The 72,089-nt window shown below is 42.6% G+C and overlaps 2 protein-coding genes and 1 long non-coding RNA gene across 3 annotated transcripts; all 3 read right to left on the reverse strand.

Annotated features, from left to right (window-relative positions):
- Positions 1 to 1,581: 1,581 nt before the first annotated feature.
- LOC135527544 (uncharacterized) lies at positions 1,582 to 2,775 on the reverse strand. Its single transcript, XR_010453448.1, has 2 exons — positions 2,680 to 2,775; positions 1,582 to 2,156 (listed from the first exon to the last, which is right to left on the reverse strand). It is a non-coding gene; the product is annotated as an uncharacterized LOC135527544 (long non-coding RNA).
- A 6,248-nt stretch (positions 2,776 to 9,023) lies between these two features.
- Positions 9,024 to 34,476, reverse strand: LOC135528069 (inosine-5'-monophosphate dehydrogenase 2-like). The gene is made up of 14 exons (XM_064956841.1): positions 33,968 to 34,476; positions 31,542 to 31,590; positions 31,095 to 31,196; positions 26,747 to 26,821; positions 26,115 to 26,321; positions 25,865 to 25,952; positions 25,558 to 25,757; positions 25,370 to 25,460; positions 25,165 to 25,260; positions 22,577 to 22,720; positions 22,030 to 22,174; positions 12,056 to 12,199; positions 11,860 to 11,943; positions 9,024 to 11,590 (listed from the first exon to the last, which is right to left on the reverse strand). Exons 1-14 carry the CDS (start codon positions 34,111 to 34,113, stop codon positions 11,569 to 11,571), a joined length of 1,593 nt encoding a protein of 530 aa, XP_064812913.1. The 5' UTR covers positions 34,114 to 34,476; the 3' UTR covers positions 9,024 to 11,568.
- A 1,329-nt stretch (positions 34,477 to 35,805) lies between these two features.
- LOC135528070 (E3 ubiquitin-protein ligase ARIH2-like) lies at positions 35,806 to 46,496 on the reverse strand. Its single transcript, XM_064956842.1, has 15 exons — positions 46,405 to 46,496; positions 42,509 to 42,994; positions 42,054 to 42,121; positions 41,862 to 41,934; positions 41,493 to 41,634; positions 41,041 to 41,162; positions 40,573 to 40,682; positions 40,130 to 40,247; positions 39,987 to 40,037; positions 39,541 to 39,562; positions 39,235 to 39,386; positions 38,471 to 38,614; positions 38,171 to 38,239; positions 36,482 to 36,598; positions 35,806 to 36,286 (listed from the first exon to the last, which is right to left on the reverse strand). The coding sequence occupies exons 2-15, from the start codon at positions 42,770 to 42,772 to the stop codon at positions 36,215 to 36,217; spliced, it is 1,524 nt and encodes a 507-aa protein (XP_064812914.1). The 5' UTR covers positions 42,773 to 42,994; positions 46,405 to 46,496; the 3' UTR covers positions 35,806 to 36,214.
- Between the last annotated feature and the right edge of the window lie 25,593 nt (positions 46,497 to 72,089).

Below are 72,089 nucleotides of genomic sequence, written 5' to 3' on the forward strand. Positions count from 1 at the left end.
TCTACTCAGCAAACTGGATGCAGTTTATCACAGTGCCATCCGTTTTGTCACTAAAGCACCTTATACCACCCACCACTGCGACTTGTATGCTCTAGTCGGCTGGCCCTCGCTACATATTCGTCGCCAGACCCAATGGCTCCAGGTCATCTACAAGTCCATGCTAGGTAAAGCTCCGCCTTATCTCAGTTCACTCGTCACGATGGCAACACCCATCCGTAGCACGCGCTCCAGTAGGTGTATCTCACTGATCATCCCTAAAGCCAACACCTCATTTGGCCGCCTTTCGTTCCAGTACTCTGCTGCCTGTGACTGGAACGAATTGCAAAAATCCCTGAAGTTGGAGACTTTTATCTCCCTCACCAACTTCAAACATCTGCTATCTGAGCAGCTAACCGATCGCTGCAGCTGTACATAGTCTATTGGTAAATAGCCCACCCATTTTCACCTACCTCATCCCCATACTGTTTTTATTTATTTACTTTTCTGCTCTTTTGCACACCAATATCTCTACCTGTACATGACCATCTGACTCATTTATCACTCCAGTGTTAATCTGCAAAATTGTAATTATTCGCCTACCTCCTAATGCCTTTTGCACACAATGTATATAGACTCCCTTTTTTTCTACTGTGTTATTGACTTGTTAATTGTTTACTCCATGTGTAACTCTGTGTTGTCTGTTCACACTGCTATGCTTTATCTTGGCCAGGTTGCAGTTGCAAATGAGAACTTGTTCTCAACTAGCCTACCTGGTTAAATAAAGGTGAAATAAATAAAAAATAATAATGAAAAAATATAGCCCACCCAATTTACCTACCTCATCCCCATACTGTTTTTATTTGATTTACTTTTCTGCTCTTTTGCACACCAGTATCTCTACTTGCACATGATCATCTGATCATTTATCACTCCAGTGTTCATCTGCTAAATTGTAATTATTCACTCCTATGGCCTATTTATTGCCTACCTCCTCATGCCTTTTGCACACAATGTATATAGATTATATTTTTTCTACTATGTTATTGACTTGTTTATTGTTTACTCCATGTGTAACTCTGTGTTGTTGTCTGTTCACACTGCTATGCTTTATCTTGGCCAGGTCGCAGTTGCAAATGAGAACTTGTTCTCAACAAGCCTACCTGGTTAAATTAAGGTAAAAAAAAAATTCTATCTGAATTTGTTTTCATTCTTCATACAAAAAAATGTTTGGTAAAGAAACTCATGTGGTCAATTTGTTCCAATGACAAGTCATGATAAATCATTATGTTCTTATTATGGTGGTTGCCAGGAACATAGGGCTGGTTCAGGCTCAATAGACCGCAGGCCTACAGTCAGGCTCATTTGGACAGTAGCCTACAGATGTTCATGAAGTCTCAGTATAGTCTTACTAAGTGGAATAAGGAGTTAAACATTTTAAACTATGCCTGGTATGTATGTAAGAACTAACTGTAATGTAAACTGGCTCTGTAATGTAAACTGAATTAGACAATTGGACAGCACACACATATCCATGGACATATGACATGGTATAGTAAATTATCTTAAGTGTTCCCAGACAATATAACAAATGGATACTGTGAATAAAATCCAGTTATATTTTAATTCAGAATAACAGGGCAACAATTCAGAAACAATAGCCTGACGATAAATCAATTTACACACTACATTAATCAGCTAAAATAAATAGCTTAAGCTGCTCATGTCCTATATAGAAGCTGGTGTCATTCTTTGCTGACACGAAATTTCCGGGGCTTATAGTGTTTGTCAATCCGGGAGAAAACGTGTCATTGAAGAACATCACCTATTAGTTATTGAAGAGTCAACTGCAGCCACATCACACTAAAAGACACTCACTGACTCAAGTACACCAGGAAGTATGTTTCTCTCCACAAACGGTCAGACTGTTGGATGTTGCGAAACGGGATGGAAACAGAGCTCACATCCAGCTGCTTTTGAAAGACACAGCTGCTTTATGGGTTCCGTTACCACCCTACCCGCTAACACCACTACTGAGTGTCCCATTCACAATTTAAACTAATGTAATTTAAACTCAGGTTCACTTTCTATTCTGAATTTAGGTGCCTTCTTGGGGTGGAAAAAAGACGGTCTATCCTGTTCCATTCATATCTTTAAGTCTTGAAAAACCTGTTTCATGTCTGTAGAGAGGGAGAAAGAGAAAGCAGGTCAGTGTATTGAAGGTAGAGCAGATAAAGAGAATGATAAAAGCAAAGGGTTCTGGGAGAGATAAGGAAATGATAGGATGGCTGTGTCACTCAGTTAAGTCATTTTACTTTAAATCTCACATAGCAGAACCGATCTACAAAACTACTGAAAGAAACACAGAGAATAGTTCAAAGGGACAGCCAGAGATAAAGAGAGGACAAAAAGCCTAACAATTAATTCTCCGAGACAGACGGACACACTCACTTATTGATTGAAGTCATCTCCTCTTAAGGTGCGAAGGGAAGCAAGTGTCTCTAATCAATAGAAGAAGTGAACGCAAAACAGAAAGTAACAGGAAAAGGAATACTTTGTGTAAATCAAAACAAGAGAGAACCAGAGAGGAGTATTTGTTTAAGGAAGATAAATAAATATCAAGAAAGGGTTGACTGAGGACAGCCATCCAAAGTGAAAGTACAGACAAAAAAAGACAAGTCCCATTTCTGAAAAGATAGCTACCGTATGGGCTCAGCTCAGGTCACCATAATCTTGATCCCACTTTCCTGTCACCCTCCTGAATCGGCACATATGTGTATGTGTTGCTCTATTTATGAGTCTTCACTTCCTCCTAAATACAAAAAAATGTATTTCACTTTCACTTCTGCAGAGCAATTGACCACAACTCCTCCTTTTCGCCATCCCTTTCCTTGTCACAACAACACTTTACTACTGTACCACTACCACCTGCCATTTTAAGTGATTTATACAGTTGATATGCACTACATATAGATGTTCCAAAAGATACAATACAAATCGCTCTGTTACAGTAGTCAAGGCTTCAGCCTTATGGAGTTGCTAATTGTAGACACCTGTCTGTCGGATTAGTGGGACAGGTGTGTGTGTGTTTCCACTGGTGCGTCACGCTGTGAGGTGTCTGGAAAGTCCGGAGGATTTGGAGGTGTAGCTGTTAGACAGGATGGTTATAAACACTAAATCACAGAATTTAAATACAACACTATGTATTATATTGAATCTGTCTGCCCTAAAAACAGTCAAGGTAATATTTATTTCATTCAACTTAGAGGTTTTCCATCCCCAACTCTTACCTTAATACAGGGCAATACAACACGGATGGCATTTCCTATCAGACCTGTGTTCAAATACTATTTAGGTTATTTCAATTACTTTCAAATACATTTGAGTCATTATTTGAATCTTTTTTTATTTAGAAATACAAGTAGTTGATATTGGAATGTTTATGGAAATACATGTATTCTTGTTATATGTACAGTACCGTTCAAAAGTTTGGGGTCACTTAGAAATGGCCTTGTTTGAAAGAAAAGCAAAAAAATGTATCCATTAAAATAACATCAAACTGATCAGAAATACAGTGTAGACATTGTTAATGTTGTAAATGACTATTGTAGCTGGAAACTGCAGATTTTTAATGGAATATCTACATAGCCGTACAGAGGCCCATTATCAGCAACCATCACTCCTGTGTTCCAATGGCATGTTGTGTTAGCTAATCCAAGCAAAACACCAGCCTCAACGTCAACAGTGAAGAGGTGACTCCAGGATGTTGGCCTTCTAGGCAGAGCTGCAAAGAAAAAGCCATATCTCAGACTGGCCAATACAATTAAAGATTAAGATGGGCAAAAGAACACAGACACTGGACAGAGGAACTCTCCCTAGAAGGCCAGCATCCCAGAGTCGCCCTCTTCACTGTTGACGTTGAGACTGGTGTTTTGCAGGTACTATTTAATGAAACTGCCAGTTGAGAACTTGTGAGGTGGCTGTTTCTCAATCTAGACACTAATGTACTTGTCCTCTTGCTCAGTTGTGCACCGGGGCCTCCCACTCCTCGTTCTATTCTGTTTAGTGCCAGTTTGCGCTGTTCTGCGAAGGGAGTAGTACACAGCATGGTACGAGATCTTAAGTTTCTTAGCAATTTCTTGGATGGAATAGCCTACATTTCTCAGAACAAGTATAGACTGGCGAGTTTCAGAATTAAGTTATTTGTTTCTGGCCATTTTGAGCCTGTAATCGAACCCACAAATGCTGATGCTCCAGATACTCAACTAGTCTAAAGAAGGACAGTTGTATTGCTTCTTTAATCAGAACAAGTTTTCAGCTGTGCTAACATAATTGCAAAAGGGTTTTCTAATGAGCAATTAGCCTTTTAAAATGATAAACTTGGATTAGCTAACACAACGTGCCATTGGAACACAGGAGTGATGGTTGCTGATAATGAGCCTCTGTCCGCCTATATAGATATTCCATAGAAAATCTGCAGTTTCCAGCAACAATAGTCATTTACAACATTAACAATGTCTACACTGTATTTCTGATCAATTTGATGTTATTTTAATGGACAAAAAAATGTGTTTTTCTTTCAAAAACAAGGATATTGCTAAGTGACCGTAAACTTTTGAATGGTAGTGCATATACAGTGCATTCGGTAATCAGACCCCTTGACTTTTAATTACATTTTATACATTTATACATTTTTTTTTACGTCGCAGCCTTGTTCTAAAATGGATTCAATAGTTTTTTTCTTCAATCTACACACAATACCCCATAGTGACAAAGCAAAAAAAAGGAATGTTTACAAGTAAAGAAAAAAATCACATTTACATAAGTATTCAGACCCTTTTATTACTTGGTTGAAGCACTTTGGCAGCAATATCAGCCTTTAGTCGTCTTGCGTATGATGCTACAAGCTCGGCACACCTGTATTTGGGGAGTTTTCCCCCCTCATCTTCTCTGCAGATCCTCTCAAGCTATGTCAGGTTGGATAGGGAGCATCTGGGCTCTGGCTGGGGCACTGAAGGACATTCAGTCTTGTCCCGAAGCCACTTCTGCGTTGTTTTGGCTATGTGCTTAGGGTCATTGTCCCATTGGAAGGTGAACCTTCTACCTAATCTGAGGTCCTGAGCACTCTGGAACAGGTTTTCATCTCTCTTTACTTTGCTCTGTTCATCTTTCCCTCAATCCTGCCTAGTCTCCCAGTCCCTACCACTGAAAAACATCCCCACAGCATGATACTACCATCACCATGCTTCACCGAAGGGATGGTGCCAGGTTTCCTCCAGGCGTAACACTTGACATTCAGACCAAAGAGTTTAATCTTGGCTTCATTAGACCAGATAATCTTGTTTCTCATGGTCTGAGATTCTTTAGGTGCCTTTTGGCAAACCCCAAGCAGGCTGTCATGTGCCTTTTACTGAAGTGTGGCTTACTAATGGAGGCCACGGTGTTCTTGGGGACCTTCAATGCAGCAGAAATTTTTGGTATCCCTCCAAATCCTGTCTCAGAGCTCTGCGGACAATTCCTTTGACCTGATGGCTTGGTTTTTGCTCTGACATGGACATTATATAGACAGGTCTGTGCCTTTCCAAATCATATCCAATCATCTACTAGCCCCGGCCCACTAGCTTTCCTGAACGCTGTGTCCCCTGCTCGCCTAGCGTAGTAGTGACTACCGAATGGCACCCTGACTCACCTATTGCTGTTCTTTTGACCCTATGATCACTCGGCTACACAACTGATGCCCCCTGGGCTGCTTCAATAACACGGTACCTCATTTGGTTTACCTGTCGGCCCCAGCCTCAAACTCAGGTCCTCTATGTACCTAACTAACCCGCTCTGCCCATTCATCGCCATTTACCCGTTGTCTTAGCTCACCTGATCAACACCTGTGATTGCGTTATACCTCTCTCTAATGTCAATATGCCTATAGCCCTCAGTCCTGCTCAAAATGCCTTAGATCGCTCTTTTGTCCCACCCCACACACATGTGGAGACCTCACCTGGCTTAACTGGTTCCTCCAGAGACGAAACCGCTCTCATCGACACGCAACACCTAGGTTTACCTCGACTGTACTCCCTGAATCTACTCTACCACGCCCAGAAATCTGCTCCTTTAATTCTCTGTTCCCAACGCACTAGACAACCAGTTCTTATAGCTTTTAGCCGTACTCTTATCCTACTCCTCCTCTGTTCCTCTGGTGATGTAGAGGTTAACCCAGGCGCTATCATTTGTTGATTTCTGTAACCGTAAAAGCCTTGGTTTCATGCATGCAAACATCAGAAGCCTCCTCCCTAAGTTTGTTTTATTCACTGCTTTAGCACACTCTGCTAACCCTGATGTCCAAGCCGTGTCTGAATCCTGGCTTAGGAAGGCCACCAAAAATTCTGAAATTTCCATCCCCAACTATAACGTTTTCCACCCAGATAACTGCCAAAGGGGGTGGAGTTGCAATCTACTGCAGAGATCGGCATCTTTCTTTGTGTTTTTCAGAGTCAGTAGAAAGGCCTCTTTAGTGTCCTAAGGTTTCGTAACTGTGACCTTAATTGCCTACCATCTGTAAGCTGTTAGTGTCTTAACAACCGTTCCACAGGTGCATGTTCATTAATTGTTTATGGTTCATTGAACAAGCATGGGAAACAGTGTTTACAACACTTTACAATGAAGATCTGTGAAGTTATTTGGATTTTTACTCAATATCTTTGAAAGACAGGGTCCTGAAAAATTGGCGTTTCATTTTTTGCTGAGTTCATATACACACACTATATACAGTACCAGTCAAAGTTTGGACACACCTACTCAATGGGTTTTTCTTTATTTCTACATTGTAGAATAATAGTGAAAACATCAACTATGAAATAACACATGGAATCATGTAGAAACCAAAAGTGTTAAACAAATCAAAATATGTCATTTGAGATTCTTCAAAGTTGCCACCCTTTACCTCGATGAAAGCTTTGCACACCCTCAGCTTCATGAGGTAGTCACCTGGAATGCATTTCAATTAACAGGTGTGCCTTGTTAAAACTAATTTGTGGAGTTTCTTTCCTTCTTAGTACATTTAAGCCAATCAGTTGTGTTGTGATAAGGTAGGGGTGGTATAGAGAATACAGCCCTATTTGGTAAAATACCAAGTCCATATTATGCCACAAACAGCTCAAATAAGCAAAGAGAAACGACAGTCCATCATTACTTTAAGACATTAAGGTCAGTCAATCCGGAAAATGTCAAGAACTTTGAATGTTTCTTCAAGTGCAGTTGCAATTTGATGTCAATTGTAAATTCCACTTCAAATCAGTTTTTAAGCCTTGAGACATGGATTGTGTATGTGTGCCATTCAGAGGGTGAATGGGCCAGACAAAATATTTAAGTGCCTTTGAACAGGGTACTGGTTTGTGTCAGGAACTGCAATGCCGCTAGGTTTTTCCACATTCAACAGTTTCCTGTGTGTATCAAGAATGGTCCACCACCCAAAGGCCATCAAGCCAACTTTACACGACTCCAATGCTTCCTAGAGTTAACTTGGGCCAGCATCCCAGCGGAACGCTTGACACCTTGTAGAGTCCTTGCCCTGACGAATTGAGGCTGTTCTGAAGGCAAAAAGGGGTGCAACTCAATTTTTAAAGTGTTCCTAATGTTTTGTTCACTCAGTGTAAGCGACAAATATAATACTGACCAACCCATTGGGAATCTCACCGCACCCCAGATGCCATATCTTGAAATTTTCAGAGGTGGAATAAAACTAAACTTGCATTGTAAAACTTCTGACAGCCAGCTTTCTAACTCTGCCCATAACTTTAGGACTTTGAGAAGGCATAAATTGAGTCATTGTTAGTTTTACACTTAAGACATGACTCTGCCGTTGTGCTGTAGAATTTGTGAATTTTGTCTCTTGTATAATACATTCTATACAGTAGTTTATACTGGATTAAGCATAGATTTTGTGAACTGTAATTTCACTTATCTTCCAACACTCCATTTTGTGCCAAATATCAGTTATTTTTGTTATGCCTACTCCCACTCCCTCTCTCCAGCGATTGATGTCGCCAGTCTACTAACCACTGGCATTAAACCTCATTTTATTGGTCACATACGTGTTTAGCAGATGTTATTGTGGGTGTAGCGAAATGCTTGTGTTTCTAGCTCCAACTGTGCAGTAATATCTAAGAGTCAGGACATGTATGTTGAAATATCAAAACAAACTCTGAACCAATTATTTTAATTTGGGGACAGGTCAAAAAGCATTAAACATTTATGGCAATGTAACTAGCTAACTTGCTGTTGCTAGCTAATTTGTTCTGGGATATAAACATTGGGTTGTTATTGTACCTGAAATGCACAAGGTTCTCTACTCCAACAATTAATCCACAAATAAAACGGTCAACCGAGTTCGTTTCTAGTAATCTCTCCTCCTTCAGGCTTCTTCTTCGGACTTTATATGGCGGTTGGAAACCAACTTTAAAGTGCATTACCACAACCGACTGGAGTGTAGACCTCAGTTCATCTTTCAATCACCCACTTGAGTACATGCTCATAAAAACCAATGAGGAGAGGCAAGAGGCAGAACTTGCAGTGTGTCGAGCATCACAAATAGAACCAAGTTCTATTTTAGCTTCTGACTACGCAGACACTCACGAGCAGTGTGGGTGCAATGATTGAATAACGTGTGCATTTATTTTGCAGCGCACGCAACGCGTCTGGTCAGCATGTATCAATTAAGCACATCTGCTCCCCATCATTACACACACCTGGACTTCACCTTAATTACCTCCTTTTATTTAGCCCTCAGTAGCCTCAGTCATCAGCAGTAATGGTTTGTTTTCATGTTCAGTATAGATCCCCTGTTATGTTAATTTGCCTGTCATTATTGTTAATAAACTCAGCTTCTGCGTGACACTTATGTAAGTCTTGGTTACAATAGTTTATATTTTTCGGCCACATTATTTGAGAATACTTTATACACAATAAATATTAAAATTATAAATACGCATATTTGAACCCAAATATGTTTACAATATCTCTACACTTGATAAATTACCACAATAACAAAAAAAGCTTGTTGAAAATGTTTACTTTTTTTTGACTTATTCAAAGTCAGTTCATTTCAGAAGGACATGGGAGGCATCTGATTACACAAAAACACTACATCACAGTACTGACAGACAGACATGCTCTTTCTGGGAGAGCAGAGCATGTCTGTCTATGTCAGGGAAGACTGATGGTTAAGGTCATTTATGTTTGTGTTAGTGCTGAGCGATTAACCGTAATGTCGTTTTTTAATTTTTTAAAACCACTTGTTTTTTTTTTGTGAGAGCCCAATACACCGTTTCTATGGAAATAAATCAAATAATTCACGAGATAAATCAAGTCAAGAATAATGTGGAACGCTGTGCTGAAGGGTGTTGTAGTTTTCATTAAGCAAATATTCAACAGTTTAGTGCAGAAAATTGGTAATTAACTATAATGATCATAATCCATTGCGCCTGTTCTTTCTGGCTTGGACAGAGATGGATACACTTACGCCTGCTACGTTAGGTTAGATACGCATAGACTGGATGAAAAAGGAATGTACACAACATGAGTGGTGTCTATTCATGGATGCCAAGGGAAGCTAGGCTTCCCCCAAAAATGGAAAAATATAAAAATCTGTTTAATTTTCCTTAAATTCGCAAGAGGCTCTCTGTCTCTATAGCCCATCTATCGGATGCTGTCTGGTCAAAAAGCGTATGATATTGTTGACACCCGTAGCATTGAATGCAAGGGAAGCCAGCGAGTATTTTCCCTCACCAATATAAAATGTTAGCCAATCAGCATTAATCTAAACTGTGAATGGTCCTGGCGCACCAAAAAAAAAGGGTCAAGGGAAGCCAGTTTGGATTTGGCTTCACACCACATCAAGCCAAACGTCATTGGCAGAAAAAAACTTGAATTGTTGTGTTGTCCTCTGGTGGTTAGTCATTTAAAACAGCCATGGATAGCAATAAGGATTTGGACTTGTGATTTTACTTAATTCTCTGTACTGGCCAATTTTTAAAATCTAACTAGGCAAGTCAGTTAAAAACATTCTTATTTGATTATAAACGGTGATTCTGATCCAACCATGAATTAATTAATATATTGTGCCCCTGGCCTGATGTTAACTAGCTGGCTCATTGTTGCCCATGAAAGGAAGGTAGGAAGAATTTTAGCCATTTAGCCTTGGACAGCAAAAACTAAAAATATGTACTGTATATGACAGAATCATATACTGTTTCGGCAACATGAAAGAGAGGATGGCATTGGCGTTTCTATACAAGGCGAGTCCACGTTTTTCTACGTGCAAGCACGCCGCGCACACAGGGAAATCAGTACCATGGACAGCCACATCATATTTAGCTTATGTTGATTGGACAAAATAGTTTTTGGTATTGTTGAGTTGTCACTGTATTAGACGAAGCAGAGGTGATTTGATGATGTTGAAATGGTGCTGGAATAGTGGAGGCTCCTGTTTTCTTTGCGACTTGCGGTTGGGAACTCTGGTGTTCTAAATCAATAATTGTTTAGTAGTCCGAAAATATCGCTAACATTAACGTGCTTGATTATGCGGAAGGTCATGTAACTGTTTGTTATATGCAATATGCTTTGTGGACTCCACCGGACAGATGTTGCTCTCTGGTTTTGTGATGAAACAAAGGTGTGGTTGAATGTATTATGCCACTGTGTCTTCTATATATATCACGGTGTCAAGGCATGTGAACTAACAGGTTATAGGGCAAACAACGCAATTATCACAACATATAGGTTATAATTAGGATTTTCTTTCCCTGGCTGGCTTGGCTTCCCCAGTGATTTTACCCATATACCGCTACTGCACAACAACGAGAGAGAGACATTTGGGGAAAGTATGCCTCATCTACTTTGAATAACTAGTCAAATGATTACATCAGACAGCTCTGCAGCATGCTTCGTCTGGTTAGCTAAATAGGATGACTAAGTAATACATGATGACTTCAAGGAATGAAAAATAAAGTTATCAAATAACAAGTAAGTAATATACACAACTGAAATATTATTTCATAGTCATTTCCTGTTTTTCTTTTGATGTCAACCGAATGTGAAAGAGACCATGGAGTATTTTTAGTTTGGCAATTGAATGTTCACTATTTTTGGCTTTGGAATTTCCATTAAAAAGCTATAAATCATTTTAATGTCATTATTTCATAATGCATTTAATGTTTAAAAAAATAATCGAAACCGATTTTATTTTTTCATAATCGATCCAAAACTACCTTCAAAAAGAACTAATCGCCCAGCACTTGTGTGAGTGTGTAATAATTGTGGATGCTAATATTTTTCCTATTTCACACATGTACACGTGTGTATTAATACGCATGTGTAAATTAGAAACACATTTTTGCATATCCCAACTCCCTGAGATACACTAGGAGAGTGGGGTCATGGCCAGGATCTGCAATTATCAACGGCGACCCTGGAGCAATTAGTGTTAAGTGCCTTGCTCAAAGGCACAGACAGATTTGGGGTTGGCAAGTAGTTGTTTGTGCTTGCATGTGCGTATGCTTGAGGAACACAAGTCTGCAGCCCACTACTGTGTTCTCTTCCTTAGAACAGGCGCTTCTCATAACTGTGAGAGAGAGAGGTTTAACAGATTAATGCATCACATTACAAATTACCAACATGTTGCATCAGGCCGAGATCAGATACTGTAGAGACATATAGGCAGGTTGAAGTGAGATTAGTTTTGAAAGGGGAACCATTCTAAATCTAGGGGCTTGTATGTGGTACGTGGAACTGAGATGTTCAGAAGATAATATATTGTAATGTTAGCGCTCTGTGACAGCGCTGCACTATGGGCAAGCCAATACTGCCAAGCTAGAGCACATCAGTAAGTACCTGTGCAGGCTGTGGACTCCTCCCTCCATCTGGGCCGATGTTGTCCTCTTCTCAAACTTCAGATCCCCAGAATACATCATGGCTCTGCAGGGGGAAGACAAATAGTGTTACACAAAGCCCCGAGCTTACACACACAGCCTTCGAACAGATGGTGTTATCAAAGTAGGCTCACTCTGATTTACATTCAAATGTGTACCTGAGCTGGGTGAGGCTCTTGGATCCGATGTCTTGACAGGAGTGCTGGATCCCAGCCAGCAGGTAGGGAATAAACTTATGTATGGAGCCCTTGTCCTGGACTGCCCCCGACACACCCTGGGCCACCTTAGTCTTGTCACATTCACTGTAGAGAGGGAGGAGACAGGTAAACTACGGTGCCTTCAGAAAGTATTCATACCCCTTGACTTATTCCACATTTGTTGTGTTACAGCCTGAATTCAAAATATACCCAATAATGAAAGTGAAAAAAATGTGTATTGAAAATAAAATACAGAAATATCTCATTTACATAAGTATTCACAGCCCTGAGTCAATACTTTGAAGAAGCACCTTTGGCAACGATTACAACCATCAGTCTTTCTGGGTAAGTCTAAGAGCTTTCCACACCTGGATTGTGCAACATTTTCCCATTTTTCTTTTCAAACTTCTTCAAGCTCTGTTAAATTGGTTGTTAATCATTGCTAGACAACCATTTTCAGGTCTTGCCAAAGATTTTCAAGTAGATTTATGTAAAAACTAACTAGGCCACTCTGGAACATTGTCTTTTTGGTAACAACTCCAGTGTAGATTTGGCATTGCATTTTAGGTTATTGTCAAATCAAAGTTTGTCACGTGCGCCGAATACAACAGGTGTACAGTCGTGGCCAAAGGTTTTGAGAATGACACAAATATTAATTTTCAAAGAGTCTGCTGCCTCAGTTTGTATGATGGCAATTTGCATATATCCTAGAATATTATGAAGAGTGATCAGATGAATTGCAAAGTCCCTTTTTGCCATGCAAATTAACTGAATCCCCCCAAAACATTTCCACTGCATTTCAGCCAGCTGACATCATGTCAGTGATTCTCTAGTTATCACAGGTGTGAGTGCTGCTGTGCGTTTTGTTGCCAACCTTACTTTGATACCTGACAACTTTACGGTTTTCACTTTTTAAGTTACCGTTTATGTTTCTCCCCTCACTCAACTTTCTTTCATTCAACTTTTTCACTCCTGACATTTTATCTGGACATGATTCGTCAGGACTTCCAACAGCCGAAGCTAATTAGTAACATTAACATGATGCCTTCTAATTGCAGTCGCTGTACTCATAATATACAGGAGAACGATCGCCTTACGGCGAGGATAGCTGTGCTGCAAGCCCAGCTTCAGACGCAATCGTTAGGCAAAGGTAATTTCAGTGTAGGAAAGGATGAAACAGAGTCTGTGCCAGATAGTATGTACAGATAGTAACGTTAGTATAAATCCCTCGCACGGTCCCCGCAGTCGGACAACTTTCTCATGGCTTCTGGAGGGAAATGCTGTAGGAATGCTCAACTGGTGTCGCTCATTCAGCCGACAAACATTCAACCGGTTCTCTCATTAAGTAGCGAGTCAGAGGCCTAGCCTTCTCTGGTCTCTACCCCTCCTGTTACGGGGTCTGAGACGCCGAACCCTCCCACAATTAGCTCTGACAAATTGAAAACCCTAGACTCCATTACCAGCAGTATTAGACTTAAAACGAATCATCCAGCAATCATACACTGTTTACCAGGGGGCAGGGCTACTGACGTTAAGGCTAATCTGAAGATGGTGCTGGCTAAAGCTAAAACTGGCGAGTGTAGAGTATAGAGATATTGTTATCCACGTCGGCACCAACGATGTTAGGATGAAACAGTCAGAGGGCACCAAGCGCAATATAGCTTCAGCATGTAAATCCGCTAGAAAGACGTGTCGGCATCGAGTAATTGTCTCTGGCCACCTCCCATTTAGGGGGAGTGATGAGCTCTACAGCAGATACTCACAACTCAATCGCTGGTTGAAAACTGTTTTCTGCCCCTCCCAAAAGATACAATTTGTAGATAATTGGCCCTCTTTCTGGGACTAACCCACAAACAGGACCAAGCCTGGCCTGTTGAGGAGTGACGGACTCCATCCTAGCTGGAGGGGTGCTCTCATCTTATCTACGAACATAGACAGGGCTCTAACGCCCCTAGCTCCACAATGAAATAGGGTGCAGGCCAGGGAGCAGGCTGTCAGTCAGCCTGCCAGCTTATTGGAGTCTGCCACTAGCACAGTCAGTGTAGTCAGCTCAGCTATCCCCATTGAGACCGTGTCTGTGCCTCGACCTAGGTTGAGCAAAACTAAACATGGCGGCGCCTTAACAATCTCACTAGAATAAAGACCTCCTCCATTCCTACCATTATTGAAAGAGATCGTGATACATCACATCTCAAAATAGGGCTACTTAATGTTAGATCCCTTACTTCAAAGGCAGTTATAGTCAATGAACTAATCACTGATCATAATTTTAATGTGATTGGCCTGACTGAAACATGGCTTTAGCCTGATGAATTGACTGTGTTAAATGAGGCCTCACCTCCTGGTTACACTAGTGACCATATCCCCCGTGCATCCCGCAAAGGCGGAGGTGTTGCTATTATTTACGATAGCAAATTTCAATTTACAAAAAAAAAAAAAAAAGGTTTAGTCTTTGGAGCTTCTAGTCATGAAATCTATGCAGCCTGCACAATCACTTTTTATAGCTACTGTTTACAGGCCTCCTGGGCCATATACAGCGTTCCTCACTGAGTTCCCTGAATTCCTATCGGACCTTGTAGTCATAGCAGATAATATTCACATGGAAAACTCCACAGACCCACTCCAAAAGGCTTTCGGAGCCATCATCGACTCAGTGGGTTTTGTCCAACATGTCTCTGGACCTACTCACTGCCACAGTCATACTCTGGACCTAGTTCTGTCCCATGGAATAAATGCTGTGGATCTTAATGTTTTTCCTCATAACCCTGGACTATCGGACCACCATTTTATTACGTTTGCAATCACAACAAATAATCTGCTCAGACCCCAACCAAGGAGCATCAAACGTCGTGCTATAAATTCTCAGACAACCCAAAGATTCCTTCCAGACTCCCTCTGCCTACCCAAGGACGTCAGAGGGCAAAAATCCGTTAACCACCTAACTGAGGAACTCAATTTAATCTTGCGCAATACCCTAGATGCAGTTGCACCCCTAAAAACTAAACATTTGTCATAAGAATCGAGCTCCCTGGTATACAGAAAAAACCTGAGCTCTGAAGCAAGCTTCCAGAAAATTGGAACTGAAATGGCGCCACACCAAACTGGAAGTCTTCCGACTAGCGTTGAAAGACCAGGTATTATCGAAGAGCCCTCACTGCTGCTCGATCATCCTATTTTTCCAACTTAATTGAGGAAAATAAAAACCATCCAAAATGTATTTTTGATACTGTCGCAAAGCTAACTAAAAAGCAGCATTCCCCAAGAGAGGATCGCTTTTACTTCAGAAGTAATAAATTCATGAACCTCTTTGAGAAAAAGATCATGATCATTAGAAAGCAAATTACAGACTCTTCTTTAAATCTGCATATTCTTTCAAAGCTCATTTGTCCTGAGTCTGCACAACTCTGCCAGGACCTATGGTCAAGGGAGACACTCAAGTGTTTTAGTACTATCTCTTGACACAGTGATGAAAATAATCATGGCCTCTAAACCTTCAAGCTGCATACTGGACCCTATTCCAACTAAACTACTGAAAGAGCTGCTTCCTGTGCCTGGCCCTCCTATGTTGAACATAATAAACGGCTCTCTATCCACCGGATGTGTACCAAACTCACTGAAAGTGGCAATAATAAAGCCTCTCCTGAAAAAGCCAAACCTTCACCCAGAAAATATTTTAAAAAACTATCGGCCTATATCGAATCTTCCATTCCTCTCTAAAACTTTAGAAAAAGCTGCAACTCACTGCCTTCCTGAAGACAATGTATACAAAATGCTTCAGTCTGGTTTTAGACCCCATCATACCACTGAGATTGCACTTGTGAAGGTGGTAAATTACATTTTAATGGCCTCAGACAGGGGCTCTGCATCTGTCCTTGTGCTCCTAGACCTTAGTGCTGCTTTTGATACCATCGATCACCACATTCTTTTGGACAGATTAGAAACCTAAATTGGTCTACACAGACAAGTTCTGGCCTGGTTTAGATCTTATCTGTCCGAAAGATATCAGTTTGTCTCTGTGAATGGTTTGTCCTCCGAGAAATCAACTGTAAATTTCTGTGTTCCTCAAGGTTCCGTTTTAGGACCACTATTGTTTTCACTATATATTTTACCTCTTGGGGATGTCATTCGAAAACATAATGTTAACTTTCACTGCTATGGGGATGACACACAGCTGTACATTTCAATGAAACATGGTGAAGCCCCAAAATTGCCTTCGCTGGAAGCCTGTGTTTCAGACATAAGGAAGTGGATGGCTGCAAACTTTCTACTTTTAAACTCGGACAAAACAGAGATGCTTGTTCTAGGTCCCAAGAAACAAAGAGATCTTCTGTTGAATCTGACAATTAATCTTAATGGTTGTACAGTTGTCTCAAATAAAACTGAAGGACCTCGGCGTTACTCTGGACCATGATCTCTCTTTTGACGAACATATCAAGACTATTTCAAGGACAGATGTTTTCCATCTACGTAACATTGCAAAAATCTGAAACTTTCTGTCCAAAAATGATGCAGAAAAATTAATCCGTGCTTTTGTTACTTCTAGGTTAGACTACTGCAATGCTCTACTTTCCGGCTACCCGGATAAAGCACTAAATAAACTTCAGTTAGTGCTAAATACGGCTGATAGAATCCTGACAAGAACCCCAAAATTTGATCATATTACTCCACTGCTAGCCTCCCTACACTGGCTTCCTGTTAAGGCAAGGGCTGATTTCAAGGTTTTACTGCTAACCTACAAAGCATTACATGGGCTTGCTCCTACCCAATCGCTCTGATTTGGTCCTGCCGTACATACCTACACATACGCTACGGTCACAAGACGCAGGCCTCCTAATTGTCCCTAGAATTTCTAAGCAAACAGCTGGAGGCAGGGCTTTCTCCTATAGAGCTCTATTTTTATGGAATGGTCTGCCTACCCATGTGAGAGACGCAAACTCGGTCTCAACCTTTAAGTCTTTACTGAAGACTCATCTCTTCAGTAGGTCATATGATTGAGTGTAGTCTGGCCCAGGAGTGTGAAGGTGAACGGAAAGGCTCTGGAGCAACGAACCGCCCTTGCTGTCTCTGCCTGGCCGGTTCCCCTCTTTCCAATGGGATTTTCTGCATCTAACCCTATTACAGGGGCTGAGTCACTGGCTTACTAGTGCTCTTTCATGCCGTCCCTAGGAGGGGTGCATCACTTGAGTGGGTTGAGTCACTGATGTGATCTTCCAGTTTGGGTTGGCGCCCCCCTTTGGGTTGTGCTGTGGCAGAGATCTTTGTGGGCTAAACTCGGCCTGGTCTCAGGATGGTAAGTTGGTGGTTGAAGTTATCCCTCTCGTGGTGTGGGGGCTGTGCTATGGCAAAGTGGGTGGAGTTATCCTTCCTGTTTGGCCCTGTCCGGGGTATCATCGGATGGGGCCACAGTGTCTCCTGACCCCTCCTGTCTCAGCCTCCAGTATTTATGCTGCAGTAGTTTGTGTCGGGGGGCTAGGGTCAGTTTGTTATATCTGGAGTACTTCTCCTGTCTAATCCGGTGTCCTGTGTGAATTTAAGTATGCTCTCTCTAATTCTCTCTCTCTGAGGACCTGAGCCCTAGGACCATGCCTCATACTCTTAATGATCGGCTGTGAAAAGCCAACTGACATTTACTCCTGAGGTGCTGACTTGTTGCACCCTCGACAACTACTGTGATTATTATTATTTGACCATGCTGGTCATTTATGAACATTTGAACATCTTGGCCATGTTCTGTTATAATCTCCACCCGGCACAGCCAGAAGAGGACTGGCCACCCCTCATAGCCTGTTTCCTCTAGGTTTTGGCCTTTCTAGGGAGTTTTTCCTAGCCACCATGCTTCTACACCTGCATTGCTTGCTGTTTGGGGTTTTAGGCTGGGTTTCTGTACAGCACTTTGATATCAGCTGATGTAAGAAGGGCTATATAAATACATTTGATTTTGATTTGACGAGGACAAGGCTGGAGATCACTCTGTCATGCTGATTGTGTTCGAATAACAGACTAGAAGCTTCAAAAGGAGGGTGGTGCTTGGAATCATTGTTCTTCCTCTGTCAATCATGGTTACCTGCAAGGAAACACATGCCGTCATCATTGCTTTGCACAAAAAGAGCTTCACAGGCAAGGATATTGCTGCCAGTAAGATTGCACTTAGATCAACCATTTATTGGATCATCAAGAACTTCGAGAGCGGTTTAATTGTTGTGAAGGCGGCTTCAGGGCGCCAAAGAAAGTCCAGCAAGCGCCAGGACCGTCTCCTAAAGTTGATTCAGCTGTGGGATCGGGGCACCACCAGTACAGAGCTTGCTCAGGAATGGAAGCAGGCAGGTGTGAGCGCATCTGCACGCACAGTGAGGCGAAGACGTTTGGAGGATGGCCTGGTGTCAAGAAGCCACTTCTGTCCAGGAAAAACATCAGGGACAGACTGATATTCTGCAAAAGGTACAGGGATTGGACTGCTGAGGACTGGGCTAAAGTAATTTCCTCTGATGAATCCCCTTTCCGATTGTTTGGGGCATCCGGAGAAGACACGGTGAGCGCTACCGTCAGTCCTGTGTCATGCCAACAGTAAAGCATCCTGAGACCATTCATGTGTGGGGTTGCTTCGCAGCCAAGGGGGTCGGCTCACTCACACTTTTTCCTAAGAACACAGCCATGAATAAAGAATGGTACCAACATATCCTCCAAGAGCAACTTCTCCAAACCATCCAGGAACAGTTTGGTGACAAACAAAGCCCTTTCCAGCATGATGGAGCACCTTGCCAGAAGGCAAAAGTGATAACTAAGTGGCTCGGGGAATAAAACAATATTTGATCCCAAAACAATATTTTGGTTCCATGGGCAGGAAACTCCCCAGACCTTAATCCCATTGAGAACTTGTGGTCAATCCTCAAGAGGCGGGTGGACAAACATAAACCCACAAATTATGCAAGAATGGGCTGCCATGTGGCCCAGAAGTTAATTGACAGCATGCCAGGGCGGATTACAGGGGTCTTGAAAAAAAAAAAGGGTCAACACTGCAAATATTGACTCTTTGCATCAACTTCATGTAATTGTCAATAAAATCCTTTGACACTTATTAAATGCTTGTAATTATACTTCAGTATTCCAGTAACATCTGACAAAAAATATCTAAAGACACTGAAGCAGCAAACTTTGAAAATTTATATTTGTGTAATTCTCAACTTTTGGCCACGACTGTAGACCTTACAGTGAAATGTTACTTACAATCCATAACCAACAGTGCAATTTTTACGTAAGAAAAAAATAGGTATTAGGTCAAGAAATACAAAATAAAAACAGTAAAATGACAGTGAAAATAACAGTAGCGATGCTATATACAGGTGGTACCGGTACAGAGTCCATGTGCGGGGGCGCCGGTTAGTAGGGCTAATTGAGGTAATATGTACATGTAGGTATAGTTAAAGTGATTATGCATAGATAAGATAATAAACAGAGAGAAGCAGCATAAAAGAGGTTTGAACAGACTACGACGACACACACTGCAAATAGTCTAGGTAGCCATCTAATTACCTGTTCGGGACTCTTTTGGCTTGGGGGTAGAAGCCTTTTGGTCCTAAACTTGGCGCTCCGGTACCGCTTGCCATGCGGTAGCAGAGAGAACAGTCTATGACTGGGGTGGCTGGGGTCTTTGACTGCCTGGTGTAGAGGTCCTGGATGGCTGGAAGCTTTGCCCCAGTGATGTACTGGGCCGTACGCACTACCCTCTGTAGTGCCTTGCGGTCGGAGGTCGAGCAGTTGCAGCTGTAGAACCTTTTGAGGATCTCAGGACCCATGCCAAATCTTTTCAGTCTCCTGAGGGGGAATATGTTTTGTCGTGCCCTCTTCACGACTGTCTTGGTGTGTTTGGACCATGATAGTTTGTTGGTGATGTGGACAACAAGAAACTTGAAGCTACTCCACTACAGCCCCGTCGATGAGAATGAGGGCGTGCTTGGTTGTCCTTTTTATGTAGTCCACAATCATCTATGTCTTAAAGGAGAAATCTCATTTGCATCTCCTTTGTCCTGCTGAAATGTGAATTAATCTCCCAGGTGTCTGTTGGAAAGCAGACTGAACCAGGTATTTCTCTAGGATTTTGCCTGTGCTTAGCTCCATTCCGTTTATTTTTTTAGCCCAAAAATTGCCCCAGTCCTTAACGATTACAAGCATACCCATGACATGATGCAGACACCACTATGCTTGAAAATATGGAGTGTGGCACTCAGTGATGTATTGGATTTGCCACAAACATAACTTTCTATTCAGGACAAAAAGGTAATTGATTTGCCACATTTTTTTGCAGTATTACTTTAGTGCCTTGTTGCAAACAGGAAGCATGTTTTGGAATATGTTTTATTATATACAGGCTTCTTTTCACTCTGTCAGTTAAGTTAGTATTGTGGAATAACTACAATGTTGTTGATCCGTCCTCAGTTTTCTCCCATCACAGCCATTAAACTCTAACTGTTAAAAGTATTTATTGGCCTCATGGTGAAATCCCTGGAGAGGTTCCTCTCCGGTAACTGAGTTAGGAAGGACACCTTTATCTTTGTAGTGACTGGGTGTATTGATACACCATCCAAAGTGTAATTAATAACTTCACCATGATCAAAGGGATATTCAATGTCTGCTTTTATTTTTAGCTACCAATAGGTGCCCTTCTTTGCGAGGTGTTGGAAAACTTCCCTGGTCTTTGTGGTTGAATCTGTGTTTCAAATTCACTGCTTGACTGAGGGACCTTCCAGATAATTGTATGTGTGGGGTACAGAGATGAGGTAGTCATTAAAAAAATCATGTTAAACACTATCATTGCAGTGAGTCCATGCAAATGATTATGTGACTTGTTAAGCACATTTTTACTCCTGAACTTACTTAGGATTGCCATAAGAGTTTGAATACGTATTGACTCAAGACGTTTCAGCTTAAAAAAAATATTAAATGACATTATAGGGTTATTGTGTGTAGGCCAGTGACCAAAAAACCTCAATTGAATCTTTTTTAAATTCAGGCTGTACCACAACAAAATGTGGAAAAAGTCAAGGGGTGTGAACACTTTCTGAAAGGCACTGTATATATTTTGTTTGTCTTGCTTCAAAGCCAGTTACCCCTGTGTCGTATTCATTGATTATTGCACACTGTAGCAAAACGTTTTGCAACGGGAAACAAAAACAAGCGTTCAGGTAGTGTCTTTTATTTCACTTTGTGCCTAATGAATACAACCCTGGAGACAATAAATGTATATTATTAGTATCAGGTGTTGGAACCGGTTCAGGGAACAGAACTGAAAACTGTAAAATAACAAACATTTTTTGAGGAACAGAAGCAAGAACGAAAAGTGATCTATACTGTTCCGGAACTGAACCGTTATTTTAAAAGCATGGGAACCCTTATTTTATGTTCTGGGCATTTTTCCCCATTCCCACAACAACAACAAAAAACGCAACAAAGAGCCTATGCAAAACCCTCACTTTGTCACTCAAATTCCAGTGTCGGCCTGCCTGCCAGCTGAACATCTTTGCTAGTGTGTGTGTGCAGGCTACCTGCCCGTCCTCCTCCCTCAGAAGCATAGTCTATAGTAGATATTGACGTCACAAGCTAGTTTTGGTCGAGCTCGCAAACTCTAGGCGGCATTATGCGTAATGTAATGGGACTGAGAGTCATGGTCAAGAGCTAGCTCTGGTCCAACGTTAGTTAAGCCAACTCTCTGAAGTTCAAAGACATTCAAAGTTCCTTCATAGATTCCGCTCCTCCGTAGGTATAATTCTGTGGGCCTAATTCAGCATGTCATAACAACCCAGAGCTTCATAAACAGGTACTTTTTTTTGGTTCGAACAGGTTCAGAACTATATTTTGCTGGTCGGAATGAACAAATGATGGTTCTGTTCAGAATGAAACGATTGGTAAATTATTATATTAGTATTACTGCGCCTCAGTACCTGAAGTATCTGGTCTGGGAGCCCAGGTTCTTGTCCATGGCATCCAGTGAGCCCATGCCTCTGTACTTCTTCAGCCTAATACCTTCAGAGAAGAAGTATTCACCTGGAGCCTCACTGGTGGCAGCCAGGAGAGAGCCCATCATCACTGGAGAGACCGAGGGGAGATAACCGTTAGATAATGTGAGTGTTAGCACTTCATCCACTACTAATGGAATGTGTGTATGCTTGTGGTGTGTCTTTTGTAAAAGCCTTTCTCTGAGTGTGTACTTTAAACCCCTCAACTCACCTCTGGCCCTTGAAGCCAATGCCACTTCTTGTTTTCATTGTTCCCCTTTAAATCAGGGACTGATTTAGACGTGGGGACACCAGGCAGGTGCAAATAATTATCAGGTAGAACAGAAAACCAGCAAGCTCCGACCTCGTAAGGTAAGAGTTGAATACCAGGTCTAATCAGTCCCTGATTAAAGGGGAACAATGAAAACAAGCAGTGGAATTGGCTTCAAGAGAGTTTGAGTGTGTATGGATATTTAATTTAAGCCTGACTCACCCGTAGATGCACCCAGTGCCAGGGCTTTGGCAATGTGCCCCACGGTCTGGATGCCCCCATCGGCAACAACTGGCACCCCGAATCGACGGGCGTACTCCGACACCTTGTACACGGCGGTGGCCTGGGGACGCCCGCATGCCAACACTGAGAAAACAGGGGAAGGAGGACAAAGAACACAAGTTGAATATCCAGCCAAGCCTGCACATGTAGACCAGGATTTTCCAAACTCAGTACTGGGGCCCACGGTTTGGTTTTTGCCCTATCACTACACAGCTGATTAAAATCAAAGCTTAATGAGATGGTAATTTGAATCAGCTGTGTAGTGCTAGGGCATGAAACCAAAACATGCACCCAGGGGGCCCCAGGACCAAGTCTGGGAGCCCCTGCTGTAGGCCACCTATCAGAGACATCGACTAGTGATTCTCACACACAGCAGATAGTCCGTCCTGGAATGTATTTGATGTAATTTCCTGGTTTATGAAGTCAGCATTAATTCATATTTGTGTTGATTTGCTGTAGATTAAACATGGTTTTGGCTTGCTGAAGTGGACTATATTTTAATGAATGTATTTTATCAAGTGTTTACCTGATAAATCAAATCATTATCAAACTGATGGTGGGGCATGACAGGATTTCCAATTTGCAAACATAGACCAACCGCACACTATATTACATTATACAAAGTTGATGTTTATTTGGGAAAATAATTCATAAAATGGAGAAAAGAAATCGAGTAAGTCTTAGGTGTTTTGAGTGGAGTTTGTTTCGTATGCAGGCTTTGTCCAACACTACATTTGAGAAGTAGATTGCTATAATTTCCTCCTAAACGTGTTGTGTAACAGTTTCAATGAATCCTGTTGTGAGCAATCAGTTTCAGAGAAATGTTTGATGAACTAAAATGAGTTAATTAGAATGTCAGAAGCCAACATCAAAGAAGTCGATAAAGTGGAAAATATTATTTTAGATTCATGTCCACTTCTTTTTCTGTGATTATGATGCATAAGCTTTGGAACAGCCTAACTGTTACAGGTATTTAACATATGAAATAATTACCTAAAAAAAATACTCAATATCCAGACTTGCACAACCAGAAAGTTTTTGCAGTCGTGCATATTTTTCCTCTCTTAAAATAATGATAATACTATGATCGAACACATTGTAAATCATATGTTAAGTCAATGACATATGTAAATGAGGTGTTAGAAACAATGACATAAGTAAATTAATTAAATGCGTTACAACAGCCAGTTTAATTCAGTGCTAAGGGCTCCCTCCCAACCCCTATACCTGGTCATAGGTTGGTGTACAACCAACAGGGTAAATGCAGTTAAATACAACTCATGGGGGAAAAAGACTAGGTTTTTTTTTCTTAACAGTGACAACGACCTTTTACAGTAAATTGACAGATGCAGAATGATGAAAATATCTTTCATCTGTAGTAGGCCTACTGATATTGCTAAAGAAGTTCCAACTTGTTTCAGATGAGGGAAGGTGAATGGCCGAACTGACAGACACCATGACTGAGACTGTCCATTGCATACCTGTGCACTGCATTTAAGGATGCATCTCAAGTCCACTACTAAAACATACTTCATCATATGCATCCAAAACGTAGCGCATGTGTCGTAATGAGGGCATGTCGAGACAAGATATGTGTGATGTCACACACTATGATTGACAGATTAGTCAAGGACAAAAGGACAACCATCCAAAAACCCAAGGCCAGCTTGAATACTACTTGTACTGATGCAGAGCCGTTAGCAACCAATGCAGAGAGGCTGTGAAGGCGGGTGGGCAGGCACAGTGTGGTAGTAGAGCCAATGAGAGAGAGCCCTGCGTAGGGGGGTGGGGGACTTACTGCAGTATCCCGTAACAGTAGTTGGGGTTTTGGGGCTGTGGAGCTTTATACCAGGAGGAACACTGAGAGGCGCTAGAGACATACATTACAGGCAGTGTGAAACCAAGAGAGGAGAGGAGAAAAAGAGGAGAAGAGAGGAGAAAAGAGAGGAGAGGTCCACACATTGAAACAAAGGTGATGAGAAAGAGAGGGATACAGAGAGAAAGAAAGAAGCGATAGATAGAAAATAAGAAACCCAAAACAGATCATGAAAGATGGAGAGAATAGCATGATGGAGAGAGAAGGGGAGGATGAGACAGAAACATAAAAGAGGGTAGGAACGATGAACAAGAAGAAAGTTGTGCATGCTTTCTGAGGTACTGCCCCTTGAAAATCGATTGTTTGTCCGTTTTCAACGTTTTGCTCTGAAGTGGTTTGAGGATGTTGCATATGCTGCATTCATTCAGCAGGTGCTCTTATTCTGTTTAATTGCATGTATTAGAATGTAGCATGGCAGCACAATTTGATTCTGAAAAACCATTCAGCATTCTCTATAGCCAGTAGAGACACAGAGAGAAAAAAAAACTAGGACAAACACTTATGGATGGGACTCTTTGTACAGACTTCTACACTTGGCTAAGGGGCGATTTCAGTCGTTAGTGGGAAGGTGGTCAGATTGGAGACCCGATTGGGTTAGAGTTGTGGGTGGATGTAAGGGAGGGGAGCTAGGAAGGCCATTGGTGGGACTTACCTTCCTGTGTGATACAGATGGAGCCACTGCCCATGCCCACGCGCAGGCCGTCCACCCCGGCATCGATCAGGTTCTTGGCCTGGGCTACAGTTACCACTGAGACAAGCAGGGGGAGACAGACCAACAAGGGTGGTACATGCTGGAACCATTAAATGAGGGCAATTCTGAGAATGCAACATTTCTATGTGTGTGTCCCAACACTCACCATTGCCTCCAATGACCTGAAGCTGTGGGTATTTCCCTTTGATGTACTTAATCATGTCAATTTGGAAGATCGAGTTCCCTTGAGAGGAGTCCTTAAAGAACGAGAGCAACATTAAAGAACAAATTGAAGAAGAGAAAGTATCTATATGAGAAGAACAAAGAGACGGGGTAGGAAAACCAGTGACCCACCAGTACGACCACGTCTACTCCGCTCTGCACCAGCAGGTCCAGTCTGTACTTGTCATCGTTGTGCGTGCCGATGGCTGCCCCACACAGCAACTGTTTGCGGGAGTCTTTAGCGGCCAGGGGAAAGTCCCTGTTCTTCTTCAGATCTGTCCTGGCGATGATGGACACCAGGCAGCCCTCCTTGTTCACTATGGGCAGCTTACCTACACAGAGATGGACACCATTTAGAATGGGGAAATCTAATCACAAGGCACATAAATTGGACATGTATAGGACTGTCCTTCCCTTTTCTCAGGTCCCGCCTCCTCACCTTTCTTACTCCTCTGCAGAATCTCATTGGCCTCTTTCAGTGTCACTCCAGCTAGAGCAATGACAAGGTCCTCCAGCTTTGTCATCACCTGTAGCGGGGAAGGAAATGAGAAAACAAAGGAAGATGAGCATTTACCTTTGGACGGCAGTTAGAGTGGTAGGGAAGTAAACTAAATGCATATACACTGATTTCAAAATACTAACTCGAAAACCGAATAACATTCAACCATGATGTGTTAAGCCACACCCACCTCACTGAGAGGCAGGATGTGCTCCTCCTCCTTCAGGAAGTCAATGTCACGCGAGGAGATGATGCCAACGAGGTGGCCCCCCATGTGGCCGTTGTCTGTGATGGGGATGCCGCAGAAGCCGTGGCGTGCCTTGGCCTGGAACACGTCAGCCACACGGTCTGTAGGACTCATCACTACCGGGTCTGTGATGAAACCCTGCTCGTACCGCTGGGAGAGAGAGGGAAGGAGGCAGGCAGGAGAAGGAGGGAGATGAGGGGGAAAAGGGGGAGGGCAGGGTGGAGGAGGTGGAGAGAGAGGAATGAGGTAGCAGGAAGGATAATATAAATTGAGGGAAGAGGAAAAAAAGTGAACAGGGAGAGGAGCGAGAGGGTAAGGATATCTATTACACTCTGCAAACCTACAGGGTATTGAAAAAGCAAGCCAGACAGAGCATGAGAATATAAAGAAAAAGATTGCCTGGCGGGAACACTACAGTGAAACGGTAGCAACTAGGTTGGCAGGAAGATCAAACCGAGAGAGCAGACGATAGGATGAGTAACAGAGACAAACATACAGACACACACATGTAACAGAAAACAAAGATGAAAGGAGATGGGAGTGAAAGAGAGAGCGCTTGGCATAGGGGTCATTACCTTGACCTTGCGGACCTCGTTGGCCTGGAACTCTGGAGTGCAGTTGTGGTGGATGAAGCCTATTCCTCCTGTGAGCTGAAAGAAGGGACATCATATTTTTGTATGTGTGCACATGTGTAAGAATGTGTGTGAGAGAGCGTGAGAATGTGTGTCCTCAGACATTAACCCTAACTGAAGTTGCCTGTAAGGATTTAGCCAGAACAAACTGTTCCAAGACTCAAGGAAATTCTGGCCTTTGTTTTACGATGAAGATTGTGATGTTTCCTCTGACGTTTGCCTCTGGGTTCACAACTATCTTAGGTTACTATTTTAAGTGAAACAGATATGTGCAGCTGTTGTAGTCACTTCAAGTTACCCTGGGAGAAAGTATAGGTTGTTTTCCAATAGCTGATGATATTTACATCATTAGAGGTTTTATAGGGTTATGGCTTGTGGTCTCATGTGACGATGTGATTGGTCATTCACAACAAAGCGGTTTTTAATTCCTTTTTATAAAAAAAAAATTGGGGCTTAATATTGCGGAACGATTGTTGCTTGCATCAATGTAATTGTCTGCATCATTTCCAATCCCCCATATATTTTTGGGGTAAAAATATATATATATATCCATATACATCCATACAGAAGTCGAAATCTCAATTTTTAGTCAGTTAGGGTCACCACTTTATTTTAAGAATGTGAAATGTCAGAATAATAATAGAGAGATTTATTTCAGCTTTTATATCTTTCATCACATTCCCAGTGGGTCAGAAGTTTACATACGCTCGATTGGTATTTGGTAGCATTGCCATTAAAATTGTTTAACTTGGGTCAAACATTTTGGGTAGCCTGCCACAAGCTTCCCACAATAAGCTGGGTGAATTTTGGTCCATTCCCCCATGACAGAGCTGTTGTAACTGAGTCAGGTTTGTAGGCCTCCTTGCTCGCACTCACTTTTTCAGTTATGCCCACAAATTGTCTATAGGATTAAGGTCAGGGCTTTGTGATGGCCACTCCAATACCTTGACTTTGTCTTTAAGCCATTTTGCCACAGCTTTGTAAGTATGCTTTGGGTCATTGTCCATTTGGAAGACCTATTTGCGACCAAGCTTTAACTTCCTGACTGATGTCTTGAGATGTTGCTTCAATATATTCACCTAATTTTCTTCCTCATGATGCCATCTATTTTGTGAAGTGTACCAGTCCCTCCTGTAGCAAAGCACCCCCACAACATGATGCTGCCACCCCTGTGCTTCACGGTTGGGATGGTGTTCTTCGGCTTAAAAGCCTCCCCCCTTTTCCAAACACAACAATGGTCATTATGACCAAACAGTTCTATTTTTGTTTCATCAGACCAGAGGACATTAATTAATCCAAAAAGTATCTTTGTCCTCATGTGTAGTTGCGAACCGTAGTCTGGCTTTTTATAGTGGTTTTGGAGCAGTGGCATCTTCCTTGCTGGGCGGCCTTTCCGGTTATGTCGATATAAGACTCGTTTTACTGTGGATATAGATACTTTTGTACCGGTTTCCTCCAGCATCTTCACAAGGTCCTTTACTGTTGTTCTGTGATTGATTTGCACTTTTCGCACCAAAGTACGTTCATCTCTAGGAGACAGTACGCGTCTCCTTCCTAAGCGGTATGACAGCTGCATGGTCCCATGGTGTTTATACTTGCGTACTATTGTTTGTACAGATAAACTGTGATATGACTAAATAATTAATTCAGGGTGATTTTTCCACAAATAGACAGGCATTTTCCTTTCCGTGGAAGCAAGATCTTGTCTATTTTTTGCTAACTTTCTATAAAAAAATTGAGTGAGATAATTTCTTTATTTCGAGATTTGTATACCGAGTATGTCCACATCTCCGTCAGACCATTTTATTGGTAAACTACACGGTAATGTAAAAGTTGCATTTTTAGTGATCCAATATGTAATATCATAATTTGGATTTAGTCCAGAGAGGTTAGCAAAAGTATCTAGATCCGCTATGAGGCTGTGGAGGAATTCTAAATGTGGTTTAAAAAAACCATGAATCATCAGCGTACAATGACACCTTTGTTTTTAAGCCACAGATTTCCAATCCCTTAATATTATTGTTGGATCTTATTTTAACAGCTAACATTTCAATGGCAATAATACATAGATATGTAGAGTGGACAACCTTGTTTTACTCCTTAACAGTTTAAAACTAGATGTAGTCATTATTTACTACTTTACACCTAGGGTTACTATACATATTTTTAACCCATTTTATAAGAGATACTCCACAATCTAAATATTCCAGGCATTTAAATATAAACTCCAGTTGTACTTTATCAAAAGCCTTTTCAAAGTCAGCTAATGAAAACCAGGCCTGGTTTCCCCGATATTTCATAGGGTTCTATTGTTTCCAGTACTTGTCTTATATTATCCCCAATGTATCATCTATGTAAAAAAACCTATCTGACAATACCTTTTTAAATGCTATGCGCCAAGCATTTAGCTCGAATTTTTGCATCACAACACTGAAGTGAAAGAGGCCTCCAATTTTTTTGAATGGACTGGATCTTTATATATACCAATTGGATCCTGTTTCAGTAATAATGAAATCAGACCTTCTTGTTGCGTGTCCGATAATCTACAGTTTATATAATAGGAGTGGTTAAAACATGCTAATATTGGTCCTCTGAGTATATCAAAAAGAAGTTTGGTATACTTCCACTGGTATGCCATCCAGCCCTGGAGTTCCCAGACTTAAAGGCTTTAATTGCACCAAGAAGTTCATCCTCTGCAATTTGGCCTTCACCTGAGTCTTTCTGTACAGATGCTAATTTTACATTATTAATAGGAAAAACATGTACACAACTAGCTTTGGTTAGTGGAGATGGAGGAGTCAAACTAAAACATATTCTTAAAGTACTTTACTTCCTCTTTCAAAATATAATTATCTGAATCATGCTTGACTCCCATCATTTGAAACAAGTTTCAATACATGTTTTTGGTAGCATGTTAGGGATGAATCAGAATTAGTTAGGTAACATTCATAAATAAGATGTTTTATCAATATAATAATGCTTGTGAGATATGTCATTAGAATGTCTTCTTTTGGATAATACTGTTGGCAGTTTGCAGTTATTCCTTCTCTGCTAGGGCTTAGTCACTTGGGGCCCAGAGAGGGGAGGGGTCAGGCTTGTCTTCATATGGGAATGTGTCTGTAACTATTACATGTCCCCTCTGAGGTTGCCCTTATCTTGATCTAGTATATGACCTAGGAGGCTCACTGTCTTTTCTGATCTTGTCCAGGAGGGGGTGTATTTGAGATGGAAGTATCTAGAATTGACAATTGATATATGCCATTGGATGAGGTAATGTTTTGGTCCTAAGTGGTACCAAGAACGAGTTAAGAACTTTGTTTAGGAGACCAAACTGAACAATAATTTGTAGCTAATGATATCTAGCTATGGGATACTCCTCTTTCAAGTAAAAGGTTCTTTCTGTAATGTTCCTAAGAGCTGTTATTCGTCATGTGAGTTGAGATGGGTGTGTCTTGGCTATAAATGATACTAAGAACTGTTTTGTAAGCACTCTCAGAGAATTCATTTATAGACCCTGAATTGATCTGAGTCACAGGGCTATGTGAAGCTCATATAATTAAATATGGACTTTATGATATCACTGACTTGTGTGGGGTTTGCTCTCATGATTTGGTCATACAAGAAATTTCCACGACAAGCATTTCTATGTTGAAGATTAAAAAAGAATTTGGCACATTTTTCCCCACATTCCATCCAGTTCCCTTCATTTTTTATAATATATTACACTGGATCTTTCTTGAATAAGTTCCTCCATTTCTTTTTGTATTCTGTGCCTCTATGGTAGAGTTTTTTATTTCTATCTGTACTGTTAGTCCTTCAATTTACTTTTTTAAGATGGACTTTTATTATCTAAATTGCTTTTGTTTTACAGATGAGTACTGAATTGCAGGGCCTCTAAAAGGCACATTTAAAACTGTCCCACGCAATAAGGGGATCTGCTGTACCTATGTTATGTTGGAAAAAGCATGTTATAAATTATTCTGTCCTAGTTATAAACATTTTATCAGCTAGTAGGCTTTGATTAGATCTCCTATATCCTCAAGCAAGTGGAAATTCTGTAAGAGTAATATATATGCCAATTATGTGATGATCCTTCTTGAACTCCTTCTTGCCTCTTTGGTAGTTGCGTGACAACAAGTGCGAAGAAGATTCGCCTCACGTTTCAAGCTCTTAGTTTTTACGTAAGTTGACCCGATACGGCTGTTTACTTTGTGAATTGCAGAGTCTACTTTTAACTAAAATCTTCAATTACATTGCTATGCCAAAGTGTGTGTGTTTAAACCAGACTTACTGCCATGGCAATTGCCAGCGCTGACTCTGTGACTGTGTCCATAGGGGAGGATACAAAAGGCGTTTTCATGGTGATCTGTTTTGTCAGGGCTGAAGTCAAATCCTGCAGAGGAAACAAACCAGTTTCTACAAGTGAATACCTGTAACAAACACTTATTGTAGTAACAAACTACTTTTAGGGGGTATGCCTAATGAATAAGACTCTTCTACAAATCAAGGTTACAATGGGAAGTTCTTCCTTCCTAAATGAAATCCAGGGTTGTATTTACAGGCGCCAAACAGAAGAAAATGGATTGAAACAGGCAGGGACTACCTGAAAATTGTCCAATAAGAAATGCTTGTCTTTAGTTTATGTTGCAAATTGTTTTGCTAGTGTGCACTAATGAATTCGACCCTGGTCATGGAGGGACAGAACCCTATTGTCTTGAAGAACAAGGGTTCTACTCACCACCTGTTCCGATGTGAAGTCAATATACCCTGGAAGAATCAGGAAGTCACTGTGAGTGAGTGAAAGAGAAGGGGTGAGAGGAGAGCAAGGCCTCACGTTTGCATACAATCGATCAATGACATTCACACACATAATGTACTGCAAGGTGTTTCGAAATCACACAAGGGGAGGCCAAAGGTTAATTTCCATCTTCAGTCATATTCATACGCCATTTTATTTTCATTGACACAGTGGCCGTAAAAATTAAAAAAAACAACATTTTACCACTTGAGTGGTACTGCAAGCTCAGTATTTGATCATCTGAGATATCGGGAACTTCAAGTGGATAATTTTTCTGAGAAGTTGGGTGTATGATACGTGGTGTGCATGCATGTGATGAGCAGGCAACAGAGTCCTGTGTTATTACACATTAGTGTTGATGGTCAACACATTCCTAAAGGTCCTGAGAGGTTTCCAAGCGTACTGTGTGTCTTGTACTAACTAGTTGAGTTTTAAAGCATGCTGTTCCACTTGCATCTTCATTTTGGTGTATACTGGTACTATAAACACCGAAATAGTCAATGTGTGACCCATGTTTCTAGGAGATTAAGCCTATATTAAGCAAGGAATTAGCAGAATGAGATGTGGTGGTAACTTCACTGAAAGAGCAGACAAGAGATAAGGCACTGTAGCAGACAGTGGCTGACTGACTGCGAAATAGGCTACATTTCTATCTAACAACTACTTATTGTTTGTGGCATTCCAATACAACCAGACCTTTTTGCTAATATCTTGACATGATGGTGTCTCCAGGGTGTCATAATTACATTTTTGTCAAACATCGTCACACAAGGCATGTCATGCCTTCATGGAATTTCCAAATTCAACTGCTGGAAACAAAGCTAACGTATCTGACCACACAATAGTTATTGTCTTGTGTGTCAGACACTGAACGTAGACTGATTAATAAACAGAATGGAGTAACATGTCCCAGACACCCTCAATAAGAGTGATGCAATGCCTTGAATGCTTTCAAAATGGCACTGTCATAGGATGCCACCTTTCCAACAAGTCAGTTTGTCAAATTTCTGCCCTGTTAGAGATGCCCCGGTCAACTGCTATTGTAAAGTGGAAACGTCTAGGAGCAACAACGGCTCAGCCACAAAGTGGTAGACTACACAAGCTCACAGAACGGAACCGCTCAGTCCTGAAAAAAACATACATATACATACATATATATATATATACATATATATATATATATATAAATAAAAATCACCTGTCCTTGGTTGCAACACTCATTACCGAGTTCCAAATTACCTCGAAGCAACGTCAGCACAATAACTGTTTGTCGGGAGCAATGCCAAGCGTCGGCTGGAGTGGTGTAAAGCTCGCCGCCATTGGACTCTGGAGCAGTGGAAGCATATTATCTGGGGTGATGAATCACGCTTTACCATCTGGCAGTCCAATGGACAAATGTGGGTTTGACAGATGCCATGAGAACACTATATGGTACCAATGCATATTGCCAACTATAATGAGGAATAATGGTCTGGGGCTGTTTTTCATAGTTCAGACTAGGCCCCTTAGTTCGATGAAGGGAAATCTTAACGCTACAGAATACAATGACATTCTAGACTATTCTGTGCTTCCAACTTTGTGGCAAAAGGTTAGGGAAGGCCATTCCCTGTTTCAGTATGACAATGCCCCAAGCACAAAGCAAGGTCCATACAGAAATGGTTTGTCGAGATCGGTGTAGAAAAACTTGACTGGCCTGCAGAGCCCTGACCTCAACCCCATCGATCACTTTTGGGATGAATTGAAACGCCGACTGCGAGCCAGGCCTAATCGCCTAACATCAGTGCCCGACCTCACGAATGCTCGTCGCTGAATAGAAGCAAGTCCCCGCAACAATGTTCCAACATCTAGTAGAAAGCCTTCCCAGAAGAGTGGAGGCTGTTATATCAGGAAAAGGGGCCCAACTCCATATTATTTCCCATGATTTTGGAATGAGATGTTCAACAAGCAGGTGTCCACATACTTTTGGTAATGTAGTGTACTACAATAGAGGAACGTCCAAATCACGAATAACTGAATAGCCAGGCTTATCCAGAACCTAATCAAATACCCAGCTAGCTACTTCATTATGTTGGTAGATTTGCATCAGTCCCCAAAGTCAAATTGTTACGCAACTCGATTTTACTTGAAAGCACGAGTTGAGCCGGGAAACCTAAATCGGCAGACCCAGGTAGAAATAATTAATTTACTGCAATGACTCAAAGCCCCTGCATGAGCAAATAATAATGTAATGTGTTTAAGACTTAATATAGGGCTTGCTCTGGTTATTAGCCAACTACAAATAGCTGTCAGAGAAACTGGATTTAATCAAGGAGCCATGCGACCATAGACTGTTAAAAAAAATGCGACTGCCAAATCCCAATAATTACTTGTACGTAAGGCCGTCCCCGCAGTTGAAGAGTTGCTGCCCGCTCAGTCCATCATCGGGCACGTAACCAGTCTGTCCACTGATCAAGTAGTCAGCCATAATACACAATCTATTTAGTGTTTGATCAGTCACTTTGGTGCTAAACATACAACGACCCACGAGACCGAGAACTTTCTTCGTTTCACTCCTAGTTCCGATTGGCGATCTGTCAGTCAGCTGTGGCGTGGTGCGACCATGCGCGCTGTCCCCCGCGTGCCTTGTTAAAGTCAAGTCTGTAAAAATGACATGTAATGCATTCACAACAGTTGAAAATAAACCGAAATGCCCTTTTTATTCCTCGGCCTTTAATGTTATCAGGCTCCTGTCTGGCGGTAGCTCCGGTCGCACACGTGTTCGTGATGTGCAGTTTGCGAACGATTCGTTCTTTTTGAAAGACTATTTTTACTGACTCGAGTCATGATTCGTTTTTTTTCAGAGCGACTCGTTCATTTTATTCGTTCGTTTGACCTGCAGGCGGCAATAAATTCTACAGCAAGATTAATACGCGTTCCTCCGGTTTATTGGCTCCAAATACGTGCTTCGTGTATCATATGCGCAAGTGAAAATAGATCTAAACATATATGTAACATATATGTTTAGAACTGATAATTGATCGCATGGTGCAAGAATGAATGCCAGTCATTGATTATTAAACGGTATGATGGACACAGCCTCAGCATATTACTCTCACGGCAGTCAAGAAATGCGTTCCGCCAAGAGTTTTACAATCTAATCTGGTTGTGGCCACAACTAGACCTCATTTCAAATGTATCAAGAAATAACCTTATTTGTATACCTAGCAATCAACAATTGTACATTGTTTAAAGCACACTTTTAAACAAGTGACAGCTCCAATAAACAGTGGCGTGTATTCGTGGATGCCAAGGGAAGCCAGGCTTCCCCCAAAAATGACAAAGAAAATTAAAAAAAACATCCACGCCTTTATTTCGTCTCTCTGTGTTTAGTCTCGTCTTCCCCAGTGATTTTAACCACGCACCTCTATAGCCAATAAACTCCTTTTGATGAAGTACATGTGAACGAGCGCGTAATAGAATCATGACTCTTTCGAGTTTTCAGTTCATCGTTCTCCTGCGTGCTCTGGGCAGCACCGACTCAAATGAGTCGAAATATTAATTCATTTGACTGAACGAGTCGAAAAGATCCGAGTCAGTAAAAAGAGCCGAACTTCCCATCACTAGCTCGTCAGACCACCTTTATTCCGTCGTGAACAAATAAATCCCTCCAACCCGAGTCATGCGTCATTTCCGGTACTTGGCCTAACTCCGCCCTATGCTCGAAACATCTTGCAGTTCATTAAGTGTACTTGAGAGGGCGCGGTGAATTGTGTCACCTTGTGAGCTCCCCTATTTAAGTTTTTTGGACCTCCCACTATAAAGTGGCATGCACACGTAAAAGGACAGAGGGCATAAGACCAGTTATATCTGGCATATGATGCTGCCTATATTTGGACATAGTCACTGCTTATTCTGATCAGTCTGCTATGCTGAAGCTCTTAAGAGGCTGTGTCAAAATTAATGGATTGTGGAGGTCTACTGTTTGTGTTGGAAGGTCAGAGGGTGTCAGAATTTAACACGTCTGAAGTGTTGAGTATGTAATCTGAGCAAAATTAGTCCTAAAATTAAGATTCTCTGAGAGTAAGGGTTATCAGTAAAAGTTTGCAGTCAACCCATAGACAACCACACCACTGCTGGTGAACCTAGCCTGGGTGCCAGTGTGTTTCTGCTCTCTTGCAAACTCTTACAGGCATTGGTGTGTGATAATTAATACACAAGAAACAAGTTTGTTTTAAAAACTCAGTAACTATTTCTGTATTAATGTACAACCATGGAAAATTACAGCATTTTTTAAATTTTCCGTTTCTTAAACGATCTAACTATCAACAGCCATTTCCAGAAAAAGGTGAACAATGTGAAAAGAAAGAAAAGTAGAAGGATGGTGGGACCGCATGGGAGGAAAATTAAGAATTTGTTTTATTTTCTGAAGAGTGTTTGTGTGTATGTGTGTGAGTGCGCGAGCATGCGCATGCTTTCTCATTTCATGGTGTAGTGTGTAAGAATGTGGCGTTGTTGACAGATCTAAATGGGGGGGGGACTGTGCCATTCTGAGACCCTGTAGCAGACAAATAGAGCACTTAATGAGGGAGGGATGAAGGAGGGAGCTGTTGGTGCTTTGCAGTAGGATGGTAACTTCAGGTGTCGTGGAAATCCTTCAGCAGCGTGCGTCTCCTCTGCTCAGCAATGTGCATCTGATTCTCCAGATCCTGAGAGAAACAGAGGGTCATGAATGACTTATGAAGGAGTTAATTTATTAGACCATTGTGTGAAGAACTTAATATGCTGCAACATCTTTTTGGTCCTTTTGATTTCCCAAGACATGCCAATACCCCTCAACTCCCCTGTGATCCCAGCCAATTGCAAGTCCCAATCTGGAAACCTCCCAAACCCCCCCTTCTTACCCCTCGGTCATTGGCGCTCAGCTCCCCCTCACTCCCTCTCTCGTAGGTGTCTGCTCGCTCCACCTTCCAAGACAGGTTCTCAATCTCTGCCTCAAGCTGGGCCTGCTGGTACTCAAACTGAATAGGATAGAAAAACACATTCATTTCAGACAGCATGTTTGATATGTCATAAGCAACTAGCGGCACACTGCCCGTTAATTTATGGATCTGATCAATTCAATTTCATCTTTGTGGACTGCAACCGTCACAGAATCGTTCACGCAATAACCCCTCCGCAAAGCACAAATTCATGCTGCTAATAAGCTATTATTTTGCTCACTGCTAAATGTCATCCTGTGTGTACAATACTGAAAATGTGGTTACAAATTTAAGTAGGTGTACAGAGCTGTGGCTGAGTGGTAACTCTCAGCACGCGACTCCTCACCAGAAAAAAGTTGACCCTCATTTTCCTCTGTATCCCCTTGTCATTTATAACCTTTCTAAATAAAAGCTTTAAAAATATGAGTGGAATTCCCCTCTTTTAAAGCAATTGTGTCCAAAGGTTACTGGCCTGCCCTACACAATATAAATACTATTGTGCTCAATAAATGCCTTGTGATGCATAATGCTGCATTCCTTCTCACCCCCCCCCCCTTAAATGATTTAGATGCACTATTGTAAAGTGGCTGTTTCACTGGATGTCATAAGGTGAATTCACCAATTTGTAAGTCGCTCTGGATAAGAGCGTCTGCCAAATGACTTAAATGTAATGTAAATGTAAGTCCTATCGGGAAAAACTCAGAACCTCTGAAATCAAATGAATGCAAGTTATTTGCATAGAGAGTCCTATTGGTTGGTTCTGGTACTTAAGTGGGAAACAGTTTGTTTCTACAACGAGCTTCCAAGTCAAATTTCTGAGTTTCTTAGTTCCGACTAGCAACTGAACGCAGCATAATTGCCATGGTAATTTGGAATGTTCAGTCAATGAGTATCATGGGTAATGTAGTCATTCTACAGTTTCCAAATTGGCCTACAATTGCCTACATCATATGCATTGTGACAGCACGATCTCCCACAGCAACGAACATTCTGAAAACACAAAAACCGGGAAAATAAACAAAAATACAAAACACAGCGGAATATAAAATGACCAGTAGCATGTAACAGGACGACGTGCTTTCCCCCCCTTATAAATTAGGGCTAAATTGTAAGTGGAGACCCCCCCCCCCCGCAGTTAATTAAGTGGCATACGGTATTATAATACAGATAATTAGCATTTGACTAGATATATTTAATATAGCTTACTAAGCCTTTGTTAGCTTATACAGTGCCGTGCGAAAGTATTCGGCCCCCTTGAACTTTGCGACCTTATTTATCATCATTAGTCATTTAGGTCAACATTGGAACATTCAGAGATCCTCACTGAACTTCTGGAGAGAGTTTGCTGCACTGAAAGTAAAGGGGCTGAATAATTTTGCACGCCCAATTTTTCAGTTTTTGATTTGTTAAAAAAGTTTGAAATATCCAATAAATGTCGTTCCACTTCATGATTGTGTCCCACTTGTTGTTGATTCTCCACAAAAAAATACAGTTTTATATCTTTATGTTTGAAGCCTGAAATGTGGCAAAAGGTCGCAAAGTTCAAGGGGGCCGAATACTTTCGCAAGGCACTGTACTACTGACACACACAGAATAAGACAGGATTCTCACCAGTTTTTTACGAGGACCAGATTCCATGTAGTAGGCGTAGGGGTAAGTATACTGCAGTGTGTAGCGACACTGTGGGACAAACAGATAAGAGATAAGCATGACTTGTTATTGGTTTAAGCACAGTGTAGTAGGTCAAATAAGTACACAGATACTCCTTTCCACCATAATGCCAACCTGAACCAAACTGTGCTGCCTCGGTTACATACTAATTTGTAGTGTGAAAAGCCTTATATACATTCCGGTGTTAATGTGTGTGTTTTTTCCTTTGTGCGTGACTGAGGCAGGCAGGGGCAGTAGTACCTTGGCCAGCAGCTTGGCAGCGTTCTGCAGGTACTGCCAGTCTATCCAGGTGCCCAGGTTGTTCATCACCCGCTCTTGGATCTTCTCCTGGATCCGCTGGTACGTCTGAGCCTCCAGCTGGAGACTCTTATTGTGGTTCTCCCACTAAAGAGACAAACACACGGTCACAGTCTGGACTGGAGAAACAGTAAGAAAACATGACAGACAAAATGCAATTAAAAAAAACACGACACACCCACAAGAAAGTCACATACTTATAAGCATGTTTTGGGTGAATCTGAGAGGTATCTCAGTGTTCATTTGACATGTCGTCATTGCTTGTAACATTCACAGATTTGTTTTTAACATGTATGGGAGTGTTTCACATGTATGGGAGATTGAGTTCCCATGATCTAAAAGTACAAGAGAATGTGAAGACTACTTCTGTGTAAGTATGTGTGACTGAGGAACATGCATGTATATACTATCCTTGAAAGTGCACAGTATGTATTGATATAATATTTTCTTATTTTATTCTAAATTATATGGCTGTGGTTGACAATACAGGTGCTGATGCCAAGTACTAAACAAACCACAGGCCACCTGATTAACAGTTACTCTGGCCACGCAGTGATTTGATGTCGTTAATGTCATCTATTTACATTAAACATCTTGATACTTCAGAAAGGTTCACTTAATTCCACATAATACTCAGTGTGAGCAGATGTTTCACTGTCATATGTTCTTGTCAGTGGTAGTAGCATGTTTGTGTGTATGCATCTCACCCTCTCAAAGTAGAAGAGGTATTTCTTGAGGGCCTCTCTGGCCTGTGCCTGCTGGCTCTGGTTGACGATGTCTGGGTTCTCCTTGTAGCGACTGCACTCATAGTACTCACTGCCATGGGTCTTCCAGTCCCCCAGACACATCCAGCAGAAGTCTACACACACACAGTGATGCTGACATTAGTGAAAAAACTATATGATATGAATGTCAAAATGGGCTACATATGGCTAGAGTCAGTTGAACTGACAAATGATGATCGGTAGAAAAGCTAATTAGGTGCAAAGCTGTAAGTATAATTGGATACATACCGTGTTTGCACTTGGAGCATTGCTGAAACAGACCGAGGAAACGCAACAGTCATTTGGCAGCTCTAACATTACATAGAATATCATTCAATGACTATAGAATCCATTAGTATTTCAAAGTGTCTGGTCTGAATAAAGACAGGAGCTAAAGCATTACTGAATTCAGCATATAGCCCGGCAAGAAAGTAGTAGGCAGTCTCTCTCAAGCGGAATTCTAATTGGGAAAATTGTATTTGAATAATTCTGATGTCATAAGAGGGAGGTTGTCCTGCAGTTATCTAGCTAGCTGTCTGATTCATTTAAAGCCTGATTAAATAGAGACAATATAAAGAACATGTAGAGTTTGAAATTACTTAAAGTGCCAGAGATTTATAGAACACTAATACAAATGTCAATGTGCCCATAGTTGGTATAACCTTGAGATAATGCTGGATTCCATCCTCACTCACCATGTGATTGCAGCCTCCATTCTTCTCAATGCAGATATTGCACTTAGGACACTGAAAAATACACACTATTAAACATTATGTACAAAAGCAAAGGAAAATATTGGAAAATCACAATTGCTTTAATTGTGTGTGTGCAGTCTTACATCTTTAGTGTGTGCACTGATGTAGTTGGCGGTCTCTGAATCGTCTGCACATTTGGTTAGCCACCTTCGGATGGTTGGGCAGTCTGTTGGGGCGTGGTACATGATCCGGCATTTGAAACTGAGGGCAGATGTAGCGAGAAACTTTAAAAAGGGAGTCAATGATATGATCAGTGCATATGTTCATCTGACAAGATGCATATTATTTGACACCTTGTGCATTAATCTGGGCGTAAGAGCTGTATGTGCGGGCATCTGGGCGTAAGAGCTGTATGTGCGGGCATCTGGGCGTAAGAGCTGTAATGTGCGGGCATCTGGGCGTAAGAGCTGTAATGTGCGGGCATCTGGGCGTAAGCGCTGTATGTGCGGGCATCTGGGCGTAAGAGCTGTATGTGCGGGCATCTGGGCGTAAGAGCTGTATGTGCGGGCATCTGGGCGTGTCTCACCAGAAGACCTCATTGCAGCGGATGCACTGTACTCTGCGGGCCCGTGGCTCCTGCACTTGGATGACGATGGGACAGTCTGCCCCTGGACACAGCTGCAGCTGGAAGTGGCTCTGAAGGAGGGCGAGAGACTGGGCCTTACCGGCAGTGCTTAGAGACCAACTAGGCCTTACCGGCAGTGCCTAGAGACTGACTGGGCCTTTCCCATTGTTAAAGACATGTTCAATAAGTGGAGAGCACTTGATAAACATACACACAATAGCGGAATGACAGAAATGAAGAGATTGATTGTAAAAAATTAATGATTAAAGCAGTGTATGTGGACAGTGTGGTTGTTCACTGTTTGCTGTCCCAAGAACAAGAGGTGTAGTGAGAGACAAACTGGGAGACTAATAGAAAGAGGGCAGACTGAGTGGGAAGCACCAACAAGCAGCCAGACAGACCACCAGAGGGACATGCTAAGACTTGTACCTCCACATAGTCCCTGAAGAGGTAGCGTCTATATTTGTCCTTCAGCTCCTCACCAGGCAGTAGCGGGAGCACAAAGTCCTCTGGCATTTGGAGGGAACAATCCTGAGCCATACAGGAGATACCTGCACACAGACAAACACAGACAGACACACACACACACAGACAGACACACAGACAGACACGTCATTTGAACGTTTGAAGACGATGCATACACAGAGCATAAAAAAAAATATGATCTGGAGAAACATGCATAACGTTTTTATTTATTTATTACTAAAACATCTAAAAGGTAACAATACATCTGATTGCGCATAAAAGCGATCAAATACTGGTAAATAAATATCCCACCAGGGGTCCTCTTCAAAGCCTATCGCGTCACTCCCTTCAAAGGAAGAGCCAGCTCCTGACTTAACACTTTGACAGGTCGTATCATCCCTAGCAGTGCTGCTTACCCACTCCCATCCCATCTTTGACGAGTACAGTGCAATGCTGCTCCCAGCATGTTTTGCAGAAGGAGTGCTGGCAGGGCAGCGCAAGCAGGGCATCCCTCCGAACCAGCTGCAGACACACCCCACACTGGAGGGACTGAGGGGTCTGGAGACCCACAAAACATTAAAACATACCAATATTACATACCAGTGATTCTCAAATAGTGGCCCAAGTGCCATATCTGGTCAGTGACCTTTTAGTTGGTGTTTAGTTCAGAACACCTACACAACTGGAACATTGAGTCGCCTTGCCTTTCCAGATACCACCTTTAACTTTACCCAAATACATTACAGACACACTCACTAAGACAAAAGAGCACTCTTAGTTCTTACAGGAACTGATCTGCAGGTGCTGCTGGGCTGGACCTGGGCCTCAGACAGCAACTGAGATGAGTTGGACTTGTATCTGAAAGGCAAAATAAAAATGAGTGCATCAGAAATAGAATTAGTACCAGTATATCACAATATTTGCTATGCATGTGTATGAAAATGCAAGTTAGTATGACAATGCATGTGTGCGTTTACCTGTCCAGTATTTGTGACACTTGCCAGTGAAAATGCACAAGGACCAGTTTGGCTACAGCAGGTAAAACCTGTCCAGAGAGGAGGGAGAGAGCAGCATGAGCATCAGGAGAAGGCAGCTTGTCAATACAGCGGTTCCCAGCAGGCTGCACACCCTCATCTTCAACTATTTTCATTTACATACTTCTTCAAACTGATAATCACCTAGACGACAAGGAACTCCTATACCTAGATATCATGTGACCCTGCCACTGATATGGTCAGATTTTTCAGTTCCCCATTTAATTTGGGCTAAAGCACACCCGTTCTGATGGGAATTAAATCATGCATGCCCACCTAACCTAGGGTCAGATATTTTCACACCTAATTGTTATGGTTAGAATTGAGGGTAATGGTAGTCTGATCCTAGATCTGTGGTTAATGGTAACAACTACCCCATAGACAAGCCCAACACCAACCTTCAGGATGGCGGCGATACTGTTGACCTCCTTGCAGAGCACCTTCTGGATCTCACTGTAGGTGAGGCAGGTGAACTGGTACTCCTCTGGGTCAAACGAGTCGGCCCCCTGCTGCTCCATGTCTCCGGCCACACCGTCGTAGTAGTCCACTATGTCCCCCTGGTCCTCATCGTCACCCCCGTCGTCATCCTCGTCCTCCTCCGAGTTGACCCCGAAGTCATCCTCATTGCTGTCAGAGGCCTGGCTGTTCATGTCCACTGACATTCCCCGGCAGAGCCTCTCTCTCTCTCTCTCTCTCTCTCTCTCTGGGACTGACTGACAGCTCTCCGGCCGTCAGCGTCACCGGGGGAACTACAGCTCCCAGAGAACACGGTTCCACAGACTAGCCCGACACCACTCAGCAGCAACGGAAGAAGCAGAAGAAGTTACACTCCCCGTCTTTCATGAGGAACCGATGAGGTGGATGGTCTGAGAGGACACAAAGAACTGTAGAAAAGGAGGGAGGGATGAAAGGGGAAAAAAAGATCATGGTTGAGTGTTACTTTTAAGAGATTTCTAAGGAAATCAATTTCCATGATCTCGAAGAAATGGGTCAGGGAGGAGAGATGGTTTGCCAGGCATGGTGTTCATTCATCTAAATCTTCTGTACTTAGATCAATGTAACTTGTACTCCAGTCAAGTTCTCGCTCTGCACAAGATAGAGCAGACTGCTCTAATACCCAGCCACTTGTGTGATTCACTGAGTAGAGATCCGGTAAAACTTCTCTCCAACCAAAGCTTCAGATTTACTCTTCAGATCTTCCATTACCCCTAGGACTTTCTTTTAGTTGTACTGTACATTAGACAAGTAAACACGTGTGGGATACAAAGCATGAGTAACAGCTTAATGAAGCAGTTTAAAGGATTAGCTACATGACAATGTTTTACAGTACAGACAAGTTGGTAGGACAGTAGACACGAGCAGCTGCGTGACAGAGTCCAGCTAGCCATAACCAAAAACAGGATTAGTTTGCCAACTAATTAATGACTTGCAATCTCAAAAGCTCCTTGATGTAGTTGGCGCTGTTGTGATTGTAGTTCTCTCTCAGATATCTGATCCTGTCCAACAGGTTGTGATGCACGTATGCAGCATTAACATGAAGCCATAAGATCACCACAGTGGGCAGCCAGGAGTTGTAAATTGTGACTTGCAAAATTGACCTGGCCCCAGGTCAGTACCAGAAGCGTGTTCGCATTCTCTCCATGCTATAAATAGGCACTTATGCAGGGTGACATTCTTAAGTTTACATACACTCCCTAAACTTAATTTGGCTCTATACTACAGATTTTGGATTTAAGATCAAATGTTCTAAATGAGGCAACAGTGCAGAATGTCACCTTTTATTTGAGGGTATATTGAAAACAGATGTTTTTCTGTTTAGAAATGAATGCACTTTCATGTAAATAGCCCCCCCCCCCCCCCCCCACAGATTTTAAGGTGTCATAGGTATTTGAACAAATTCACTACATTTAGTCAAAAGTTTAGTATTTGGTCCCATATCCCTAGCATGCAATGACTAAAAATCAAGCTTGTGACTCTTCTACCAACTTGTTGAATGGATTTGCAGTTTGTTTGGTTGCGTTTTGGATTATGTTGTGCCCAATATAAATTAATAGTAAATCATGTAGTGTCACTTTTATCGTAAATAAAAATATAACTTGTTTCTGAACACTTCTACATTAATGTGGATGCCTCCATGATCTACCATTAATTTCTATTGGGCACAACATAATGTTAAACAACCAAAACTAAACGCATCCAACAACTTTGTAGTCACAAGCTTGATGTAGTCATTGCGTTCTAGGAATATGGGTCCAAATACTAAACTTTCAACTAAATGTAAATAGGGGAGTGTAGATTATATCAATTACTGATATAATTGAAACATTATTTTTTTTATTATGTCAAACAATATGAAAAGGGGTTTGTTCTTCACCCACTTCATTTTATGGCAAAAGAATCTTCCATGAAAAACATTTAAAATTAAAGTTTAAATCAGGGTCCATATAATTTGGATCAAAATAAAACATAATATCAGTCTTTCAAATTAGCATTTATAGTGGTTTCTTTTAAAATATTCAAACTCACTCCAATATCTTCTGATATAAGAACAGTCCCAAAATAAATGGTCAAGAGTCTCTGTGTCACAACCACAAAATACACATTTGTTATCAATAGCTATTTTAAATCTGTGTATAATAAAGGTCTTTCTAGCAGAGGGAATAAGGAAAAGGGGATACCTAGTCAGTTCTACAACTCAATGCATACAACACAAATGTGTCTTCTGCATTTAACCCAACCCCTCTGAATCAGAGGTGCGGGGGGCTGCCATACAATAGTAACATCTTAGAGTTCTCATACATACATGTATATTATGTATGTATATTATTACATTTATAGTTTATAATGTCAATTCTTTCTAACTGAATTGAGGCTACAAAATCCTCAACAGTTGCACTTGGAGTACTGTTATATTCTCCTAAAAGAAGAATAGCACCTTTAGGGACAGCTCTAACAACAATTTGATACTCCTCAGGAGTGAATGTAACATTATGTATTCATGAAGTCTGGATAATCATCATTATTCAACAATTGTTTAACCCAACGCTGTTGTCAAACCAGTTCTGGAAACACACTTATTTTTGTATTTTATGTCTTTATTATTCCAGAATGTACAGTACCAGTCAAAAGTTTGGACACACCTACTCAGTCAAGGTTTCTTTATTTGTACAATTTTCTACATTGTAGAATAATAGTGAAGACATCCAAACTATAAAATAACACATATGGAATCATGTAGTAAGCAAAAAAAAGGGTTAGACAAATCTAAATATATTTTATATTTGAGATTCTTCAAAGTAGCCACCCTTTGCCTTGACAGCTTTGCACACTCTTGGCATTCTCTCACCCAGCTGCATGAGATCACCTCAATTTGGTAGAGGTCAGATGGTTTGGACTGCAGAGTGAAGGAAAAGCAGCCAACAAGTACTCAGCATATTGGGGAAATCTTTCAAGACCGTTGGAAAAGCATTCCAGGTGAAGCTGGTTGAGAGAATGCCAAGAGTGTGCAAAGCTGTCAAGGCAAAGGGTGGCTACTTTGAAGAACCTAAAATAATGATTTGTTTAACACTTTTTTGGTTACTAAATGATTCCACACGTGTAATTGCATAGTTTGATGGTCTTCACTATTATTCTACAATGTAGAAAATAATAAAAATAATGAAACTCTGGAATGAGTAAAATGTGTCAATTTTTGACTGGTACTGTATATCTATTTGGGGAAAAGTTGGTTCCAAGTTAGAAGTACTTAGTTAGTAATTAATAGTGATCTTACCCACATCACCGTTGCATTTGAGTAAAATAGCTTGACCACCAATCTGTTGGAATATTTAATTAGGGATTATATTCTAAATAAAATTCTTATTTCTTAAATAGTTTCGTATCCATTTGATTTAAAAAAAAATTATGTTAGAGGTTTTTTCAACCCTCCCTCACTTGGGGTGCTACATATTAACGTTAGATAGCAATATAGTAATACACTGGAGGTTACCACAAAATCAGTTTTCCAACTCAATAGTTTAATAACCCATCAAATACGATATGCTAGACCTAGGCGAGGTAAAAAATAATAATCATATTTTTTTTTAAACAGCTGTGCCATTGTTCCACCCTGGAATTATCCACAGCTGATAGCTAGCTAGCTAGCTAACGAGTAGCTGGAGCCCCTTCGCAACCGCGTCTCACACTCTAGGCCGGAGATTGGAATATAAACAAGGCCATCTGGGGCTCATTAACAAACTACTCCGCTTTATCGTTAGCATATATCTTCCCACCAAGTACTGCTGTCTATACTTACCTTGCGGGTTGCCTTGCAATTGAAGCCAAACCTGGCTCTACAAAACAGAACCAATTCTCGATCAGCACCCCCAGTAAAGCAGAAGACAGGAAGTACACGAATATTCACAATTTACGCCACTTCCGTGTCGCCAGGTATGACAACCATTGGCCAGTTCTGTTCTTCAAGACGGGACCCAAATATAAATAGACTGTCTAACATTAGTTTCTGGTGAATTTACAAATGAATCTACATTTAAATAATTTCCCAGTCTTTTAATGCCAATACATTTAGCTAACAAGTAGAAGCAGTCCATTAAAACATTTTAAGAACTGTCTCTGGTCAGACTGCACTGCATGAACAAAAGTAATGCAATGTAAAAAAAATAATAATAATAATAACCTACATGCAGAACACACTGTCATATGAGATCAGTCTGGTTTAAACAACTTCTGTCAGAAGTCAACAACACCCTTCCACTATTTTCTCTGAGTGGCTGGGAATATATTCCAAGCTCTGAATGCCTTTGTAAAACTGAGGGTGCATTCTTGGCTGTATGACTCAGTGGCGGTCCTTGACTCATTATGGGAACAATACTGTGACATTTTTTATTTTCATATAATAATCTTTGAAAAATATTTTTGATACAGAAACATTATTTATACCAATATAGAGTAGAGACAAACAACTGAGCTCCCCCATTTACGTGCCTGTACAAACTTACACACCAGCAGCTTCTTTCTCTCTCTCTTGAGAATAGGAGTGTAATGGGGGGGGGGGTTGAAGGAAATCAGTTTAGATTGAGGGTCCACCACCTGCAGCAGTACAGGTTTGAGTTTGTGCCAGGCTGCTTTGTAGGTCTTGGTCCACAGGGATTACAATGACCTACATCTCCTGTCAGACATCAGGAACCGAGAATCACGCAACACTAATCACAGAACACCTGTCTGTCTGACCTACTTCTGGGCCCGTATTCATAGTGTCTTAAAGTAGGAGTGCTGATTTAGGATCTGGTCCTCCCTGTCCATGTAATCTTATTCATTATGATCTAAAAGGCTAAACAGATTCTTGATCAGCACTGAAACACATTGTGAATATTGGCTCTGATCCATTCTGGAAACATGAAGAACACTGTCTGCCATTTACCAAGCAGAGGCAGGTAATCTTTGTCCTTCTGCTCTGATGTCATCCTGGCCTTCCAAGAGAGATTCGAACAACCTATCATCATCTTTGTGTGTGTGTGTGGGGGTTTTGCTAGGCTAAAAATGTATATATATTTTACTTTTCACACTCAAAAATATACATTTGTTTTGGATACCAAACACAATCTCTATGAACACCACAATACATTTACATTACCTCCAAAAAAATAACAATTTCCATTAACTCTGCTTTGAAACAACTTTATCATTTTAAACAACCCTCTATCGAATTCTTTGCATTCAAAATCAGTTATGAAAAAAATCCTGTTATGTGTGCTGCTTACCTGGAGTAGACGAGCTCTCCCCTGGAGTAAGAGCTTCATATCTCAGTAGTCTCTTCAGGGCGTCCGGGGGGGGTAAACTCTGCTATTGATGTGGGTAACAGCTTGTCCAGCAACTTCCCCTGGAGCTAGAGCAGAGAGGAGTGTATATGACAAGCTGTATAACTGAAAGTGTGTGGATGTGCGTCTCATTCTCACCTGTTTCCTCCTGAATGTCTCTCTCAGATTCCTCACTTCCCACCACTCCTTGTCCACCTGGCACTTTCTGGTGGAGGTCATTCAGGTGGGGTTGTACTTGCTGCCCAGATCCTTCATGTGACTGTCTCCATCCACAACTACCACGTAGGTTATGGGCTACGTGGCCTGCTTGTAGAACAGTGGGTGCCACACCCACACACAACCAGCACCCAGTCTTCTCCAGGTAGACCTTCAACCACTCGTCTTCACCCTTCCTCCTGGATGGCTTCATCCCCTTCTCTCCCATCTCCCTCTTCACTTTATTCTTGCCTCCACTACTTCTTCTCTATGAAGCTGAACTCTCGCCTCCATTCCCTTTCTTGGCCCTGATGGCTTTGGCTCCTCAGATGCCTCGCTGTCCTCCTCATTGGTCAGCTGTAACTCCTCCTGTCACTGGGTCCCTCCCTTTCACTGCTCTCCTTCTAACTCACCTTCAAGGCTATGCTGCGGCACTTGGGAGTCACTGGGTTTCTGTCCCACTGAAAAACCTGTCTCAGTCTCCCCTGACTCTTTCTTTTTTTGCCTTCTTCCCTCCTCTCTTGCCCTTCCCCCCCCCCCCCACCCTAAGGTCCCTGGGGAGACCTCGGGCACTGAGGGGATCTCTTTGGGAAGTTTATTCTGCAAGGGACTCTTTCCAGGCAGGCTACCTGAGGCTGCCTTGCTATGAGGAAGAGATTTGGATCAGATAAGGACACACACAGAGCCTGTGAACTATAACAAGGGTATACATACAACCGCAATGAACATAAGCACACTAATAAATAAAAGGTTTGTTCCACAAATTGGATACCTTTTGAGTAGTAACTTTTGATTCCACCTAATTTTATCATTAAGAGTACATATTCAACTTCATAAATAAATGTGTTCCCAAAAATTTAAAAAGACTATAGTATGTGCCTATTAAGTACCAAATAAATTAACATTTAACATTAAAACAGACACAAATCCCACTGGGACCAGGGGGAATGGAAGATTGTTGTGTGCAAACAGGGAGGGGAAATTGAAAGTAAGTTTCACCCAAAAAATGGAATCGTTAAAACATTTCTAGCCTGTCTATCTATGGGTAACACAGGGTTGTTATGTTCGACCTGCTCATTTTTCCACCACAAAACATCAGAACATGGTCCCCCCCAAAAAAAGAGTAGAACCAGCTCACCTGCTTTTACACTATGGTTTGACTATTAGATGTTTAAAAAATATTTTTAAAAGGAATAGCTTCACCACATTAAAATGAGAGTTCAGTTCACGTAACAGGGTTGACCTTAAAATGAGGGACAGAGGTAAATCAATCACTATTCAGATTAAATAAATATTAATCTCGAGAAATGACTGTCAAAGCAACAAAATAACTATGGCTTTACAATAATGGCAACAACTTGGAGAAATGTTGGGATTAAGTGGGTTAAAATCTTCCTAGATTCACAGAGGGTGCACGGAGGGACATGTCAAAATGCGGGATTTTAGCACTTTAGCAAGTCTTTATTCATTTAAAAAATCAGATTTATTGAATATTTTTATTTTTATTTATTTTTACAGGGATACTCCATGTGGTCTCTATTAAAGGGCATGTCATGTAATATAAAAGGCTTTTAAAATCAAATATTGGTGCACAATTTCTACTTAAAAATATCAAAGGGATGCAAAATGCACACATTTCGTAGAAAGACCCAAAAGCCTTTAGGCTGTACCCTTGGCTGATGGGGGGGCTTCAGTGACAGGGGCTGCAGACAGAGCAGCAGTCAACAAGAGCTGCAACAACCTAAGCACCAACAGAAACAGCTGATGGAAACAGACAAGCACAGGGGTCAGAGGTCAAAGTTGCCTCATGCAAGTAAGACAAAGGAAACAGGCTTCAGTTGAGTACCATCAAGCCAAACCAAGTTGGGCCTGATTTATGTCTAGAGAGAACAAGTCATACCATAAGAGCCCAAGTTGTTCAAAAGTATATGGTCCTCCCTCACAAACATACTCCATTCGCAGTGAAAAAAAGAATATGCAACAGACGAACATGCACAAAAGTTTCTGCAAGGTGCCTTCAATTTGGATACATGTCACTCAAGTGTAATTTCCTGGTGGTCTTTAGCAGTGAGGCTGTTTGATTTGTTATAAAAGTTTGAAATATCCAATAAATGTCGTTCCACTTCATGATTGTGGCCCACTTGTTGTTGATTCTTCACAAAAAAAATAGTTTTATATCTATGTTTGAAGCCTGAAATGTGGCAAAAGGTCGCAAAGTTCAAGGGGGCCGAATACTTTCGCAAGGCACTGTATCTGACAGATGCTAGCCCATGAAAACGCATCAGTGACACATTTGAAGCAGGAGTTATTGAAGTCATGCGGTCAGACTCAGAGAGATGCAACATTATATGTCTGCATTTTACATGTAACTGGCAGCCAAACATTTGATATGGTATGTTGTCAGTGTCACAATGTAGCCTAATTTAGCTAAATGGCAAGATACAGAGCAGATGTTTCCAATCAGTATTTCCTCAGTGTTAGCTAGCTAGCCGAGTGTTGTAACTAGTTGGCTAAATATACCAATACCTTGGTCTTTTTGGCTCTTCGTCCGCCAGCTATGTATTTTGCAACCTGCTTCAACTTCTTTGTATCGGTCTTAAATGGTGTGTCTGTAGATTCTTTACGCTTGGCAATGGCAACGGGGGGGGGGGCTCATAATAATGGATAGAACGATTGGAATGGCATCAAACACATGGAAACCATGTATTGGCGAACTCATTCCACGATTCCGCTCCAGCCATTACAACGAGTCCGTCATCACAGGAGGTGTCACCAACCTCCTGTGAGGCTCACTGTTCCAACATTAATTGAGTTCTTTTTACAGTATTACAGACTCATGAATGACTGCGTTTCCCATGCACAGGCGGAGTTGTGTAAACGTGCGAGAAACCGTAATTATTTTCACAACTTTTCCGAGCATTTCATAATAGTGGACAGATTCGATTATACCGAGCCGCAGCACACCGGTCTATGTCCCGTTGCGTGTAACCTTAACCACACTGATAACCCTAATGCCTAACCCTAATCTTAAATTGCGACCAAAAATATATATATTTTTAAATGCATTCATTCTAACAATATAGCCATTTTGACTTTACAGCTGGCCTATCGAATGGGAAATCGCTCAGTGCTGCCTCCAGGACAAGACTCATTGCAATAAACGTCAACCTGCACCTGGCTCACGCCGGGAGGCAGCAGGCTCCAAAACGAATGTAATCAACTTTTACCCGGTCTAAATTATGTTCTGTATTATGTCATTCTATATTATGTTTTGTGTGGACCCCAGGAAGAGTAGCTGCTGCTTTTGCAACAGTTAATGGGGATCCTAATGAAACACCAAATACCCGGTGCAAAACACGCCTATACGAGTTCCCGGTCCAGATTAATCAAATCCCCTCAATGTGCGGCGATCGTTGTGGGTGGGTTTCAGAAAATGTTATATCCGCATCCACTTCCGCTGTGCCATCAGTACTCCCTAGAGAGAGAAACAGAGATGGCCTACAGGCAGCAGTGCCCTTCACATCAAAACTCAGATTAGTGGTAAAATAGTCCATATATTACTTTTGGTTGTGTTGTGTTCTGATCTGAGTTTATTTTGGGGAGAGACTGGGTGGGAGGAGACTGTGTCTGGGAGACCGATACCGATAAGCCAACCCATAGAGACCTTAGGGTACTAGTGGTTAGTAGGCTACAAGTTCCAGACTAGTGTAGGTAGATCTAATATTTGTTAAATTCACTCAGTGCACATGATTGTAATATGTAGTGGTGATTTGACGAACTCTGTGATAAGAACAACTAAGTCTGTAAATGTAAATGTCTAAAATGCAGTGCACTGTGCATTACTGGGTGTGGCAGTATTGTGCTAACTGGCAGAAAGGGTTTTGCATTTATGGTCTGCACCAGGAAAATCCAAAGGCGAGATAAACTGGTTGACTAATAAATGTCATCACTCTTAACACTTGTTCTATAAAACAGCCAGATGCACCACCCTCTCACCCCTTCGATATCACTCTATATATATCTCACTCTGACATGTTTGAGTCTAGTCACAAGACATGTCATCTATTCACGTTACTTGTCAGTGACTGATATTGTTGTGATTGTACATTGGCCAAACCACAATCATCTTTCAAAATCAACATGTGAGATTAGACCATAACAAGCTGCAGAGGGGGATATATACACATATAGCTCTGTATTTGATAAGGTGGCACAGACACACACATATACACACACCTACTCATGGACAAACACACACAATGTTTTCTTGTTGTGGATGTACATCTGGGTGATGATGGAGCCTGGAGGTATTATGTCACTTCAGTGAGCTGTCTGTGAACTGATAAGAGAGACACATTTCCAGACAGTCTTGATGCAGTAGGAGACAGATCATCATGGGGAGGGGTAGGGAAGTTGAGGGGAGAGGGGGGTGAGCACTGGGGGGATTGTATCCGTGGTCCTCTTCTGTGGTCCAGCGTGATATGAGCCCAGCGCACTGCATGGCTTCCATCCCTATATGAACCCTCAACGCAGTCAGATAGGAATAAAAAGCCATACAGTGCAGTGGGCACTCTGAGCAGACTATAAACTAACCATAACTTACACACAGGCTACAGCTACACAAACAGTGTACACACACACACATACAGGAGTGGTGTAGTAACTACACTATTATAGCAGGTATGGTGCCGCGCTGCACCTAATGGTAAGGAAAGGTACAGGTGTAGATGAATCCACTTCGAAGCGGGCGGAGTTTCCCCCACGACTTTATTCAGCACCTTTTTATATTTTTAAATCAAAAGCCCAAGCATGTATAACCTTTTCCGTTTTCACACCAGGTAAGATGAAACGGTGTCTTCTCTCACTGCTACCCCGCTGCGCAATGCCAGTTCTGTGTCCGTCGTGGTGCGCAGAGGCACCTGTTGTCCTGTCGTAAGTTGACGCGTTCTCCGAGATGTCTGGCTGTTTGCAGGTGAAAGTAGTAATTGTTTTAACTCTCGCTGTCTGTGACTGCCTCTGGTGGCCCCGTTGCCCTCAGCCTCCTTTCTCAAGAGAAAATGCAGTGGCATATATTCACCATTGAATCGGATCAAGAATGAAGCTCTCTCAATGACTATGAAATAAAATAATGCCAAGCGTCATCATTATATTTTTCTTTAAATAAAACAAGAAACATCGACAGTGGTCCTTGGATCCCAGCCATATGCTTGTTATGAAACAAATGAAAAAAACTGTTTTATTCTAGATCAACAAAATCACACATCAGTTCACCTTTTATAGATCAACATGTGATTTGTAAAAGCTACATAGGCCCAAGTGGTAGGCTAAATGAAAATAGAAGATTCATCCTGAACAAATTAATAATATCCTACCAGTAGAGATTTCCATAACCATAGCGAGCAGTTGAAAGCAGGTGCAATATAACCTAGTGATAAACGGCCTACCCTAACCTTAATTTTAAAAATAAACTCCTTCGGCCTCTGTAATTTTTAGACTGCAGACGAGTTGAGATACGATAGTGAAGGGAATGTGGGTTCCCTGAGCTGCATCATCCATTCCATGACGCCGAGGATCAAGGTCTCGCCTCCTGAAAAGAACAGCTGCTTCCCGGCTGCCGTCTGCACCTCGAGAACAGCTACTACCCTTGGACTGGTCACCGGTGAACCACGGCAATAGACCGCCGGCTAGAGTGGCATCGGCAGGTGGATAGGCTATCGCATCTTTTTAACCACCAGTTCGAGGACACCACACACAGGCTAGCCTGGCCGTTGCGCGACAGCGCAGGAGAAGTTTGAACACATCTGTGCGTATTTCCATTCACTCGCTCAGACAGAGAGGGAGTGGGGAGGGGAAGAACAAAAGCCCCCCAGCGCCGGGGAGCCAATGAATGGCGAGCACGGGGAATGAAAGGGGACATCATACCTGAGCACGAGACATCCTCCATTCGAGGGGCTTTGTGCAGCTCTAGAGACGCGTGTTATGAAAGGGTCATAGAAGCTGAATAGGGTATTTTCACTCTCATTCAAATACCGCCAAAAAGCACTTTCATTCTACAAAAAATAAAGTAGAGTGAGACAGACGGAGACAGTCAGGTATTGAACGTCAGAGGCTGCAGAGCATATGTGTGTGTGAGTGTGTGTGTCCATGATGAGGTGTGTGTGTCTGTAATACCCCGTTTGTTTGTGTGTTTGGATGTGTGGTGGTGCCCTGTTACACTAGCCCTTCCACGAGGACAGACAGGAATTACAAACCAACAAGTCGCCAGCCATTCATTCTGGTTGTCTTAACAACAGAACTGTAGCTCGAGACTGAAGGAGAAAGTGGAAACAAAAGAAACCCAAAATGTCTACAGGGAGAAAAAACACTTAGAGGGATGTTGTAGAATTAATTGCCCCCTCCTTTCCTTGAGGCTCCTGCATTCCTATGTCTCCCTGCTCCCCTGTTCCTCCAAGCAACACTGCTCCTTGATCTGTGCTCAAGGGGGGGGGGGGCTTGCTTCTTCTCCGGAAGCAAGCTGAAGACAGCAGCCAGACACAGGCTTCTTCATGCATTTGCTCACTATGGCCATTTTGGGCAAATGTCAAATGATGTCACTTACTGCCATCATGTTGTGCCTCTGCATAGTTGAGATCTGAAATAAGTGCACATCATGGACATACAGATTATGTAAAAATACATGTCTCATAAATTGATACAGTGGTCTAGGAGACAGGCATTCCATATGCAATGATTGATAAAACAAGACTAACATGGACATTCAGTTCAGTTGGCATTCTAAACAGTCAGTAATTGTTATTCATGGAGGCTGATCAGACTCACTCATATCAAAAGACTGTATTATAATTCTGCCCTCATAGACATAGAATGAGAATCAAAGGCTCTGGTAGGATGACCATCTATACTGAACAAAAATATAAATGCAACATGTGAAGTGTTGGTCCCATGTTTCAGGAACTGAAATAAAATATCCCAGACATTTTCTATACACACAAAAGCTTATTTATCTCAAATGTTGTACACAAATCTGCTTCCATCCCTGTTAGTGAGCATTTCTCCTTTGCCAAGATAATATATCCACCTGACAGGTGTGGCATATCAAGAAGCTCATTAAACAGCATGATCATTACACAGGTGCACCTTGTACTGGGGACAATAAAAGGCCTAAAATGTGCATTTTGATCACACAACAACAGAAGTCACAAGTTTTGAGGGAGCGTGCAATTGGCATGCTGACTGCAGGAATGTCCACCAGAGCTGTTGCCAGAAAATTGAATGTTAATATCTCTACCATAAGCCGCCTCCAAAATTGTTTTAGAGAATTTGGCAGTACGTCCAATGGCCTCACAACCGCAGACTACGTGTCACCACGCCATCTTCCAGCTTCTTCACCTACGTGATGATCTGAGAACAGCCACCCGGACAGCTGATGAAACTGTGGGTTTGCACAACCAAAGAATTTCTGCATAAACTGTCAGAAACCGTCTCAGGGAAGCTCATCTGCGTTCTCGTCGTCCTCATCAGGGTCTTTATCTGACTGCAGTTCCGCGTCATAACCAACTTCAGTGAGCAAATGTTCACCTTTGATGGGCACTGGCATGGTGAAGAAGTGTGCTCGTCAAGGATGAATGCCAGTTTCAACTGTACTGGGCGGACGCAGACAGCGTGTATGGCGTCGTGTGGGCGAGCGGTTTGCTGATGTCAACGTTGTGAACAATGTAAATTGGTATAGAATCAGCTTGATCCTCTCTTTCGAAGATGCTTGGACCTTCTTTTTAGATTTTTTCAGTGATATTGTTAACAAACATGCTCCCATAATGAAAATGAGAATTAAAAACAGGTTCAGCCACTGGTTCGACCGTGATCTTGCAGAGTTACACGCATGCTCTCAGGCTCTCGTTCAGGCAAATGAGAAATAAGTGCACTCAGGCAACCTGGAAGGCCAAAATTAGTTACTTTAAGGAGCAGTTCTCTCTCTGTGGGTATAACCCCAAGAAGTTCTGGAAAACAGTTAAAGACCAGGAGAATAAAACCTCCTCCTCACATCTGCCCATGTCACTTAAAGTTGATGATGTGGTTGTTACTGACAAGAAGCACATGGCTGAGCCTTTTAATCACCACTTCATTAAGTCATGATTCCTATTTGACTCAGCCATGCCTCCTTGCCCATCCAACATTTCCTTATCTCCCACCTATTCTAATGCGATGAGCCCCTATGCTCCTCCTTCTTTTCCCCCTGCCCCGCTACAAAGTTTCTTCCTGCAGGTGGTCACTGAGTCCGAGATGCTAAAGGAGCTCCTTAAACTTGAACCCCAAAAAACTATTTGGGTCGGATGGTTTAGACCCTTTCTTCTTTAAGGTTGCTGTCCCTATAATTGCCAAACCTATCGCTGACCTTTTTAACCTGTCTCTCCTCTCTGAGGAGGTTCCCATTGCTTGGAAGGCAGCCACGGTTCGTCCTTTATTTAAAGGGGAGATCAAGCTGATCCAAACTGTTATAGGCCTATTTCTATTTTGCCCTGTTTATCTAAAGTGTTGGAAAAACTTGTCAATAATCAACTGACTGGCTTTCTTGAAGTCTATAGTATTCTCTCTGGTATGCAATCTCGTTTCCGCTCAGGTTATGGATGTGTCACTACAACCTTAAAGGTCCTAAATGATGTCACCATTGCCCTTGATTCTAAGAAATATTGTGCTGCTATTTGTATTGACTTGGCCAAAGCTTTTGATACGGTAGACCATTCCATTCTTGTGGACCGGCTAAGGAGTATTGGTGTCTCTGAGGGGTCTTTGGGCTGGTTTGCTAACTACCTCTCTCAAAGAGTGCAGTGTATAAAGTCAGAACATCTGCTGTCTCAGCCACTACCTGTCACCAAGGGTCTACCCCAAGGCTTGATCCTAGGCCCCACACTCTTCTTAATTTACATCAACAACATAGCTCAGGCAGTAGGAAGCTCTCTCATCCATTTTTTGCAGATGAGCAGTCTTATGCTCAGTTGGCCCCTCCCTGGATTTTGTATTAAATGCTCTACAACAAAGCTTTCTTATTGTCCAACAAGCTTTCTCTGCCCTTAACCTTGTTTTGAACACCCCCAAAACAAAGGCAACGTGGTTTGGTAAGAAGAATGCCCCTCTCCCCACAGGTGTGATTTCTACCTCTGAGGGTTTAGAGCTTGAGGTTTGTCACCTCATACAAGTACTTTGGAGTATGGCTTGACGGTACACTGTCCTTTTCTCAGCACATATCAAGGCTGCAGACTAAAGCTACATCTAGACTTGGTTTCCTCTATCGTAATTGCTCCTCTTTCAGCCCAGCTGCCAAACTAACCCTGATTCAGATGACCATCCTACCCATGCTAGATTACAGAGACATAATTTATAGATTGTCAGGTAAGGGTGCTCTCGAGTAGCTAGATGTCCTTTACCATTCGGCCATCAGATTTGCCACCAATGCTCCTTATTGGACACGTCACTGCACTCTTCGGTAAACTGGTCATCTCTGTATACCCATCACAAGACCCACTGGTTGATGCTTATTTATAAAACCCTCTTAGGCTTCACTCCCCCCTATCTGAGATATCTACTGCAGCCCTCATCCCCCACATACTGTACAACACCCATTCTGCCAGTCACATTCTGTTAAAGGTCCCCAAAGCACACACATCCCTGGGTCGCTCCTCTTTTCAGGACGCTGCAGCTAGCGACTGGAATGAACTGCAACAAACACTGAAACTGGACAGTTTTATCTCAATCTCTTCATTCAAAGACTCAATCATGGACACTCTCACTGGCAGTTGCGGCTGCTTTGCGTGATGTATTGTTGTCTCTACCTTCCTGACTTTTGTGCTGTTGTCTGTGCCCAATAATGTTTGTAACCTGTTTTGAGCTGCTACCATGTTGTGCTGCTACCATGCTGTGTTGTCATGTGTTGCTGCAATGCTATGCTGTTGTCTTAGGTCTCTCTTTATGTAGTGTTGTGTTGTCTCTCTTGTCATGATGTGTGTTTCTTTGTCCTATATCTTTATTTTATATATTTACATTTTTAATCCCAGCCCCCATCCCCGCAGGAGGCCTTTTGCCTTTTGGTAGGCAGTCATTGTAAATAAGAATTTGTTCTTAATCTGACTTGCCTAGTTAAATAAAGGTTAAATAAATTAAAACAGAGTGCCCCATGATGGCGGTGGGGTTATGGTATGGGCAGGTTTAAGCTATGGACAGCGAACACAATGACGAGATCCTGAGGCCCATTGTCGTGCCATTAATCTGCTGCCATCACCTCAAAAGTTATCCTTTTTAGATAAAACTACCCTAAATACAGTATATTCACATCACCAAATAATTGATTATTATAATAATATAATAATCACCCCCTTCCATAGACTTACACAGCTTCTCCTTCATGTTTAAAGAAATTAATTTGTTCAAAACTGTTCAACTATTGTCTTTCTCTCTCTTTGAGTCAACTACACACTACATTGTATACACTGCAGTGCTAGTTAGCTGTAGCTTATGCTTTCAGGACCAGATTCATTCTCTGATCCTTTGATTGGGTTGACAACTTGCCAGTTCATGCTGCAAGAGCTCTGAATGGTTGGAGGATGTCCTCCGGAAGTTGTCTTAAATACTGTGTAAGTCTATGGAAGGGGGTGAGAACCATGAGCCATGAGGTTTGTATTGAAGTCAATGTACCCAGAGGAGGATGGAAGCTAGCTGTCCATGGTCACACCCTACAGAGTTCTGTTGAGGCTACTCTTGACCTTCATTGCAAAACAGTGTTTGTATCAATTATTTGGTCATGTAAATATATTTAGTATATTTTATCTAAAAAAGATAACTATTTAAATGTTTCACTATTTTTATTTTTATGAAATTCACTGAAGAGGATGGTCCTCCCCTTCCTCCTCTGAGGAGCCTCCACTGATATACACAATGAGCAAAATGATCATGCTGTTTTTATGTGGCTGCTATGAAAGTGAACTGTTTGCGTGTGATCAGGAGTGTATTCATTCCACCGATTCTGTTGAAAAACGTTTCTTAAATGGAAGGAAACTGAAAGAAATGGGGATAAACATACAAGAATTTGTCCAATAGAAATTCTTGTTTGCAACTGTTGGACTAATGATTACACCCTAGATCAGCTCGATGTAGGCAAGTGTGTGCAAGGCGATATTGCATGTTTCACTGTCTGTCACCTTGAAATTGTCTGTCACCTTGTCTGTCTGTCACCTCAAAATTTTTAGATCTGTGCGCCTATGTTGTAAACTTCAAAAGCTAGGTTGTAGCAACCTTGTACTTGGTACAGCGAAAATTTTAGTATCATGTAGTAGCCTCAAGCTATCGATGTTACATTGAGATGGGTGAATGGAATATGAATGACACTCATCCAATATGCTGTAATAGAAATAAGTCCTTGTCTTAAACGGAACCGACTGCCACTGATTCCCAGTCATGTGAAATCCATAGATTAGGGCCTAATAAAAAAAAATCAATAGACTGATTTCCTTATATGAACTGTAACTCAGTAAAATCATTGAAATTGTGCATATTGCGTTTATATTTTTGTTCAGTGTAGTTTACAGAATTTGTTTGTTAGAGAGAGAAGGAATGTGATGGGCTTTTCTGAAGAGGCTAATAGCCCATTCATCCTGTACTGGATGTTTCCACCTGCTCCCCCAGTCACACACCTGAGCCCCTGCTTCTCCAAGCCCTACAGACCCACCTCTCCAGGCCCACCTCCCTGTCATGGTCTGGGCTCTCGGCTCTGGGACTGACTGTGCAACGTGTCCATCTAGGGAAACAATAACAGAAACAGAGTTTAAAAAAACAACATGCGAGTCATCTCGTCTACTGTGCAGAGCTTCTATTAGAAATCCCCTCTCAGCTCTCTGCCTGGCACACGATCCAGGAGCCACAATGGGTGGTGGATTCCCCCTGGATTTAGAGCACAAAGGCAGGCGGTCACCCATCCCTGCCCCTCTCTTATGCTTCCGACCTAACGGGAGCTTCTGGAACTCCTGATTCAGCCGAGTACCGACTGAAAAGCACACACATGCACGCACATACAATATAATACACAGGCATTGGAAGCACACACATGCACACACATATACACACGCATGTACGTACACACACACAAATGCTTATACAGAGGTACTGGAACCACAGCAAACACTCACGATCAACCCACACTTGGAACTTCAGGATTTGAATAGCAAAAGATCAGTTTTTATCAGAAACACAAGCACTAGTAGAACGACTCTACCTGTGAAGAATACTAGGGAAAGAGTTGTGGTACAAATGTGTTGAGCTGCATGGATGAGCAATTCTGCTTCAGATGACTGAGTATGTATGTTTAGTAGGGGGTCCAGAGGAGGACTTTGATCATTACCAAGTGTGACAGAAGACTTCTGACAGAGAACACTATTACACACACACACACACACAAAAGCTTGCAATCCATCTCTAATTCCACAATCTATTTTAATTTCTCAAAATGTTTTATTGATGTCGGTTCTTCTCTGGGTTTTTGAGAGCTGAATGAAATGCTAATCACTTTGAAAGTCTTGTTTGAGACACCGTTTTCAAACACACATCTATTCCAACGTTGTTCTATCAAGCAGTGCAGCCCTGCAATCATCAGCTAATCTGTTAAATATCCAGCAGTAGGTATGAATGGTGATGAGTCCCAAATGGCAGCCTATTCTCTTTATAGTGCATTTCTTGCAATATGTAGGGAATAGGGTGCCGTTTGGGATGCAGTCATGGACTTCCTGTTTCCTGTGGAATAAAAGGGACACAGGGCCAGAGAGTGAGTCTGTGCTTGGTCACAATCTGCCTCTGCTTTGTCCTGCTGACAGTGAAGACTGAGGAGATATATATTTATATCCAGGTTACAGTTTATTTTAGGAGTACTTTAGAGACTAGGTTAGCTCTGGGGCTAAGGGCCTCTTTGCACTACACTACTAAACTTTGACAACATAAACGAGGTCCAGGAGAGATACTTGTGTAGTCTAAAGAGACAGATCTAGACTCAAATCTCTCTTTAAGGGATGTCCCCCACACCACCTCCGGAGGTGGTGTGGGGGACATCTACATCTCTGAGTGGTACAGTGTAAGGACAACTAATCTCCCTGCAAGGATGACCTTACTTACCGTAATACCAGTAGACAGCATTTTTGCTTTGTTAGCCAAATGGAAAATGAAAGGCTTTAAAAAAAATGTTTTTTTAAATATCCACACATTTGTGAATCATTGTATTAATCAAGTGTGCAACACTATGTGCAATGTGGTTTAGATTAGAAGCTACTGTATAGTGTGAATTGCTATCCTTATTTTGTTTGTCTATATACCATGATATTTATGGTATACTAATATAATAGCTGCACTCACACATGAAGCAGGAATGTGGCTTTGACCACACTGTGTCCAAGGCTAGTGTAAACAGTAAAGTTGCCAATCTGATGTTGAAGAAAGCTAGATATCACTAAACATATTTTACTCATTTAAATCCACTTGTAAGGAAAGTCCCTCCTTTTCTCCCCCACCTCCCCAGCCCACCATAGTTTTCAGTCTTATGGCCAGTGTTACTATAAGACCGGAAAAAGCTGTATTCTCAAGGGGTGTAGGATGTGTGTGTGTGTGTGTGTGTGTGTGTGTGTGTGTGTGTGTTAGGGGGAGGAAAGGGAGTTAAACAGTGCTTCCTTCTACAGTCATGTCAGCACAGTGAGACAGACATCTATTCCCGCTATGAAGTTGTCATGGCTACAGCAGGAAGATGGAATGCAGTAAATATCTTTATTTACATCAACCCCATCCCCAGTCATCATAATTAATCTACATTTTCTTTCCGACACACACAGTCACACACACACATTCACATACATGTGCACACGCGCACATGCACGTGTATTGACTTCCATTACAGTACAGTGTAATTAAACCATTTACATACACATTCTCTCTCTCTATTTTTCTCAGTTGGTCTTGTTATGGTCTTTCGGGAGAAAGGTCAGAACACGCTAGGAAACCGGCAGTCCTGTCAGAGAGGGGGGAGGTGGGATGCGAGTCATTTTATTTTTGTAAAGGCTACAATCATTCTCACACAAAAACGAAGCACTGACCTCAAAAAATGAACGAGGAGAATAAAAAATATGAATTTGACTGCGGATCTCTGCCAATGCCAAGGGCCTGTCAGCAGTGGAATGGGATTGGGATGGCAGGCAGCTGAGGTTAGAACGAACAGCACCACGGTTCATTTCAATGGAGATGAATAGGAAGAAACAACAGAGGACAGTGCCTGATGATAAGACATAGTACATAACATGGCCTTTCTTTACCTGCGACCACCCAGAGACCTGAAGCCTTTTCTGGCTGTGAGAAGAGAGGCTACCCGGGACATGCTCAAGCCTGGGCGTGATTTCATCATCAGATCATATCCCATTTTCTCTAGTGTCCAATAATGTCATGTTTGTATTATGCGTTGTTACTGGAATATCACATTTTCCCACTGTGAATGGGATCAGTTCCCAGCGACCATGCTCAAAGTGTTTAGAAACTACAGACTGAGGAAATTCAAAAAGGTTTTGACTCTTTTCTGCAAGCATATATCCCTGGACCTCACCGACCACAGACATTAGTCTTTAGAGCAAAGGAAAGACAGAGATGGTGTGAGACGAAAGAGAGAGGGAGAGGGAGAGAGTGAACGACAGAGGTAGCTAGTGGAGGAGTGGAGAAGGAAAGTGACAGGAGAAAGACAGAGATGGTGTGAGACGAAAGAGAGAGGGAGAAGGAGAGAGTGAACAACAGAGGTAGCTAGTGGAGGAGTGGAGAAGGAAAGTGACAGGAGAAAGACAGAGACTAAACTGGTCACCTGGAGATGAAGCCCCTTGTTGTGTGTGGTTTAGGGAAGTAATGGTCGCTATGGAGAAGCAGTGGTCGCTATGGTAACCCAGGGAGAGCGGGTCAGCGGCTCCAGGAATGTGTTTGCACACAGAGGGGGGGATGATGAGAGGAGGACCCCGCTGGTACAGTTGAAGAGGGCTGTGAATGTCTGCATCTCTGTGGGGGTGTGGGGACAACTGCCACACCACTGGTGCCATCCCACAACAGGAGGGCAGAGGGGCAGGAGAGGGCAGGGTGAAGCGGGTTGACAGGGTGAACCCTGAAAATGATATTCCACTGTGTGTGTGTGTGTGTGTGTGTGTGTGTGTGTGTGTGTGTGTGTGTGTGTGTGTGTGTGTGTGTGTGTGTGTGTGTGTGTACTCCCAGTTCAGTTCACTCACTGCGCCCTTAGTGCTTGACACAAATTGCAGGATGTCAGCATCACCTACCAATGACAGTTAATCTTCCCCTCCCACCAGAAGCACACACACACTGGCACACACACACAGACACACACACACACACTGACACACACACAGACACACTGACACACACACACTGACACACATACAAACAGACTCGTTCCTGCTTCCCAGACCATAGAACAGACACGCTCACTCAAGCACAAAATGTGAAGTTCAAGCAAGAAAATTCAGTCACATTTCCCAACGCATTTCCAACTCATTCAGAGTCAAGCATGATTAAGATCCTGACACACACACCCCCAACCTCACACACACCCCCAACCTCACACACCCCCAACCTCACACACACACCCAACCTCACACACACCCCCAACCTCACACACACACCCAACCTCACACACACACCCAACCTCACACACACACCCAACCTCACACACACCCCCAACCTCACACACACACACCCAACCTCACACACAAACACAGACTCACACACAAACACAACCTCACACACACACCCAACCTCACACACCCCCAACCACACACACAACCTCACACACCCCCAACCTCACACAAACACAACCTCACACACACCCCCAACCTCACACACACACTCAACCTCACACACAAACACAACCTCACACACCCAACCTCACACACACCTCCAATCTCACTCACCTCCCCAACCTCACACAACCCCAACCTGACACACCCCCAACCTCACACACAAACACAACCTCACACACACACCCAACCTCACACACACACCCAACCTCACACACAAACACAACCTCACACCCCCCCAATCTCACACACAAACACAACCTCACACACATCCCCAACCTCACACACAAACACAACGTCACACACAAACACAACCTCACAGAAAAACACAACCTCACACACAAACATAAACACACACACACAAATCTAGTGGTTCGATTAACACAGCATCTCTGATGGAGCTATTCCTCCCTGTATTTGTCATGGATCATCAAATCCAAGTCCACAGACCCTCTAGCCCTAACACATATACAAAACCAGTGACATTCTGTCCCTATTCCCGTCTCTGAACCCCTTACAATGGCCTTATGAACCTCCAATAGGGCTCCTGACCCACCCACATAGCCTAAATGACCTGTAGCTCTCCACACGGCCCCACAGATCAGCCCATGGACCCGACCTTGATTCCAATTGCCACACGACTCCCTTTACTTTAACCTTTTGACATGGTTCAGTTCAAGGGCTGATGATGGGACTCTGTGTGATCCACACTTGTCACCCTACCTCAAATGCCCCTAATATTTCAACTATGAATGTCCCTTTTCAATCATGGGAGAGATTCAGAATGTATCCATAAAGCCTTAAATGTGTGTTGTGGTATGCAGGTGGGGGAAAGCATTTAGACACAGACAACAAGTGGTTACTTTGACACATTTTTCAATGAGAGAAACAAAAACCATTCCATTTGCAGGGCAGTGATAATCTGTTTATGTCCATGTACCACCTATGTATCTCCGCTCAGACTCCCACACTTTCAATAACATTGTCAGCTTCAGAGGCTGGCAGTAACACTGTTAGACAGGACCTGGTAACACAGACGTCCGTGCCAGAACTCAAAGACCCAGTCCAGGAACCGAGGACAAGGAAAGAGGACAGGATAGCGGTTTCTGGATTGGGCCCTTAAGATCGTTTTTGTCACACAACAGGCTACACTCTATCTTGTTTTGAATCAATTTTGTTCACCTGTTCGGGATGAGAAAAAGTCAGGGCAGGGACCGTTTTAAAAATACAAAACTAATATACGTTACGCACATATGACCTGCTTTAGATTTTAACGAACGGGCTGTACTTGCTTGTTGGAATAAGACACGATCTGTCCTACTATTCTTAGAATCATGTAGTGTGTATAATAGCTATAGTAATGTACTGACTACATGCCGTACTGTATGCCTGTCATGGCTGCTCTCCTTCTAAGATATCTAACCCTTCCTTCCTCCACAGCCCTCCTCTCTGTCTCTGTACCCCCTGCCAGCTCCCCTCTAAGACATTGTTCTGCAGCTTGCTGCACTTAAAGAGCTGAACTGCCTGCTGGTGGAGCAGTGAAATGGAAAAATGTTATCGTATTAAAATAAAAACGTCCTTTCATTTGTAAATTCCTTTCCCCCACATCCTTGCTCTGACATGGCTGGTGGACCTAGAAACATCCCACCCCCTTACCTCAGCTCCTTCCATGTGTCTCCATTCAAGAGCAGAGGATCCAGGATCTCCCCCCCCCCCCTTCTCTACTTCAACTCCGTCCTGCTCCTCTAATTCCATTTATCCTTTTCTAAATAAGACAGAGATCAAAGCAAACTGGCCTGGCCCCTCCCCACATCGTCCTGCTCTCCCTCCATCCAGAGAAGCATTGTCCCGGTCCATGTGTCACTCTCTCGCTCTCTCGCTCTCTCTTTGTGGGACCCTTTTCTGGTTTTGTGCCATGTCCAACCGCTTCCATTGTCATCTGGTTCCCTAAAGGACTCAACCGCCCTGGCAGTGCCCCCCCTCCTCACAACTACCTCCTTCTGCACCGTGAACTCCCTCTCTTCCCCTCCCTACACCACACTCCACTCCCCCATTCCCGCTTCCATGGGGACGAGCCACCTGAAGAGAGCTGCGGATTAGCGGTCCAGTTCAAAGACTTGAGGAGTTTTGTCTGGGGGAAGGTCTTTGGGTAGGAGGGGTGGGGGGGGGTGTTCTGTCTCTGGGCATCAGGGAGTCTGCCTGCAGCTGTGGCCCAAAGCCCAGTTCCTCTGAGGGGCTGTCCGGCCTGCCAACTCCAATCAGCTACAGACCACAGAGGGCCCCCACCAACAGCTAGCAGGTCACAGGTCAAGCAGCCCGACCTAGCCTGACATACCTCGGCTCCACAGTCCTCTCTGCCTCACTGGGCATATAATGCACCTAGCTAGCACGCTCAGTGGGACTGATCAATGCTCAGAGACATTAATCACAGGAGGGTCTTCACAGTGGGCATCGACTTTGACCTAACACTATTTAATGGATTCCTTTCCCTTTCTCCTTTTCACCTCATCACTAGCACTGAAAGGTGAAAGGATTGGACACTTTTTTCACTAATCAGGCTCCTACAGAAATTGTGAGGTAGCCACAATATATCCTCAATACCGCAATTTAGTGTGGAAATTCATTATCTGACCCAATTTTGTAATCTCACAGAGCTGCCAGTGTCAATGTTTCAGTATACCAGTGGTTAGGGTCAGGACCATGAAGAGGACTTTATTCACATGTTTATTACTATTATAGGTGGGATTTTCAAACACGCAACACTTGTAGGAGCTATATTAGTGTTAAAACCCCGTTTTTGAGGATGTTCTTTTCTCCCATTTGGCTTACATTCCTACTGGATGGAGTCATGTAGAACACAGCACAATAGCATAGCCTACACTTGGAAACAATTCTACTCTTAGTCCAGTCTTGCAATGTCAGCCAAACTCGAATGCTTGTGTGGTGTGTCTGTGTGCTGTGCTGTACTGGGCTGTACTTTGTTGATTGAAGCTACTGGCTGGCTGGATGGCTGGCTTGCTGGTGGGCGAGCAGATGGATGGATACACAGGGAGCTCAGTGGTAGCCTGGCCTCAGGAGGTGGCCTTCACAGCCACACTTAGACCATCGCCGAGAGGATTTGACCAACAACCGACTAACTTTATAACCATTGCTCTTTGCTGTTTACTGTGGTTCACTGCTAAGGGGTATCCTACAAAGCAGGTTTGAGGAGTTAGGAAGGTAACTGGTCAACTCTGAGTTCAACTCGGGATAACGGTCATACGGAAGTGGCTAACCTTTTAGCTAGGTACATTTCTATGGCAACGAATCATTATGTCAAGATCACAACTTATTTAGCTCATGATCACCACATAACAAAAGTTGTTTTGTCGAGATCACAAGATAAACTCTATAAATAGGAGTGAACATACTCATGATAGATTGACAGTATGGTTGAGGTGGCAGGGCACGGTGGACCAGCGCATCCATTTTTATTAATTGTTACACTAAGTGGCCTTGTGGTTAGAGTGTCCGGCCTAAGAATGTAAAGTTGTGAGTTTTATCCCTTGACAAGTCATACCAAAAACGGTAAAAATGGGACCTGATGCACCTTTGCTTGGCACTCAGCACTGAGGAGATACAGTAGACTGGGGGTAAGGCCCCGTGAAAGACTATCGTCCTGTCCAGGAGGTGCACTTGTACATCAAGCTGCTGTGACAAAGTGAAATGTAGAGTTTCCATCAACCTCGCTTGCACTGTGTGCAATTTAAATATCAAAGAACACTGCAGTTTGTGGGCAGAGTAATGGGTGGAACCATTTACTTCAGAAAAAGGTGTGATATTATTAAGGCTCAGGAGACGATCCAGATGCAGACAGTTCCAAAGTAACAAAAGTTTTTTACAGAAACAGGGGGGCAGGCAAAGACAGGTCAAGGGCAGGCTGAGGTCAGTAGTCCAGAGCAGAGTCCAAAAGGTACACAACGGCAGGCAGGCTCAGGGTCAGGGTTGGCAGAGGTCAGTAATCCAGGGTGTTGTGACAAGATACAGAACGGCAGGCAGGCTCAGGGTCAGGGCAGGCAGAATGGTCAAAAACCGGGAAAGTTAGAAAGATGCTTGACACCTGGAAGGGGGTGGAGACAAGCACAAAGACAGGTGAAACAGATTAGGATGTAGCAGATATAAGTTTCCTTTCATTATGTCTTGTTGAATTCATAAAAATATTTGCTGCCATTCTACTAAGGTTGTCAATAGCATTTTTAAAATTATTTTCCTTGAAAGAACAACTAGTGGGCTTTGAGTTCTTCTCCCCTATTTGGAAAGTTGGTCTGCCTGCTCTTCAGTCTGAGAGAAATATTATGAGAGCAGGTTTGAGTCTATTTCCTCTGTACATAAAAAAATGGTTTAAAACTGTATAACACCATAGTGTCTTTTGAAAAATGGTTCATATATTCCAAAGTCAATAGCGAATGTGGCTATGTATATATTTATGTTACCGTTAATGTATTTAAAGCCTATTTCAGCAAGTTAACCAAGTTTTTGCTGGCTTAGCTAGCCATGTTAATGATGAGCTAACGAGCACCGTCAGTCAGTGCACTGTAATGTCACTCTAGCTATTGCTAGCAGGTGATTTCTAGAAATATTAAATGAATGCATTTTCTTACTACCTTAAAAGGTTTATATAAAAAGGACATGCATTATTACTGTTGTTGCGTTCAAAGAAATATCTTGTGTCTTACCTAACCAGTGAACGTGTGGCTGTGACCGTCCTCTCAATTCCTGTCATCACTGTTTGATATCTTCTACTGCAGGAATGCTTTACTTTATTTTGGTTATTTTCTAAGCACAACACATTTATACTAAATGATCACTTTGTGCATAGAGTCTGAGAAAGATATTCTGAGAGCAGTGAACGTGTGGCTGTGACTGTCCTGTCAATGCCTGTCATTATCGTTTGATATCTTTTACTGCAGATAAAAACCCAGACAACCTGGAGTGTGGGCGTCCATGTGCCTTTCTTCTGGGTGGCTATATGAAGTTGGTTACAGTGCCCCACGCTACAGAAGCAGGAGATAGGGTCCTGCCCTATGAGCCATTCCGGCTCGCAAGAAGCCAAGGCTTCTTACTTACTTACACTATGGGATGGTACATTTCATGCAAACATCATGCTTTCATTAGTGTTTGGAGCTTATTATCAGTTTATAAATTAGAATGTTAGCAAGCTAAACACCCCTTACCTTGAACTAAGAGCTTGTGGGGAATTTAAACTCTGAATGATGCCTGACAGGCAACATTGTCTCCCAGGCTTTGTGCTACCTACCAGACCACAGCCAATCACATGCAATCAACAATGCACCGAACTTGGCTAGTCTTTTGAGCGAGTGAGCAAGTTAGGTAGTTTTGTTAGTTAGATAGATATCTAGCTAGCTTGTTATCTATGCTGGTTGTTAGCTTTCATAACTGATATGTGTATAATTGTAAGGGGCACTTCATGTTTTATAGATAATATTTACATTTACAGAGTGGGTGAGCTCCATTCCTGACAGGCTGATCAATTTCAATAGCAGCCTCAGAAGCTGATAAATCCAGACGCTGCTTTGTAAGCTGTTTCATATGTAAGGCTCCTTGCAGAGAGCCTACAAGGCAGAATCCTGACATATCAGCCCAAACGCTTGCAAATTAACTCAGTGCCACAAATAATTAATTTAAAGTTTTATTTACTAGACTTAATAAGTTGGAAAACAAGGTGTCAGGACCCGGTTTCGAACCTGGGTCTCCGGAGTGAGAAACAGTCACTTAACCAACTGAGCCACGAATAGACAGCAGAACCCAGAAGATGAGGCAGACACAGCAGTACTTAAGACGGTGTATTTAATAAAGAAAAAAATCCTAAAAAACAAAAAAATGGCAAATCCAAAAGGTGGTAGGAAAAAACACAAAAAGACCTCAAAAGAAACTCACCAAAAATAAACAAAAACAAAAAACAGAATACCACAAGAACTTCACCCGGAATCGACAAGAGCACACAGAACACTAGGGCAGGGTGCTAACATACAAACACAGAGCACAGAACTGAGGGAAACAAAGGGTTTAAATACAATCAGGGGAAACGAGACACAGGTGCAAATAATAATGGGGATCAAGGGAAAAACATAGGGACAAAAAGCACAATGGGGACATCTACTGACAAAAACCCGGAACAACCCTGGCCAAATCCTGACAGAATCCCCCCCCTAGGAACGGCTCCTGACGTTCCTACCAGCTCTCTCAGGGTGGAGGACCCTGAACTGACGAATGAGGTCAGGGTCCAGGATGTCTTTGGCAGGAACCCAGGAGCGCTCCTCAGGACCGTAGCCTTCCCAGTCCACCAGATACTGCCAGGACCGCTGCACCCGGCGGGAATCCAGTATCCGGTGGACGGTATAAGCCGGCTGGCCTCCAATGACACGAGGCGGAGGGGGAGGTCTGTCTGCCGGGACAAGGGGAGAAAAAACAACAGGTTTTAACAATGACACATGAAATGTGGGATTAATCTTAAGGGATCTGGGTAAGTGTAGGCGATAAGAAACTGGGTTAACTCTCCTGGCAACCTTGAAGGGACCGATGTATTTTTGGGACAGCTTGCGAGACTCCACCCGTAGAGGTAAGTCTCTTGTGGAAAGCCAGACTCTCTGGCCGGGGCGCAGGGTAGGCCCGGGACGGCGACGTCTGTTGGCTTGTTGTTGATACCTCTGTGAGGAACGCATCAGATTAAGACGGGTCTTCCTCCACATAAGCCGACAGCGTCTGACGAACCTCAAGGCTGAAGGCACTCTGACTTCTGCCTCCTGGTCCGGGAACAATGGAGGAGCATAGCCAAACTGACACTCGTGCGGGGACATACCAGTGGAGGAGGAGCGCAAGGTGTTGTGCGCGTATTCGGCCCAAACAATAAAGGATGACCATGTGGACGGGTTGTCACGAGTCATACATCGGAGGGTGGTTTCCAGCTCTTGATTCATCCTCTCTGTTTGGCCGTTGGACTCCGGATGGTACCCTGAAGATAGACTGGCAGAAGCCCCCATGAGTTGGCAGAAGGCCTTCCAAAACCTTGAGGCGAACTGGGGACCTCTGTCAGAAACCACATCTTGAGGAATGCCGAAGACTCGGAACACATGATTAATTACCAACTCAGCCGTTTCCTTGGCAGAAGGTAACTTAGTCAGAGGGACGAACCTGGCCGCCTTTGAAAACCTGTCGATTATGACTAGGATAGTAGTATTGCCATGGGATGGAGGAAGTCCAGTAATAAAGTCCAATGAGATATGGGACCAGGGTCTGTGGGGAACAGGTAAAGGGTGAAGGAGTCCTTGAGGGCGGAGGTGAGAAGATTTGCCCTGGCAGCACACGGGGCAGGCATTGACGAAAGTGGCAACGTCTTCTCTTATGGTAGGCCACCAGAACTTACGCTGGATGAACTCCAAGGTGCGACCTACGCCCGGATGACAGGTGAGGCGAGAGGAGTGCCCCCACAGAAGGACCTGAGTCCTCACTGCCTTGGGGACAAACAACCGATTGGCAGGGCCTCCTTTAGGGTCCGGTTCGCTAGCTTGAGCACGTCTCACGGTATCCTCAACTTGCCACGAGATCGGAGCCACAATCTTAGCAGCAGGAAGGACAGGCATGTCCGTGTCATCTCGAATGGCAGGAGCGTAGACTCGGGACAGGGCATCCGGTTTGAGATTCTTCGACCCGGGCCGATAGGTGAGGATAAACTGGAATCGATTGAAGAAAAGAGACCATCTAGCTTGTCTAGAGTTCAATCGCTTCGCCTGCTGGATATACTCCAGATTTTTGTGGTCCGTAAGCACTTGAAACGGGTGAGAAGCCCCCTCGAGCCAGTGTCTCCATTCCTTCAATGCCATCTTAACCGCTAGGAGTTCACGATCCCCCACATCGTAGTTCCTCTCAGTCGGGGTAAGCCGGTGTGAGAAGAAAGCGCACGGATGAAGCTTCTTGTCTTCACCCTCTGAGACAGGACAGCTCCAACACCAACCTCTGATGCGTCTACCTCCACCACAAATGGTTCATCCGTAGTCGGTAGTATCAGGATGGGAGCAGAGAGGACGCGCTGCTTGAGTCCTTGGAAG

The sequence above is a fragment of the Oncorhynchus masou genome, chromosome 33 (assembly GCF_036934945.1).
Source record: "Oncorhynchus masou masou isolate Uvic2021 chromosome 33, UVic_Omas_1.1, whole genome shotgun sequence".
Taxonomy (NCBI): Eukaryota; Metazoa; Chordata; class Actinopteri; order Salmoniformes; family Salmonidae; genus Oncorhynchus; species Oncorhynchus masou.

Excerpts from the sequence above, each read along its gene's own strand:
- LOC135528069 (XM_064956841.1), bottom strand. The coding sequence starts at position 34,113 with ATGTTTAGCACCAAAGTGACTGATCAAACACTAAATAGATTGTGTATT. Across the intron at positions 31,591-33,967 it reads GGGGACGGCCTTACGTACAA|TGACTTCCTGATTCTTCCAG; the intron begins GTAATTATTGGG and ends ACTCACTCACAG. Across the intron at positions 26,822-31,094 it reads CGCTGGCAATTGCCATGGCA|CTCACAGGAGGAATAGGCTT; the intron begins GTAAGTCTGGTT and ends CCCTTCTTTCAG.
- LOC135528070 (XM_064956842.1), bottom strand. The coding sequence starts at position 42,772 with ATGTCAGTGGACATGAACAGCCAGGCCTCTGACAGCAATGAGGATGAC. Across the intron at positions 40,248-40,572 it reads CGCTGCAATGAGGTCTTCTG|TTTCAAATGCCGGATCATGT; the intron begins GTGAGACACGCC and ends ATCTGCCCTCAG. Across the intron at positions 40,038-40,129 it reads TCAGTGCACACACTAAAGAT|TGTCCTAAGTGCAATATCTG; the intron begins GTAAGACTGCAC and ends TGTATTTTTCAG.